The following is a 64,053-nucleotide window of genomic DNA, read 5'->3' on the forward strand; positions in this document are numbered from 1 at the left end:
ACGTGAGAACGTTCACGTTGTTATAGCTGAATAAATCAAGTGTTATCAAATGAGTGAATAAAATGTTGCAGGTTATTATTTTGTTTCATCCTGTGCCCTCGAACCATGCCCGGGAACACTGCAAGCAAAGAATAGCTGACAGGCAAATATTTTCTGCAGATCGCTGCAGTTTTTGCTTACACGTGTAACCTCACTTCCAAGGACCATTCAGATGATTCACTGTAAAAACCCTACAAACTAGGTTATAGCTTAACGGTGTTGTGGTCCCTCAGCTGCCAGCAGAGCTAGCTGCAGAGTCAGATGAGGAGCAGGTGGAGGGAGAGCCTGGGTCAGCTTTGGAAGGCTCTGATAAGGAAACAGCAACAGAGACAGACGCAGAGTCTCAGCCTTTCTTCTCTGCGGTGGAGAGGCAGCTGCTTCAGGGCCTGAGCTGAGTGAGTGGGAGGAACATATGGGGCCCATCCCAGATGCATGTATGTGCAGAGAGGAAAAGAGAGAGCAAAGGAAAGCAGTAAGCCGGCTCTCAGGGAGAGGCAGAAACAGATGATAGCCAGCCCCTCCCTGGCTGGGTAATAAATAGGAGGGGTTTGGGAGTGGCGGGCTGTTCCAGATAACTGTTCTTTTCTAGAATACAGCAAGCAATTTGGATTTCTTCGATACACTCAGGTTTGTTGGGACTAATTACATTTGATTTTTTTTGTTTATCCCTATGAATAAGACTGTTACGGCCTTGTTATAAAAAGAGGTTGTTTTACTCATGAGTAAATGTCTCATCACTACTTGCGAAGGCTGGGTCAGAACAAACTGTATGTACATGGCCAGGCTAATATCCAAGAAAGAACTTTAGTGATGCCCTGATGGCCGCAGTTATCACTAATGTCAGTGCAGGAAAGAGGCCGTTCTTGACATCCCATGTATGTTCTACAAACTCTTCCACCTGCACACAGCAATATCTTTGGTTGGGTCGGTCTTGTTTCTTGATAGTTCTAGTGACAGATCTTTGGAGAAAGCTTGTTCATTGCCCACTATCATGGATGAAATATTGCTAGAAGAAGAAAAAATCCATTGCTATGATTCTTGAAAATATGCACCCAGGCATCACCACCATTGTAACATGGAACATTTATATTGGAAACCCATTTCCTAGTAAAAACTGAATATGGTCTTATGCAAGCAAATTAGAAGCTGCACCAATAAAGATGTAATTGAGGATGTGGTTAAAATCTTACATTCAAAAAAATCTGAGCAGCCTTGGAAAAATCTGTCGATCTGTCTGTTTTTCTAAGAATATATAGGGTAGTAATATATGATTAATGCAATGATTATTGCAGCATAGCAATGTATAAAATAGGTTTGAGAAATAGCTTCTCATTTGGGAAGATTATATTTTGTTTGATATTCAGAATCAGTTAAGATATATTTGACCAAGTGATGATATAGATTTTGTGGAGGGAAATGTATTAAAGAGGCTTTTAAAGAGGAGTCATGAATCAACAATTTTAAATTGGTGACTTGTTGCAGCTTTTTGGGGGGGTAAAAATGCATTTCTTGCTTGAAGTTATACTGAATCTTTTTCTGAAACTTTAATTAATAATTTCTATCTATCTTAGCACCTGAAAGTTAAAAGCAAGCATTGCAGAATCTGGACTATTTAGCTGCTCTGGTAATAATGACAGTCTTTTAAACTTTGGAACAATGATGTCTGAATTTCTTCTTGATCCACAGCTGTCAAAAGCTATTTTAGCTTCATGTAAATTTGATTGCTTCTAGAATTGCTGCCATGGCAACAAGCAAGCTTTGGACTCTTGTGACTTCCAGCATATCTATAAATAACTGTTGATATTTTTTAAAAAATTAGTTGGTTCATAAGCAATTAATACATTTTCAATATTACTAAATAGGAATTCTGGCCTTAGTATTTGATTGTCATAAACATTGCTTCTACTTGAGAAATCTGACCTGAATTAAAATATGCCTTAAAAATGGCATCAATTGCCTTTTTTTTTTATTTCACAGTGTATCCTATCAATTCATCAATCAAACATTTCTTTGATTACCTATTGCATATTGGACACATTAAAATGACAACATTTGTAATTAATACAGTCTGGAAATGTAGATTTTACTTACACAGGTATGTTTGACATAGAAATTCAGATGTGACTTCATTCACACTATCTTTAATGGAAATAGAATTGTACAATCCTACCAATGTTGTCTATGCAATACTATTTTAACAACTGATATTGGATTTAGTTTAATAATGTAGCAAAAGGCCGATTAACTGACAGTGCAGAAATACATATTTCAAAGTGCAAATAAAATCTATTGATAGGAATATAGCTTGCTTTCCACAGTTGTAGCTACCTACTATTTAAGTATACTTGTCTCATAAAGATAAGTGATAAGCGCATTTCTTCTTGATAACATCACTTCAAATGAAAATTGAGAGCTTTCATAAAATGGATGTATACTCCTTGCCAGCATCCCAATGCATGTGGCATTTAGGGGGAAAAAAGATTTGTGCATTCTATTTATATGCACAGATCTTTTTCTGCGAGGAATAAATACATTATTTTACTCTGCTAAATAAGCACACTTAAATATAGTGCCATTTTAGACAGTTTTATTAAACCAACTTGAAGTTTCATTGTCACCAGTACAGATGGATGTATATGATTTTAACAGTTGTATTTGTCGAGCTTTAGAATCAGGTATTTGGGGAGCAATGTTTTTAAATAAAACAAGGACCAGTCAGTAATAAAATAATAAAAGGGGGCTTCGAGGGGAGGAGCTGCCGCCGTCAGGAGCTCAAAAAAGCTCCTGCCAGGACTCTGGTTCGTATATCTTATAAGATCTATAGATATCTCCCCTTTCTGGCAGAAAGGGGCAGAGAGGAGGTCAGTCGTTAGGATCTCTTTGTAATTCATAGCTTTTTTTTTGCTGTGAATGGAGAAGAGATTCAACATTAGCTGAGCCTTTACTCCGGCCAGTTTTCCGCGCTGCCTTTTTTGCAGCCTAGGCAGATTGCCTCCCCCCCCCCAGGACAAAGCTAAGCTATTTAAAAGCCAATCCGGGCGGGGACCATTCCCGAGGAATTTCTTCTATTACTATTTAAAATACCAGCTTCAATTTCGCAAAAGGCTCCCTTTCTTTTTTAGCTGCGTCACAAGATGGCGATCTCGTAGCTTTTGTGTTTGATGTGACGTACCTAGTAAGCCCTACCCTCCTGAAGGCTTCTCCGTACTAATTGCTAAAAGATTAACTGAGGGGAGCACAGACTTTGATTTTTGGCTCGCTTGATTGCTTGTCTTTTATTTTTATTCTGGAATGGCTCCCAAACCTAAACAGAAGCGCTTCCTTAATAACATATTTCCAAAAACTGCTATGAAGCCGCTACCCTTGTCTCCTACACCCTCCACGGGAGATTTGCTAACACAAGAATTCCTCCTCAAAACGCTTAATGATTTCAGACAGGAGATTAATCAACTGATATCGGATTTATGTGATCAATTTGATGCTAAAATTGCTCAGGCAAAGCAGGATATGATCGGAGTAATGACAGTCATGACAGATTATATTGCTGAAACAGAGGACAAATTGGAACTTTTGGAAGAAACTAACCTTAATCTGATATCAAAAATCCAAACGTTAGAACAGGAAATTGAATCTGCCCAAAAAGAACTTGTCATGATAAATTATAACAAGGCTGCCTTTGCCATACGAGTTAGAGGACTGCGTGAAAACCAACAGGAGAATTTGAAACAGACATTCTTTGAGGCTTTCAGTCGCTTGGTGGGAAGTCCGGGACTTAACTTTGATTGGCAGATTCAAAGAATTTACCGCCAGAATTCCTGGGTAGCAAAACAGCGACAGCTTCCGAGGGACATAATAATATACTTTACTACAAGGGAATCTAGAAATGAGATAATACAGAGGCTTTACGGAAAGAGGTTGATAATTGATGGGGAGGACTTGATTGTTTTTAAAGAGATACCATTTCAAATATTAAGAACAAGAAGACAGTACGCTTTCTTAACCGAAGAACTCAGAAATTCTCAGATTCCATACAAATGGGAAGTCCCAGCTGGTATTACAGTTACATTTGGCAATCAAAAACACCGCATTAACTCCGTCTGTGAAGCCCGAAAATTTTACTACGAGACCCTGAAGGCGGGACTTCCTGATTCATCCGGATCTGGGGAGAGGCAAGGAGAAGGAGAAGACAAACAGCGAGACACGTGGCTACAAGGTGGAGGGTGTTGTTTTTCTCTTCCGGAAGGGCAGAAGACTAAAGTATAAAGACTAAGCGATGTTTTTAAAGTTTTATGATTTCTGTCTGGGATAAAATGGAAAAGTGGCATATCGATGATGAGACATGGAGACTGAAAGAAGCGTTGCTGATTGTGGACATATATTATACAGAAGTTTTGTCTGAACTCTAACTCAAATTGTGCATGAACTATTTTCTTAGGCGAGGAGAGCGGAAATTGTGATCTTTTTGAGTTGCGGTTTGGGACGAACGGAGTTGGGAGGTGCGTGGGAGAGGGAAGGGCAGCGAAAGTTTAATTAGATTACCTGGGGCTAGAACGCAAGCTGATGTTTGTTTGAGTTGCTATATCAATATAAAGTTAAGAAAGACTGGTCGGAGAATCTTCAGGAAAGTGGAGTAAACATGGGAGGAGCAATGAATGTGGATAAAATATGTATGTGGATATGGATAAAGGCAGGGTGGAAGGTAAAAAATTTATATGTGGAGGTGGGTAAGGATAGAAAGGGAGGTGTTGGAAATGAAAAATGAAAGAAGTATTTGAGTTTAATGGTGTTATAGAAAGGTTTGGATATTTGGATAAAAAAGAGATAAATTAAAGGTCTGAATAGATAGACAAAGCAAGGAGACTTTTAGTTGGGGAATTCTAATTGATCAACTTACCTGGCTCTAATACAGTTTGATACCCTGCAAGTAGCAAAATAATCGAAATTTGGAATGAGTCACATTGTTTAAGATTTACAGATAATGGGAAGCTGTGTTAACGTAGTGGGTTTATTGACCCTTTTTGTTTCTTTCTTCTTTTTGTGTGTGAGTGTGGGTGTTGTTTATTTCTTATTTTCTACTATTTTTCCTTTTTCTTTTTGGCTTTACTTTTATTTTATTTTTTTAATTTTAAAGTTAGCTGGCCTTATTATACTCAAATGCTTGTTAAAGAATTATGCCGGGCATGGGACCTGCGAAGCCGTAAGGGGGTTAGGGAGGGGGGATTATAGGGGGGAGGGGGGAGGGTGGAATTACAGTTTCAATCCTTAGAACAATAAGAATTCACTTGTGTACTGCGGCTCGTTTTTCTTTTTTTTTCTTTTTTTCTTTTTCTACTTTTATTGTAAAAAACAAATTGAATTGTATGGATACACCAAAGTGAGGAGAAGAGGGAAAGAGAAGGGAGAAGTAAAGAGGGAGTGAGAGGGAATGTATGGAGGGTGAAATGGAGGGAGGGGGAGATGTCTGAGGGGGTAGGGAAGTAGAAGAGGGGAATGCTGGAGGGGTGAAAGGAAAGTTGGAGGGGGAGAAGAGAGGGTGTATGGGGGAATGAAGTGTTATGTGGGGTTTTTTTTTTTTCCTTTTTTCTTTTTTTTTTTATGCACAGTATATAAGTGATTGTATAAAATGAAAATGAAAATGAAATAAAAGATATATATGAAAAGTAATAAAATAATAAAAGGTTGCTATATATCACCATGGAACTTACAGAATATCAATAGAAAAACTAACTTCTGTAAGGGCCTAACAAGGAGGCAAAATCAATAGAAGAAGGCAATAAAACTATATGAGGAGAACGAACAGTAAATAAGGAATATGCATTTTGCTTAAGTGATATAAGGGTGTCCTGGTTTTATTGTGACCTTTAGATTGCAATACTACTACACTCATGAAATGAGCTTCATTAATCCTAACAAATGTGTAGGCTTGCACTATTATACACATACTATTAAAACTCTGGGGTCTATTTGATTATTTGTAATCTTCAATTGGGTAAAACAGTGCGTCATAGGACAATTTTTAATCAATGTATCCCTCAATCAAATGGGATAACTTGTAGAATGTGTCCAAAATCTGGGATCCATGACTCTCGTGGGATTGAAATTCGGCCAAGGTAAAACCATTTGGCGCAGTGGTTAAATGCAGCACTGCAGGCTACTTCAGCTGACTGCAGTTCTGCAGTTCGGCTGTTCAAATCTCACTGGCGCAGGGTTGACTCAGCATTCCATCCTTCCGAGGTGGGTAAAATGAGGACCCGGATTGTTGTTGGGGGCAATATGCTGACTCTGTAAACCGCTTAGAGAGGGCTGAAAGCCCTATGAAGCGGTATATAAGTCTAACTGCTATTGCTATTGCTATTTCAGTGGTGCTGTAATCAGCTGCGGTCATGTGATCATATTTTCCAGCCCTCCTGCCATTTCCTACAAGGAAGGACCGTGAGAAAGTCAGAAGTTGCTCTCGTGCTCATTGCTTTTCTAGTAATGCAGGTAATCCTCAGTTTACAGCCATCATTGAGCCCAAAATTTGCTATTAAGTGAAAATTTCGTTAAGTCCCATTTTACGACTTTTCTTGCCACATTTGTTAAATGAATCACTGCGGTTGTTAGATTAGGAACATGGTTGTTAATTGCCTCTGTGTTCTCAGATTCTACTTGTCAGGTCGCAAAGTGACTCCAGAACACCGCAACCGTCATAAATATGAGTCAGTTGTCAGGCATTTGAATGTAAATCACATGACCATGGGGATGCTGCAATGGTCATAAGTGTGAAAAATGGCTATAAGTTACTATTTTCAGTACTGCTGTGACTTCAAACAATCACTAAATGAACTGTTATAAGTCGGGGATTACCTGTATAGAAATTCTAAAATAAAAGCATAGGGTGTTCGGACAAGTAATAAGAAAAACATTTGAAAATATCTGCATATCTTAAGGACCACTCAAACAAGAGATATAAACAAGACTGGAAAAAATGGATCGATTATATACAAAATAAATATGGGACTAAGAAATTCCAGATAGCTTATGATTAAGATCAGGAATGATATAAATTGTTTAAAGTTAGCCTAGCAAGCTAAGTTCAATGTAAAGATGTTATCAATTTTCTATTCTTTTTTCCAATATATTTTAGACTATTTTTGTTAAAGATTTATACCGTATATGGGTTCTGGGAAGTCAGGGGAGGGAAGGCGGGGGGGGGGAGTTGGGGGGAGGGAGGAATGTATATTAGGCTTGACGAGGGGTATTAGATTTTAATGTAATATGATTACACATGTATACTGTCTTCTCTTATTTTTTCTTTAAAACTAAGATATGTTAAGTATATTGATATGGAAGCATAAATACCATCAACACAGAATGGAGTTTGCTCAGAAGCTGAAATACACCAATAAGAGGAAGAGTGGGAAATAGAGGAGAGAAGAAAGATAGGAAGAGAGGGATAGGAGAGAGGGTAAGGGGGGAAGATGAGGAGGATAAGGAGGAGTGGAATGAAGAGAGAGGAGAAGGAGAAAGGAAGGGGAAGTAGAATAGAAAAGGATGATGGAGGGAAGAAATAAGGTAGAGAGGTAGAAGAAAGGTGTATGGAGAGCAGAAGAGCTAATAATGGCTTTTTATCTTTCTGGGCGTTGATGACAAGAGAAACTGATGTAATTACTACTTAATACAATAGGATATTGGCTATGTAATAGTATACATGTGATTGTATGTTATGAAAATGGAAAATAAAAAAACGTATATTCATAGAAAAACATTTGAAAAGGGTTCTTTTAGCACATTTCTTAAAATAAAATAGTTATGAACTTGTTCTGGAAATTTCTGTCATAGAGACATGCTGGAACAAAGAAAAAGATGTTTGATAATTACATGATAAATGGGCCATAGATTTTTTTAAAAATTAGAAAAATAAAGAGAATACTTTTGTAAAGTAACAAGTCCAAACTATGGAGATTCTTTAAAAACACAACTCCAAAAGCTAAATACTAAATAAAACAAGATAAAATGTAGCACTGTATTTAATTTTCTCTACCTTATGACCAGAAGGTTTAATCAATAAAGGCTGTGAATATGCTGATTTTTGTACTCTCTCGTCTATGTATTTAACAAACAACAATTACATATCAGTCTTATACATATTATAGTTATTAAAAAACTAGAATTCACTGTGATTTGTTCAAAAACAATTCCATGTATCAGGGATAGACAACCTGTAACTCATCAGAATGGCTAAAGTCTCATCACAGTGGGCAATGTCCTCTGGGTTTGGGCGCCCTATAAATCCATTAAATAATAATAATAATAATAATAACGTAGAGCAATAGTGAGCACTACAGGGTAATTTTACATTTGGAGGGTCAGCTTGCCTATCCCTGGCAGTCTTAAACATTAATTTCATAAATGTCTTCTAGCAGTTGATATAATAAATCTTTAACTAAAAATGGGATTCTGGAGTGAAATGTAAATTGTGCATTTTCCCCTCAGACAATACTGGAAAATGTGTCGGGTTTATGTTCTGAATTGTTCCGTATTAAGAGTGATAGAAGCCATCAGAATAGAAACGGAGGACAATATGAGACAAATTGAGCTCCCAGTTTCCGCAATCAAAAAAATGTACTGAACATGAAATAAGCCTTATCTAGCTACTTTATGCAAATAAAGAGAGCACTTGGATAGCTTCAACTAAGCAATTAACATTACAATCTTAATTGTATCCATATGCATAACTTTAATTTCCACTTGAAATCATGAGAGGTTTGTTACTTTGCTACTAGCATTTTACCGATGTAACTCTTTTAAACTAGTTTTCTTTTAAAGCCAAGGCCACACTCCTATGCTCACTTCCCTGAAAGCAAACTTTATATCTGAGAATGTGTGATATTATAAACATACTACCGTGTTTCCCCGAAAATAAGTCAGGGTCTTATTTTCTTTTGACTCCCAAAATAACTACTTGGCCTTATTTTCGGAGAGGTCTTATTTTTGAGGTGCAGGATGTGGCGAGCGTGGTCACCTCATGGCTGCTGCTGTCTTGCAATTTTTTCTGGAAAGGCTTATTTTCAGGGGAGGGCTTATTTTAGCGCATGCGCTCAAAAGCCCAATTGGGCTTATTATCTGGGGAGGTCTTATTTTCAGGGAAACAAGATATATTATACATTATACTAACAGTAAAGGGCATTTTTTAAATAGGCAAAATAACCCAACTTTGAAAAGATGGCAAACTTAATCATACTGAAGTAGGCACATATTCAGATTAATTCCATCTAATTCTAACACACGTGACCCAACAAATGCATGCACGATAAAAGCGGAGTGAGAAAACTGCAGCGAGAAAACAGCGAGGTCGAAATCGCGCCCACAACAGCGCACCGACAACAGCACGCCGACAAAAGCGCGATTAGGGTTAGGGTTAGGTTTAGGGTTGGGGTTAGGGTTATTACCTTGTTTTCGCATCGTTTGTTGATGGGGCACTTTTGTCGGCACGCTGTTGTCGGAGCGATTTCGACCTCGCTGTTTTCTTGCCGTGGTTTTGTCGGCGTGCTTTTGTCGTGTGCGCATTTGTCAGTGAACCCTAACACATACAGATGCCTTTTTCCTGTTTTGGACTGCTCATGACATGGATGGATCTGGAACCTTCTGAATGTTGTGAGATTGGCAACTACTGCACCTCCTCTTTGCCCTTTGTACTAATTTATACTATAACTTCATAAAGACTTAGAAAATAATTTGGAACCTTGATCTTATATATATGTTGATGGCAGTAGCACTATTGTTTGCACAAAAAATGGAAGGACATTTCAATTCCCGCTATGGACAAATGGCTACAGAAGTTGATGGAGCTGGCAGAGACTGGCTAAATTAGCAATAGCAATAGCAACAGCAGTTAGACTTATATACCGCTTCATAGGACTTTCAGCCCTCTCTAAGCGGTTTACAGAGTCAGCATATCGCCCCCACAGTCTGGGTCCTCATTTCACCCACCTCGGAAGGATGGAAGGCTGAGTCAACCTTGAGCCGGTATGATTAGAACCGCTGAATTGCAGATAACAGTCAGCTGAAGTGGCCTGCAGTACTGTACCCTAACCACTGCGCCACCTCGGCTGCTGTGATTAAAGAAAAGAATATAAGTACTTTTGTCGCTATAGGGAGACCGCTTCCGGACTTTGTGCTTGAGGGGGGGGAATGAAACTTTGATTTTGGGTTTTAACCGATTAAATCGATTTGTTATTATAGAAATGGCTAGTTTATATTATTATGGAATAAGTAAAAAATTGAGGTTCAGTGTTAATGATTTATTCTACTGCAACAGAGAGTCGAAGTCAATGCTTTGTTCTTCTCTCTCCTCAATTTTCTTTTCCTCCCCACAATGTCCCATTATTTGTTTTCATATTTTTGTGTTTTATTCTATAACCTAATAAAAAATGTTTAAAAGATAGATACCGTAACTTCATGAGGATCCCAGATGATTTGTATTCCGCGAATTTAGTACAGCGTGCTGTAGCTGAAAATGCTATAAAAATCATCTTAGCAATATCATGAGACGTGACGAAGCTTTTTTTCCCCCCATTCATTTTTCTATATTACTGGAGTAGCCTGTGCAAGCAAAGTTGCTGATTGTGTTCTATCTCGCAGTTCAGAGAGCTTTGCTTTGGCTATTACTCAGGAGAGTTTCAAATCCCCAAAGCTTTTCTAATGAAAAATTTCTAAATTCTGATTTAATCAAGGAAATTGAAATACTGCCTAAGGCATAATGATATGTTGGGGGGTTTTTTCGGTGTTGCTTTGAATTTCATTACCCTCAAATTCAACTCTTTTCATTTCAGTTATTGACAGCAGGCATGGCTACTGGAAGCATTCCTGATTTTACACACTTGTGCATGTGTCTGTATATATGGAAAGTGATTATCTAGCTACAGCAGTATTCAATGATCTTCTGCCTGAGTACAGTGGATAAGAGCTAGATTATCACCTTTTTAAATGCCAGTGGAGCTCATCTTCATAAATACAAAGATTTCAGGATATTGATGTCTGTGAACCTTCATTTTAGTCAAAGGAAAACTGCTTATTGGTCCAACTACTTCATTACTTCTGCCTCATATTATGTAGATTTCCCATGCTAGATAGATCTCAGGGATTTCAAATCAAGATCTGCCAGGAATTATTAGGTTTATCTCGGAGGCTTTGGGCTTCCCAATTCACAGACAGCCATTGGATTTTATCAAATACTTTTTAGGAAAAGCAACTACCGTATGTACATACCTTACTATTTGTCTATGGATATTCTCTGTCATCCAGGTCCTGGATGTTCCACTGGAACTTGATTCACAGTCTCGCAGATAGGCTACGGTCGTATCAATGTATTCATTATAAGTTTAGTTAATAGGACTATTTGTATTATATGGCTTACTTGCAGATCGGTATAGGTGATTTGCTTTCCTGTATAAATAATGAATTTTGATTTAAATACTTTTTAATTTACTGAAACAGGGAATAAAAGATTAAAATCTTTCTTAGAAATGTTAAAATGAGTTTGAGCTCAGCTTCTCTGTTTTGTTATTTAAAACCGGAACATGTTTTTTTTTTAAATCAAATAAGCCAAGAGATTATTTGTAAACCAACAAACCTACTTTGACACACGGACGACTGTTAAGATTTAAGAAACAAAATCCATGGTACTTTCTAGAGATGAAAGTCTAGTAATTCCAGGGCTATGCTTGCAGATCAAACACCCATGTCTCCTATTATATTTATCAACACAGTAGGCTTAATGTGCACTTGTATATAGGCTGGTAATCCTCTTAAAACATTTCAGAAGGAATAGATTCTATGTGACAGCAGAAAATATTGTTACTCCTGGATCCTTTGAAATTGGGGGGGGGGGATGTTAGTTCCTCTGAGTTCCTGTAAACTATACATCAGTGATGGCGCGCACTCGTCTGAACCACAAGCTGGAAGAGGAGCCGCCCAGGGGGCATGCATGTAGCAATAGTTAGACTTATATACCGCTTCATAGGGCTTTCAGCCCTCTCTAAGCGGTTTACAGAGTCAGCATATTGCCCCCAACAACAATCCGGGTCCTCATTTTACCCACCTCGAAAGGATGGAAGGCTTAGTCAACCTTGAGCCTAGTGGGATTTGACCAGCTGAATTGCTGAACTGCAGTCAGCTGAAATAGCCTGCAGTGCTGCATTTAACCACTGCGCCACCTCGGCTCTGTGCCAGAAAATAAACTTCCGGTGTCTGATGTGCACTGGCCAACTAGTCTTCCAGTTACTGGCATATGCACGCGCAATAATCAGCTGGCCGGCGTGTATGCTCATGCTGGAAAATGGATGACTATAGTCTTCCAGTTTCCGGCACTGCCACACAGACGAAGACCAGCTGATCGTAACACATGCACGTGCGCCAGAAACCCGGAAATGGAATGGGCAACGCCACACGTGCCAGGCAACATGGCTATGCGTACCACTTTGGGCACGTGTCATAGGTTCACCATCACGGCTATTCACTGAAGCAACTGTTTTGCAATTTTGGTAACTTCTAGTGTGTAGACTTCAAATCCCAGGATTCTTATCAATGGCATGCTAATTGTAGAATTCTGGGATTTGAAGTCCATACACCTGGAAAATGCTACAGCTGGAAAACACTACAAAGAAGATTTATAGCTTTTGAAGAATATTCTCTAGCCAAGAGCTAGGCTATATTTAATTTGCAGCACCTGAAGACTGTCTACTACCACTGCTTCAAGGAGAGTTGAAGCATCCTATTTTGCAGAGGCTTAAAAGTAAATGTTTTTCTACATTTCCTCTTAGAACCAAACTTTTTAGACATGCTTAAAACTACGGAATATGTAGTAATGGTAGCCAATTTGGATGATTTGAAAAGGAGACTAGATAAAATCATTTTCACACAAGAAGTGGACATTAACTTGATTCAATTTTATGAATTCTTGATTACAGGGTATATGTGTTAAATCCTTGTTAATGGGAAGTTAAAGGAGGTTTTTGTTACCCGGTCGAGTTTTGTGAACTTGTCAAATACGTTCAGTAGCTATTGTGTGACAGAAAATGCTATCAAAAACAATCCTGCAATGTTCTGAAGTGTTTGTTGGTATGAAAAATAAAACAGTGATAATGATTAAAACAAAATCTTAAAATATGCATCTTTATTTATTTGATATCTTAACAGATTTGTAGTCTTGACACCTCAATATTATATTTCTTTTGGCTTTTGGAATTATATTACCTTTTACTCTCTCTGCCATATTGTGATCTGCTCGCTTTGGATTGTGCAACACCCAAATCAAATAAATTCAGTTAATATTATTTCAGTAATTTGCCTGCTAGTAAAAATAAGACTATTCTGCATAAATTATTTCAGAAACAAAAAACAGCAAATGGAAACAGAAAGTATGATGAAGAACTTGAACTCCCAACTGAATTATGCATTATTTAATAAGTTTCATACTGAAAGCTCTATTAGTATAGATCAGTGTTTCTCAACCTTGGCAACTTGAAGATGTCCGGACTTCAATTCCCAGAATTCCCCAGCCAGCGAATGCATTCGCTGGCTGGGGAATTCTGGGAATTGAAATCTGGACATCTTCAAGTTGCTAAGGTTGAGAAACACTGGTATAGATCATGGGTGTCAAACTCCCAACCTCACGTTGTCGTCACGTGATGTATCGTGACGTTTTCCCCTTCGCTAAACTGGGGGTGGGCATGGTTATCACGTGATGCATCCAGCCCGCGGGCCACGAGTTTGACACCTCTGGTATAGATAATTCTTACTTAACAAAGTTAATTGGGATCAAAAATTCCATCATTAAATGATACAGTTCTCAGCCAAATAACCCACATGATAATGCTTAGTGACAAGTTTCAGCAGTTCCAGTTGCCATCATAAAACAAGGACCTCATGACTATGACTTGCAATTTCCTACCAGGTTTTCCATTAGCAGAAGCTAGCAGAGGTTGCAAATCACGATCATGGAACTATGGGACACTATGACAGCTCTAAGGAGTAGGGACCTGTTGTAACTAACACTCATTCAGCGTAGTTCTAAATTTGAACATTCTATAAAAGAGTGGTCTTTTCTATGGATTAGGTATGACAGACCAAATTGTTTTTGCAACTTGACACATGAGACTGCTGAATATAACTGAACAAATGACAATATATTCGGCACACAAAACTCAGTAGGGAAAGTATGTAGCAAATAAATATTGACAATTATTTAAAAACCCCGATTACACAATTTTAAATGACCAACTCACAGCATACAAAAATGTTGCAGAATATACCCGACATTTTATAACATGAAGGAAACCTTGAAAGAATGCAAACTGTTGTGTTTTTTTTTTTAAAAAAATGTCCATTTATGACTCAAATGTCAACATCTTATGACTTCATCCTTCAATACAGTTTGCATAGAAAATGGTCTAGACGGAAAGGTATTCTTTCAACTTCTCCATGATGGCACTCATCCTGTCAGCAGGGATGACCATCACTGTCCGTAAGGGCTTCATAGGTGCATCTTCAAAAGACCATCTGCCTCCCAAACACGAATCACTCTCTTCTTCTACTGAGTAACTGAATTTCAGCACTGATTGCTATTTTTTTAAAAAAAAGTTAAATTGATTTGGATTCGTTCTCAAGTGGAGAAACTAGTATATAATTAGATAATACAAAATTAAACACCAAGCAAGACATTTAATGAAAACCAGCTATAACTGAAATTCCTAATCAAATTTTTTTATTTTTATTTTTTATTTTATTTTTATTTTACCTTACAAATAAAGGTATACAAATAAAGGTAAAATAAAAAAAAAATAAACTAATCAAATGATTTGGAGCTACCTCCACCTAAATCAGGATATAAGTCATGACAGTGGAAACAGCGTAAATTACCATTCCTCTGTCATAAGGTTAAACCGTGACCTGTCAAAACCGCGGAGGACAAAATCGCGCTCGACGAAAGCGCGCATTTGACGTCATCACAGCGCGACGAAAAAAATTAAAAATTGAAATAAAATTAAAATTAAAGCAAGCCGATTGCAAGGGTTAGGTTAAGGGTTAGGGTTAGGTTAGAGCATTAGGGTTATGTTTAGCGTTAGGTTAAGGGTTAGCGTTAGGTTTAGCGTTAGGTTAAGGGTTACGTTTAGGGTTAGATTTAGGGTTAGGTTTAGGGTTAGGTTTAGGGTTAGGTTTGGGGTGGTTAGGGTAAGGTTTTCGCTTTATTTTTACATTTTTCGATCACAGCGTGATGTTTTTGTCGCGCTGTGATGACGTCAAATGCATGCTTTCGTCGAGCACGATTTTGTCCTCCGCGGTTTTGTGGTGGAACCAGGTTAAACAGTTGTTTCAGATTTGAAACAGTGGAGAATCCAGCTCTAAAGACCAAAACTTTTCTATTTGTAGTAGTAATCCACAGATTAAGGACACAGGGGCAGAAGGTAAGTTGTCAAATCATACTTGGGTTTATCACTATGGTAGTTATACATGCCAAACAATTTATTGTCTATATTCAATTGTTGTTTTCACGCTAGAAATAAAAAGCTTAAACCACAAAACTGCAACACTGCCTAAAGTTGCTGGGAATAGGGCAGTGTATACAAGTAATAAGTAAATGTGAATCGAAATGAACTTGGGAAATTGAAATAATAATTTCACCTCATAGAAGAATTCTTCTTCGGCATTGGAAAACATTAGCTCTGTTTTCTGGTGGGTCCCACTTCCTCTTTTTTTAGCATTCTTCTTATTCGTGTAAGTCTTGCTGATGAGAAGGTAGAAGTAGCATTTGCCACAAGGTTTGTTTGTACGCTGAGCTTCCACTATTTCTTTCCTAGAAGTAAAGATCAAGGAAAAAGCACTTCTGTTATATCCAGCCATCATCCCACAAACTGTAACCACTACAGTAACATTTTAATGTTTAGAAGAAAATGTGATTGTTTTAATGTATTCTCCAGCTACTGTGCTGCTTTGAAAACTACATAATTCAATTTGCCTGCAATATATTACTAAATATTTATGTCCCTTATAAAACAATATTTCCACAATTAAGTAAAATAATCTATTCACAGTAAGTTTGAATTAAAGGCCATATTAAACAATATTAAAATGCTAGGCTTCATTTCTTTGGCTCATATGTATTTTCTCTTTTCCCCCTCCTATTCTAGATATTTCCATTTAAATAAGGTTTCAGAGGTCATCCAAGGATAAAAATTACAGTTCAAAAATGATTTGGGAGAAGCACTTACTGCAGTTGCTGGTGCATAGGCAGAGCAATCTGGGGAGGAACATTAATGAATCTTTCACTTAGTAGGAAGCCCACAGGCTTAGTGGTGTCACTTAAAAGCTTATCCAGCTGCTCAACCACATTCTGCTCACAGTTCTTTTCACACTGACTTAAGACCAGTTCTTTAATTTGCTCAGCACATTCAGTACCCTAGGAATCAAAAGGCAGATTTTTTTGAGGTACAAAATAATTTTTTGCAAACGACAACTTGAAAAGCAAACTACTGGGCTTTTTTTTTAAGACGTAGGAAAATTACAGCTTTTAATAATTTGAAAGGATTTCTTTTAAAATTATCCATTCAATTCTCCCAACAGAAATGCTTGAACTTTTTGTCATTTACCCGTTTTTGTCTGATGAAGCCGAGACCCTTCCCAGAAAATGTAATAAAATAAAATACATGTATAGACTGTACTACAAAGTAAGCCAATTATACCTGGTTATTAAAATATTAAAAATATTGAATATGTGATATAGTAGCATATGTAAAAACAAAATTGAATATTTTAGGCAGAGTCTAATTCATAGATTCCTCCCTCCCTGAAATCTACTCATGGATTCACATACTTTTCACTCTAGCTCTCAGTCACAAAGCAGGTGTATGAATTAAAATCCTAATAAAAATATGAAACGCTGTTCTGCCCCGGGCAATGAGGTTCTGCTCGGGCAGCCAGTTAACTCCATGCTTAGGAATCTCTTTCAGACCACGTTTATTATCAGGCATCCTTAATAACAAAATTTACAGTTCAGTGTTAAGATTCTTCTGACTTTCCATGATCTGTCCCATCACATAGTGTAAAAAGATGATGATTTTATCCCCATGCTGAGTGGAGATGTAGAATGCTGTTATTCCGGTTCACAAAAGCAATTGAACTACCCGGCTATAAACTTTGCATGTGGGCAAGATGCCCCGGTGGCCAATCATAAACAGAGATGTGATCACATGTCATGGAACTACATTTCCCATAATGCAGTCTGCATTTCCCATGAGATAGTTTCTTAAAGGAGACAGTTCTTAATTCCTACACTAGCTATATACTGCTGGGGCAGCACAAACGCTCTCAATCTAGATTAATTCAATGAAAGTAACAAACCAATGCCTAACTTCTATCTTAAATGAAAATATTCCCGAAATAAAAATAATCTCATTATTTGAAAATTCCAGTGAAAAACATAACAACTTAGCATTATTACCCAGTTGCTTGTTAAGATTTTCTGCTGCTACAAATGAGAAATTTCAGATCTCAAGGGCTAATATTATTACAACAATAGACAATTTACATGAAGTCATGCTTGTTAGGAATATAATTCTAACGGTTAGGTTGGCAATATATAAATCATGTTACAATGTTGTACCTGTTTCTTTAAATCATACTGTAAAATGTGATTGGTTGCTGTTTTCCTCAATCGGCCATAAGAGGGAGCCAGAATGACTGTTAGCTCTCTGTTTGTTAGATGCTGGGCTGATTTGATCTGAGTGTTTTGGGAACTGGCTGTTAGAAAGCTATTGTAAGTTTTGAAACTGCTAGCAAACTTTGAGTACCAGACTGTTTGTATGATTATGGACTATGTTATTTGGATTATCCCTTAACTGAAAGACATTGATGACTGTCTTATCCGTGTATGACTTGGACTGTTTGATGGACTCTGATACCTCTACTTCCACGAAAGTAAAAGCCTCTTTAAACTGCAGTGTCTCTGTATGCTGGTTTGTGTGTTCTCCAACACAACTCTTACAACGCTTCTCTGAACGTACTCGCTCTCCCAATGGGGAGCTTACCTAACAATGCTTTTTTATTATTTTCTAGAGCACCAGGCATCTCAAAAGCAGAGTATTGACATAATGTACGCAGAGTTATAGGGAGACATGAAGATGGCTGGTGTGTTATGCTTGATTAAAGGCAATCCAAACACTTGCATCTCATTTTTCTGAATAACTGAAAGAAGCTGTGTCTTCATAAATTTGGGCTGCAGTGGTTCTAGTTACAGTAATCTTTGCTTACAAACCATTTGTTCAGCCACCAAAGTTTTAATGCTGCTGAAAAAAAATATGCTCATCTTATGACCATTTAAAGACTTTGCAGCATTCCTCGGTCAAATAATCGCCATTACGGTCAGTAAGCCTTGTCCTGTGCCTGACCTATAGTTCCCCACTCCCTTGTGAAGCTCAGTGGATAGAAAGGGATTACAAGAGAGTAAGATGTTTGCTCTTCTACATAGTGAAAACAATTATTTTGCCAGCAACATGATTGCACAGGGGGGGGGAGGGTAGATCAGGTAAAGAACAGATTAGTTACAGAAACTGCTTGTCCTCCCCCCCCTCCCCAGATATTGGAGAAAGGAATTTCAAGAGAGTGGACTGTAATGCACCCACAGCTCCCAGACATGGTCTGCCAGTGCAGTCTGATTGCTTTCAATGTTTACAAAGCAGTAAAGAGGCACTCAAAGTTTCTAAAGGGTTTAGGTTTATTAGATTTATATGCCGCCCTTCTCCCAAGGACTCAGGGCGGTGTACAACATTAAAAGAAACACATAATACAAAAGTTAAAAAAATAAATAAATAGAATATCCCAAACAAAATCAGTAAGAATTGACAATAACATTTGAATTAAAATTAACAATGATCAATAATTTATTTTGTTTTGTTCAGACCAGGCTGGCTTGCTGGAAAAGCCAACTTTTTAGGGCGCGTCAGAAGAACCGGAGGTCGGGGATTATACGAAGCTCCGGGGGCAGCACATTCCAGAGGGAAGGCACTCCCACAGAGAAGGCTCTCCCCCTGGGGGTCGCTAGCCGACACTGTCTGGCCGACGGCACCCTGAGGAGGCCAACTGTGGGATCGCACTGGACGATGGGAGGCTACCGGTGGCAGTAGGTGGTCTCGCAGGTAGCCTGGGCCTAAGCCATGGAGCGCTTTAAAGGTCATAATTAGTACCTTGAATCGCACCCGGAAGACAACCGGCAACCAGTGCAGGCCGCCTAAAAGGGGTGTAACATGGGAGCACCTAGGGGAAACAATTAGGAGGCAAACACAAGCTAGAAGTGTGAAACTGAGTAGTTTCTCTTTCCAGCTAGAAAGCACAGTCCCAGTCACGTGATTTTTTTATTTAGTGACCATTTTGCTTAACAGATCCCAAATACAGTTGCTAAACAAGGACTAGCTGTACAACTGCTTTACAAGCTGTAAACATTCCAATATTTTATTGTCAAATTAAGCTAATATTGATTTTTATATGCTCATGATCACTGACCTTCCTTTCTGTTAAATTTAAGAGGCTTATAAAGCCAAAAACCTCATCATTATCTTCGTCATCACTTTCCTCTGTGACTTCAGTTTGCTATGAAAAGAAAATAAACGATTAAATATAGCTGTTGCTTATTCTGTTCAATATTTTAAAGTATTTTTTTCCAATATGGCCCTCCTAACTGAACATGCTTCAACTCTCTGAATTTCCTGTCCATGTGGACAATAGGATTTGTAGTCTCAACAAATCAAAAAATAACCAAAGCAATTGAAAAGGCTAGCTCTATTTAAGTTAAAATATACAGGCTGATTTTTCAGAGCAATGTAACATAAAGAGTTATATTCAGTAGAAAAAAGAAGACTATTTCATTGGAAGAGGCAGCATTATTTAGTTTCTCAACACCAGAGAAACTATCTTAACTATCTGCATTATAAATAAATCAATTCAAAGTACCACATCTGTGGAATCAACATTTATGAAATACCGTATTTTTCAGACTTTAAGGAGCATCTTTTTTCCCCCAAAAAATGAGAGTGAAAATCTGGATGCATCTGAATACAGCATTTTTGGCCTCCCAAAACCCCGCCCTCTTTGCAAAAATGGCCATGCATAGCCTTTAGGAGGCTTCCAGAGTGTGCTCCTGGGGGCTGGGGAGGGCAAAAATGAGTGAAAAACGGGCCATTTTTTGCTCATCCCCCCCCCCCGGAACAATCTGGAAGCCTCTTAAAGACTATGCATGCCCTTTTTCTTTTTATGAAAAACGTGCCGTTTTTGAGAGGTCTGCAGAGTACGAAATTTTTTTTAAAATTTGCCTCTTCAAAATCTTGGTGTGTCTTATACTCCAAAAAATATGGTGATTTTTTTTTATTTTTTTTTTGCATTTGTCACTTTCATTGATCTTGTAGCACACACAGCAAAGTCCATCTTAATACTTAAGGAGAGTCAGGAAACTTATCCAAATTAAAACCTAGATTATTAACATTGGCGAACACCTGGGAATTTGTAACTAACCATAGAATTTGAACAAAAAGAAGAAGAAAATGTATTTATATTGTAAAGTGCTTGAAATTTTGGGAGCAGTGGAGTACATACATTCTTGTTATTAAATAAACAAGATTATTCACAAGCATGCTTATTAAGCACAGTAAAGATATAAAACCCATTGATTTCGGTTGTATCATTTCCATGACAGCGTTATCTGCAAATATAACCTTCTAGTTCATTAATAATTTTGTTGCCATTGTCATTTTTATGCATCTCTTCAATTCCACAAGACACTCTCATGTTTATGATGACCAAAATTACACATTGCACAGTATTCCAATTCTGGTTATATATTTTATGATTGTACTGAGTTGGCAGTTTTATTTTCAATGCCCTTGAAACTTTTTTTCTTTATAACTATCTGCAATTGTAATGACAGCTGGCAGGACTCAAATGTATGCTTTCTAAGCAATCTTAATCAGCTCAAATCCTCCAAACATGTTTGTACAATCTTGGTTTTCCAAGCAACTTTGTACTTGCTTATATACTGATCAATATTTAGAACTGCAATAATGCAGGAAATGGAACTTTCCTCAATTTGCTAAATTACATAATTAATTATGTAGAAGGTGAACTTGAACAATTCTATCTAGTCTCTGAAATATAACTATGGGCAGCTTCATCTTTTTCGGTACTGTGTTTCTCCAAAAAGGAGGCCGATTCTTATTTTCTTTTGACACCTGAAAAAGCAGCTAGGCCTTCTTTTTGGAGGGTTCCAATTATTGACTCACTTCGTGGCGGTGGCACCAACAGCCCCGCCCAGCAGGTGCCAGATGCTGGCCCATTTCTTCTGCGGCCATTTGGCGCCGCTCGCATGCATTGACCTGGCCTCTGTTTCACCTTCAGATGCCTCCCGGAAAGCCCTCTGCACCTGATAATAGAGCTCCAGATCGATCTGGAGCTCTGTTATCGGCTGCAGATGCCTTCCGGAAGGCATCTGAAGGCGAAACGGAGGCCAGGCGATGCGTGCACGTAGCGGCAAGCGGGTGCAGAAGAAGGTGAGGCAGGTGTCAGGGTCTTCGAGGCCTGGTAAGTAAGGCAGCTCCACCCCACCATCCCCACCCTAGCTTATATACTGATCAATATTTGTCTGTGCCTCGCTCCACCCCCTGAACCCTGAGGTGAGTGGGGTCTTAATTAGGGCTAATTTTGTGGGTGGGGCTTAATTTAAACGGACCTAGAAACATGAGCATTGTGTAGATGAACCTTCAGCAATGTATGGTTTTCAGAATAAGATACTCACAGATAAATGCATGATATAAGAGCCACCAAAATGGGAGGGCATGACTACAATCTTATTCTACCGTGTTTCCCAGAAAATACGACAGGGTCTTATTTTCTTTTGCCACATGAAATATGGCATAGGGCTTATTGTTTTGGGGTTGCTGGGTGGCTGCTCCCTTGCGAGCAGACTCCTGAAGAGCCGGGCACAGCCTCAGGGGCGAAGCAGCCATGAGGTAACCATGCTCACAAGCAGCTGCCCGGCAAATCCCCTCTCCAGCCGGGCAAAGCACCATTCACTGACCTAGGGGGTATCACTAAGGCACAAAGCCACGTGGCACTCTGCCCACCCCCCAGCTCCCACGGCTTGACACATTCGGGATATCCCCTAGGTCAGTGAATGGCGCTCTGCCTGGCTGGAGAGGGGATTTGCTGGATGGCTGTTCGTGAGCATGGTTACTTCATGGCTGCTTTGCCCAAGGCTGTGCCCGGCTCTTTGGGAACCCGGTCCCAAGGGAGCAGCTACCCAGCAACTTTCCCCTCCGGCCAGGCAGAATGCCACTCCCCAACCTAGAAGTATCCTGAAGGCAACAAGCAATGTGAGCGCCTTTTCCCCTCCTCCTGGCTCTCGTGGCTTGGCACCTTCGGGATACCTCTAGGTCAGTGAGCGGTGCTCTGCCTGGCTGGAGGGGGGTTGTCCAGGGGGTTTATTTTCGGGGGTGGGCTTATATTTCTGCCCATGCGAAAAATGTGGCAAGGCGTTAATACGGGACGTATTTTCGGGGAAACACGGTAGACTCCCAAAAATATTATGTAAACTAAGAAAATATGAGAAGACACATACCTTGATAACACTTCCAATGTGATTTTGTTGTATCAATATATCAGTCAGATTACCTGTATTAATAGGAGCCTTTAGAAATAGCTGAGAGAAAAGAGATTTTTCGTTAATATAATATAATCTATATGTGAAATCAGATTTGACAGATAAAGCATTCATTTCTAGGAATTAAGGCAGTATTCAAATGAACGTATAACTAATACTAACTCTAATCATTCAGCACTCATTTTCTTTACTGAAATTTAATACTCCAAACCACCTTGGTATATTAGCGTGCCCCACAGCTATATACTTTTCAAATCAAATTGGAATTCATAATTGTAAACTTTGTATTCCTTTCCCTCCCAATAAGCTGCCACACAAATAACAAAATAGTATTGCTATGTAGTTAAAAATAGCAATAGTATTTAGACCAGTGGTTCCCAAAGTGGGCGGTACCGCCCCCTGGGGGGCGGTGGGATGACTTAGGGGGGCACTAAGAGGCAAGGGGGGCGGCAGGAGGTGCTAAGAGAAGTCCATACAAAGCTGATCAAGAAGATGATTAGAGGATTGGTACCACAAATGGCAAAAGATATGAGATTGTTTTGTTATTGGAAAGATACAGGTTGATAGATGGAAGAATATAACTTAAAACTAGTTAAACCTAGTGAAATTTAGTGATAATATAGTTAAATAAATAATTGATAATGATAATAATGTATACAATGTGTAGTGTTATGATAAGTAATAATTAGATATGAATATTGAATGGTACCCATGAAAGAAAGATTAGAAATCCTTTTGGATTATATACAAAAGTTAATAAAAAAGAACTAAGTTAGATACAGTTAAGTTTTGATTATTAGGGGGGAAATGTTATGATACAGGATACAGTCAAATAAAGGAGTGATAATGATGACAACCTATATATGTATGGGTACAACATAAGGAAACTGGATGAAAATTGCAAACAGTGATTTGGAAAGGAGGATTAGAAAAGTTTGTTATTAAATATTATGGATATTTAGCTAGAATAGGACATAAGGATTCAGTATTATTGGAGCATTTTAGAAATATTAAATGAAATGCCAATATGTGGTTATATATTAAATCTTGGTACATGTTATGATAAAGGACGTTTAAACAATTATAGTCAAATAAAAATGGAGATATAAGGGTAACATGTATAAATATCTGAGTTAAAATACTTGAGTTAATATGAATTATGCTTGATGACTGTGGAAGAGATGCACGAAAGCCTTTTGTAACCAACTGATACACTTTCTACAGCATGTAAAGAAGAAAGATTTTATGTGTTGTGTTTGTTTTGAAAATAAAAAAAAATTAATAAAGAAAAGTTGGGAAATTGATATCACTTCATCAAGCTCATCCATCACATTAAGAATTTATTGAACTGTGAAGTAGTTACTAAATTTTACTGAGTTTACTAAGTTACAAGTTATTAAGGTTCTTGATGACTATCAGACTTTGAAAATCTGGTATCACTGGATCATGTTCAACAATTTTGTTGAATTAACATTAATTAAAAAGGTTTTTAAATTGGATTTTGAATAAATTTTCCTTATGTCATGCAATCCACCCAGTCACATGACACCCCCCCGGCCGCGCTCACCAAGCCACACCGACAGAATGGGCAGTAAAAAAATTTGAATTCCACCACTGGGTGGGGGACACTGAGGATCAGTTTGTAGCACCAAGGGGGCGGTGGACTGAAAAAGTTTGGGAACCACTAATTTACACTTATATACCACTCCATAGTGCTTTACTCTCTGAGCAGTTTACAATGTTGGTATTTTGCCCGCAAAATCTGGGTCATCATTTTACCAACCTCGGCAGGATGGAAGGCCGAGTGAACCTCAAGCCTCTACTGACTGTAGAGTAAGCCTACAATGCTGCATTCCAACCACTGCGTTACCAGGGCTCCTATGTCCTCAGAATGTGACAAACAAAATCTCATTTATCCACAATGATTTGAGAACGGTTTCATTATTTAGAAGAATCATTATTTTAAAACACAAAAACTAAAATCCAGGGTTATAAGGAAAACATACATACCTGTTGTAGCAATTTGTTTATTCCATTTTTATCATCATCAGTTACTGTATGTGCTTCAAATTCAATGTTTACTTCCTATGAACCAAGAGAAATAATACATTTTACTATTCGTCTAACTTTATCAATTTTTAAAATCTAGCCATATAAAGATTTGCCAGAGAATATAGGAGAGAGGGTAAGAGGGAGGAGAAAAGAGGAGGGGGGAGGAACGAGAGGGGAAGAAGAAGGGAGGAAGGAGGAGGAGGGAAAGGAAGAAAGGGTAAAGCAGAGGAAGCAAAGGAGGGGAAGTAAGAGGAGAGATGTTAAGAAGGAGAAGAGGAGGAGGGGAGGAAAGAGAGGGAAAGAAAAAGGGAGGAAGGAGAGGAGGAAAGAAGAAGGCAGAGAAGGGAGGTAGAGAAGATAGGAGCAAGGTTGTTGCAAAATAAAATGGGGTGGCAAGAAAGTGACCCAAACTGTATTCTATATATTTGTAAGAAAACAATGATTAATGATAATGATATAATTAATGGTAATTATGAGTGTATATTTGTGAATGAACTTAAGAGAGAAAATAAAACACTTTTTTAAAAAAAATTAAAAATAAACAATGTACAACGTTTGCCCAATAAATTAAGGTTAAGTTTACCACCACCACCAAGGTTAAGAGCACTCCTGCAAACAACCCCAAACCAGGTTGAAGATCCATCCAGGCAGGGTAAGCAAGTTTGTGAATGCAGCTGCAGGCAACTTAGTTAAGGAGGCTTTGGGAATAAAGCCACTGTGTCTCTCTGTGTATGTGTGTGTATGATTGTATAGCAGCCAAGGTTGTCCAGCCTCCAGGATGTGATTCTTTTCAGACCCAAAATTTAGGAGCAGACAAGATGTTGGCTGCCTCTATAAAAAGATGTGGAGACTCTAGTGTAGAAAAAGTGCAAGAAGAGCAACCAAGAGGATTAGGGGACTGGAAGCTCAAACTTATGAAGAACAGTTGCAGGAAATGGGTATGTCTGGTTGAATGTAAGTAAGTAAAATCTTTATTACGGTCAAAGACCAGCAATACACATTAGTTTTTACACTATATTAAAAAATACTAACATTAAAATAGAATTAAAAAGTATTGACATTAAAAGTGGATAATAACATAATGGTCCATAGTTTGTTAATGGTATGTCCAGATAATTGGTACAAGATGGTACTATACTTCTGTAGCCAATTTTTTCCTTATGGACATTGCAGCAGCACAGAACTTTGCCACTTCATACGTGGTAACCGGGTTAGTGTCCTGGAGGAGAAAGCCTAGATAAAAATTGTCTGCCCTCCCTGGCAATCTCTCTAATAAGGGGAGAAAATGTGCAGACCTACAAGCTCTGTAGAGCTCGCAGTGTAGTCTGGTTGAATGAAAAGAAGGACTTAAGGGTGATATGATAGCAGTCTTCCGATATCAATATCTACATTATGATTCATAAAAGTAGCAAAAGTACAGTTATAGAGTAGCAACAAAAAAAATTATGGTTGGGGGCCACCACAACATGCAGAACTGTATTAACTGCATTAGAAAGGTTGAGAACCATTGTCCTAAGGGCATTTCAGTCCAAACTTTACCTGGGAGCTCAGATAAGCAATAAGCCAGAGGTAAACCAAATTAGCTCAGCCATGCACCTAGACAAGCATCTCCTCTTTTGCATGTTCTCACACAGGAAGCTCAAGTGCAAAGCCCAAAAGAAGGTATAAATATCCCCCCCACACACAGACTCTCAACTCCATATGGTTCTGCTTCATCCTCAAACTTTCTTTCCAATCAATCTCCATGTTTGCAGTGTCTTTCGCCCAGCTTGGAGTTGAACCAGATGGATATTTCTTCCCAGAGTCCCAGGTAGGGGTGTGTGTATGTGAGAGAGAGGGCGGGGGAGAGATGGCGGAGGGAGAGAGAGAGAGAGAGAGAGAGGGAGAAAGAGAGATGGAGGGGGATGGAGAGGGAGAGAGAGAGAGAGAGAGAGGGAGAGATGCTTCTTCTGACAAGCAAAAATGGGAGAGACCAGATTGAACCAGATGGATATTTCTTCCCACAGTCCCAGGTAGGGGTGTGTGTGTGTATGTGAGAGAGAGGGCGGGGGAGAGATGGCGGAGGGAGAGAGAGAGATAGAGAGAGAGGGAGAAAGAGAGATGGAGGGGGATGGAGAGAGAGAGAGAGAGAGAGAGAAAGAGAGATGGAGGGGGATGGAGAGAGAGAGAGAGAGAGAGAGAGAGAGAGAGAGAGAGATGCTTCTTCTGACAAGCAAAAATGGGAGAGACCAGATTGAACCAGATGGATATTTCTTCCCACAGTCCCAGGTAGGGGTGTGTGTGTGTATGTGAGAGAGAGGGCGGGGGAGAGATGGCGGAGGGAGAGAGAGAGATAGAGAGAGAGGGAGAAAGAGAGATGGAGGGGGATGGAGAGGGAGAGAGAGAGAGAGAGAGAGAGAGAGGGAGAGATGCTTCTTCTGACAAGCAAAAATGGGAGAGACCAGATTGAACCAGATGGATATTTCTTCCCACAGTCCCAGGTAGGTGTGTGTGTGTGTGAGAGAGAGAGTGTGTGTGTGTGTGTGTGAGAGTGTGTGTGTGTGTGTGTGTGTGAGAGAGAGAGAGAGATGCTTCTTCTGACAAGCAAAAATGGGAGAGACCAGATTCACTTAACAACCGGGTTACTCATTTAACAACTGCCGCGATTCACTTAAAACGCTGCAAGGAAAGTCGGGAAAGCGGGGCAAAAGTCACACAACCCAATTTCCCCACTGAGCAACGTAAATTCTGGGGTCCCTTGCGGCCGTAAAGCGAGGACTCTCTCTCTCTCTCTCTCCAATTCGGAGCGAATGGGAAGCAAACGTTGGAAACGGAAGGCATTTCCCAGGCAGGACCATAAACGGTGGGGACGGCGGGATCTTCTCGGGGAGAGGAGGGGGAGAACGAAGCCAAGGCCAGCAACCAGCAACTCTCCGGACTTCCAGGCTGCCGACAACTCTAACCGAGAAGGCGGGAAAAGTCTCGGCCAGGTTGGAAGAGAAGCCGCCGGGCTGAGGTGGGGCTGAGGAGATTCACCTCACCTCGTTAATTTCTTCGTCGCCCTCTTCGCTATCGCTGTCCAGCTCCGAATCGGAGTCCCCGTCTTCGCTGCCTTCCTCCTCCTCCTCCGCCTCTTCTTCTTCTTCTTCCACCAGCCGAGACTTTGAAGGCCCGTCCGCCTTCCTGCGTTTCGCCTCAGTGGCCATGTTTCATTTCTCTCTCGCGCGCGCTCGCGTTTCTTCCTCGACGCGCATGCGCTGGCGTGTCGCTAGCCGGAAACAGCCGGTTGGAGGGGGAAGCGAAAAGCAAAGGCGAGGACCGCTCTGGGAGAGGAAGGGAGCCGACGAGTCTCAACAAGGTTCGGAGCCGATGCCTCCTGTGAGGGGAGCGGAGCGGGGCGGGGGATGGGGGGGAGAGAAGAGAAGGGTGGGGCAGCTCCTATTCAACCAATGAATGACCGGCTTGGCAGGCTCGGATAAGGTAGGTAGAGCGCGAGTTCCGGGGATGGAACTTCCGCTCTGTCAGCGTCGGTCTAGGGCGGAGCTTGGCTTCTGCCTTGGTGCCCTAGGGCAGTGTTTCTCAACCTTGGCAACTTGAAGATGTCTGGACTTCAAGTCCCAGAATTCTGGCTGGGGAATTCTGGGACTTGAAGTCCAGACATCTTCAAGTTGCCAAGGTTGAGAAACACTGCCTTAGGGCAAGTGGTCTCCAACCTTGGCAACTTTTAAGACTTGTGGACTTCAACTCCCAGAGTTCCTCAGCCAGCAAAGCTCCAGCTGGCTGGAGAATTCTGGGAGTTGAAGTCCACAAGTCTTTAAGGTGCCAACTTTGAAGTCCTCTGCCATAGACAGTGCTATAGATCAGTGGTCTCCAACCTTGGCAACTTTTAAGACCTGTGGACTTCAACTCCCAGAGTTCCTCAGCCAGCAAACCTCCAGCTGGCTGGAGAATTCTGGGAGTTGAAGTCCACAAGTCTTTAAGGTGCCAACTTTGAAGTCCTCTGCCATAGACAGTGCTATAGATCAGTGGTCTCCAACCTTGGCAACTTTAAGACTTGTGGACTTCAACTCCCAGAGTTCCTCAGCCAGCAAACCTCCAGCTGGCTGGAGAATTCTGGGAGTTGAAGTCCACAAGTCTTTAAGGTGCCAACTTTGAAGTCCTCTGCCATAGACAGTGCTATAGATCAGTGGTCTCCAACCTTGGCAACTTTAAGACTTGTGGACTTCAACTCCCAGAGTTCCTCAGCCAGCAAAGCTCCAGCTGGCTGGAGAATTCTGGGAGTTGAAGTCCACAAGTCTTTAAGGTGCCAACTTTGAAGTCCTCTGCCATAGACAGTGCTATAGATCAGTGGTCTCCAACCTTGGCAACTTTAAGACTTGTAGACTTCAACTCCCAGAGTTCCTCAGCCAGCAAAGCTCCAGCTGGCTGGAGAATTCTGGGAGTTGAAGTCCACAAGTCTTTAAGGTGCCAACTTTGAAGTCCTCTGCCATAGACAGTGCTATAGATCAGTGGTCTCCAACCTTGGCAACTTTAAGACTTGTAGACTTCAACTCCCAGAGTTCCTCAGCCAGCAAAGCTCCAGCTGGCTGGAGAATTCTGGGAGTTGAAGTCCACAAGTCTTTAAGGTGCCAACTTTGAAGTCCTCTGCCATAGACAGTGCTATAGATCAGTGGTCTCCAACCTTGGCAACTTTAAGACTTCTGGACTTCAAGCTGGCTGAGGAACTCTGGGAGTTGAAGTCCACAGGTCTTAAAGTTGCCAAGGTTGGAGACCACTGCCTTAAGGGGGAGCCTTTGGATCCCAGTTAGAAAAATGTGGGCGACCTCTTGGGGGGGGGGGTTTACAAAGGGGTGCGTCACCCTTCAATGCAGCCAGCGGCTGTCCGCCTCTTTGCCTCTCAAATGCAGTCAGCCTCCTGGAACCAGGTAGTAGTCCTCAACTCAAGAACCACAATTGAGCCCAACACATTGATATTGATGACAAATTTACACGGATGAGAAATGTGTCCAGTGAGTTTTGCTCTGTTTTACGATGATTCCTGTCCCACGGGTTCAAGGGAATCGCTGCAGTTTCTTCAATTGGTTGGACGGGGGTTAAGTGAATCTGGTTTCTTCACTCGTCGGAAGGGCGCCAAAGGGGGGAATCGTCGGCTGCCGCTGTCGTAAACATGAATCAGTTGCCAAGCACCCGGATGTAGATCACGTGGCCGTAGGGAATGCTGTGATGGTCGCAAGTGTGAAAAATGGTCATAAGTCACTTTTCAGAGCCGCTGTAACTTTGAACAGTCACTCAGTGAAGTGTTGTAAGTTGAGGACTATGTGTATTCAATCCACACATTGCAGTGCACTGCAATGCAATGCATGCAAAATCAACTTCTTATGTAGTAGCCAACCTCCAATGTCTGTAAGTTGTGGCTTTTTCTGTTTTATTATTTATTATGCGTATGACTTGAATTTTGCCCCAAAGGATTGGATTGATGGGTATAATTATAATACATGTATAAAGGAACAAATGCTTTTTTTTTTTTGGAGGCATGGAGATTTCATGTTTACCCAAGCTAAGAATACAGTGCAATTGAAGTACCCCCTCCCTTCTCCCCGAAGAGACAGCAGGAGAGAAATACTGTATTCAGTAGGGAGGGGAAAAGATAATTTTTAGTCTTTTTTTATTTTTCTGTGGGAGAATGAGAGGAATAAAATATATTTGTATCCTGTTTATTATTTTCTTCTTACCATATTTCCCTAATGTCAGGAAAAGATCAGCACAATATTATGGTGAAGTTATGTTGCAAAGTGATCCTTAAAATAACCCAGTGTTTTGCTTATGGCAAATGGGAGACAAGGTAATCTTGACTGATGTAACTGGAGATTATTTTAATTTGGCCTGCTATTACTCCCATATTAGACCAGACAACTGTTTTAGATAATTCTATTCCTCACCCCATCCAACCCCAGGTTTCATAGGGAAGGTTTTGGCCTGATCCTATGTATTCTGATCCTATCTATCCATCCAGTTCATCTGCACCTCATTCCAACCAGATCATAAATTTACTCTCCTCTATAATACAGTCCATAATACAATAGATGTATTCTCCATTAAAGGGTGGGTGAATTGCTTCTAAGTGATCAATAGGAGCAGTGGTGGGTTTCAAAAATTGTTCGAACCTACTCTGTGGGTATGGCCTCCTTTGTGGGAGTGGCTTGCTTCCCATGTGACCGGATGGGAGTGGCTTGCTGCCCATGTGACCGGATATGAAGATGCCGACGACACTTGTCAGAACCACCTTAAATTACCCCCCCCCCACAGCACTGGCATGCATAAGAATATGATGTCAACTTGTTTTTTAAAAGGCATCTTTGGTTTGCGTTAAAACAACTTCAACACACGCAATGTTCTGATTGCATCACAAACACAGTAGTCATCCTTACCTTTCACAGAGGCACTGAGTTTTATAAATATCAGCATGATAGTGTAGAATAATCATATCCAAGGACCAGTGGTGGGTTTCAAAAAATTTTGGAACCTCTTCTGTAGGTGTGGCCTGCTTTCCGGGTCCACTGGTGGAACCTCTTCTAACCGGTTCGGTAGATTTGACGAACCGGTTCTACTGAATAGGTGCGAACTGGTAGGAACCCACCTCTGATACTAGACCTCAGGGGAATTTCTGGTGCTTTTGAGACTGGTTTTTTCATATTATGTAAAGAGAATGCCCCCTAGGTTTGGCCCCCAATGCATTAAACACAATAGATGTCTCTGCTGCTGAATCTGCCAAATACTGCAATATTGCTCCGACAAAGAGCTGTATGTTCACATTTGACTTGGAATATATCTGAAACCTCTTGGCAGGCATAGCTTATCTCTTTTCTGCAGGACATTATTTGGGATGGGCTGGTTTAGGTGTCTACATGCAGATACTGTAAGGGCATTGGAAAATATCTATTATAACGGTGGTTACAGACTCTTCTAATACTTTGGTGGAATGTCCAAAATTATATTTTACAAAGTTAAATGCAAGATACGCTGTATGCAATTAGAATGCTGCATATTTGTGAAATACATCCTTTTTCCACTGTTCGCCACCACTGCAAATTCTTTTCACCTTTTCCTTTCAGGATGTGAAGACGTATCATTTAAAAAACGTTCGGGCATTTTGTTAGCCTTATCAGGGTTGATACGCAATTGCAGAAGGTGTATATTAAGTACGTACTCATCGTGCGACTGTTAATTATCCTGTTTCATGTGAGCATTTAACCAGCATAATTCTTGTACAAGAAAAGAATCCTAATTTAGATTTATTTCCATTTTGTGCTTCCCTATTACAAGGCATTTCACAAGTAAAACAATGAAAGTGTTGTTGCTGAAAGATCCAAAGGAAAATGATGGTGGACCAGATTCTTACATAAAGGTCAGTAACCTAACTTTTCACTAAGAATTGAATGATTTAAAAAAAACCTTCCAGCTTTGTCTAGCTCAGACAATAATGTTAGTTGTTTGTGCCTCTTTTCAACTGTCGTTTGGAAATAATATTTTACAGTTCGTGGCAGGCAGCTATGAATTAAGGGCTACTGTCGTGACATCAGTAAGCCAGAAATAATTGAATGTGTGACTCATTTTTATTGTAGAATTGTATTCTATTGTAGCCTCTCTTTTCAACTTCATGGGAATTATTTCCTGAAAATGAAATACATGGCATTTTATCAAATTGATGTACCGTAGGTGAATAATATACAGATTATATTTTAAAGAAATCTTCTTTGGTTTCTAACAAAGTGTCAAAAAATTGCCTTCTCCTACATAAGCCCTCAGAATAATTTAGCAGCACTTTACGAAGTAAGACACATATTAACAAGGAATAGATAATGACTGTTTAAGATAAGGGCTGCTAATGCCTACTATATATTTGGCGTGCTATTACACTGATTTATTTCTTATGCTGCTTTCAAAATTCACTGTTCAGTATTTCAGCAGATAGAAAATATGTTAGACTATTCCTTGCTCAGGAATAAAGCTAGCGTTCATTACAGCAATCTCCTTCTTTATTTGAATTAGAATGAATAGTAGAAGTGGTGATTGATGCCTTTAACGTACAACTTTCTTATAATATTTTTGTTTTACATAAAGGAAATGCAGGGGTTTTTTTTATAGAAAAGCTTCCCCATTTAACATCATATAGCCTAACTGCATTAAAATTAATATTTAATGAAGTAATTACTTAGCATGTATAAACATGGGCAGGATTGTTAGTATGAATTCAGTCATTTTTCCACATCACAATGAAAACAGTTCAGAGAAGCTGTTGCCAAAGTCTTACACATATATTCTTGGAGAGTGGATGAAATATGCCTTTCGCTATTATTTTCCAAACCAAAAACAATAGTTTTTCCCCCCTGGCATGATGTTATTTATGAAATAATTTTCATGGCTATATATATATTTCTCTTTATTTTTGTTGCTGTTTGTTGATGTTTACATAATTTTTGAATTGTCTTGTTACAATACTTTAAGAATTTCCAGAAGTACTTGTAAAATGTAAATGCCTATCTACTGCAGTGGTGGGTTTCGAAAATTGTTCGAACCTACTCTGTGGATGGGGCCTCCTTTGTGGGAGTGGCTTGCCGCCCATGTGACCAGATGGGAGTGGCTTGTTGCCCATGTGACCAGATATGAAGACGCCGACGGCACTTGTCAGAACCACCTTAAATTACCTCACACACAGCACTGGCATGCAGAAGTATATGATGTAAACTTTTAAAAGGCATCTTTGGTTTGCATTAAAACGACTTCAACACACGCAATGTTCTGATTGCACCACAAACGCAGTAGTCATCCTTACCTTTCACAGACCCACTGAGTTTTATAAATATGAGCATAACAGTGTAGAATAATCATATCCAAGGACCACTGGTGGGTTCAAAAAATTTTGGAACCTCTTCTGTAGGTGTGGCCTTCTTTTTGGGTCCACTGGTGGAACCTCTTCTAACTGGTTCGGTAGATTTGACGAACCAGTTCTACCGAATAGGTGCGAACTGGTAGGAACCCACCTCTGATCTACTGCCATAAAATTTTCCAAAATCCATACTTGGACTGTTCTTTTCTCTAGATCAGCAAAATGACCCAAGCTCTAGAGCATTCCATCACATTTTCCAGAGGCAAGAAATCACAAGAACAGAAACTTGGGATGAAATACACCTCCAGACTTAGGTTAGGTGTTACAGCTGAGATAAGAGTCAGATAGGTACTTGAGAGGAGGCATTTGTTAGTGAAAATATGTTAGTATCAAACTGTTTCAAACCAGGTCTGATAACATAGGTCATTCAATCATGTGCCATAGTTAAAGCTCACAGGTTCCCAATTAGTCAAAAAACAAAAACAAAAATACTGCAATGTTTATATTATATTCTTATCTTTTCTCATCTTCCCTGCTATCTTCTCTTTATCAATTATTGTTTGTAACTCTTGATTAATGATTGTAACTATGATTATAACCTATGACTTATTACTTGCTATTTATATGTGTGAGCTTATGCACCAGAGACAAAGTCCTTGTGTTTCCGATCAGACACGGCCAATAAAGAATTCTATTCTGTTCTGTTCTGTTCTGTTCTTAAATCCATAATTGTAGGTGTTTCAGTGGGTAAGGGGAAATAATTCAGTTGGGATTCTTTGTTTCCATAAAAATATTTACTTCTTTTTTTAAAGGAATTCGGTTCACACGGACTCAAAGCAACTTTAATTCCAGTTTTAGCATTTGAATTTATTTCTCTTCAAACTTTCTCTGAAAAAGTAAGTTTTGAATTTTGTTTGTCATAATACCCCACGCTATTGAAACTATGCATTTACGTTTCCTTTCATTCTGTTTATTTGGTTAGCAATTTAAATGTTGATGGTATAAATCCTATTGAGGACAGGACACTTATAGTAAGTCAAGTATGACTGTACTTGGGTGAATTGTAACAGATAAGCAAAAATGACCGATTCCTAACAGTTTGGTAATAACCAATTCTTCTAGCCTAATATTATTTTTTTATTTTTTTTATTTTAAACACATCAACACATCAACAAAAACAAACACATGACTTAAAACAACATAGGAACAAGAAGTTCCATCGTATATCATACAGCAGATCTGTATCGGTTTCTTTACAGTTAGTGTTTTCCCTTCTATACATTTCTATCTTGCATTCATGGTCTCCTTATTCATTATCCATTTTTATGTACAATTCTATATTTATTTATACTTAGCTACATATAACAAAATATTGCTTACCTATATTGTGTTTTATATTCTTACTGTCATTTATTCTCTTACATACAATTATAGGTATACATTCACATAGTTATTCTTTTTCTTTGTCATTTTTATACTTTTGTTATTCCATTTAAAAGATTATAACATACAGTTTGAGTTGCTTTGTTTACCATCCCTAGCGCCTATTGTAACACCACCTTATTTTTCCTTTCTTTTCTCCCTGATAATGAAGAATTAAGCGAAAACTATAATGGATTTTAAGAATATAAGAATAACCTTGCTAATCCAGCCCAAAACCTCTTAACCCAGTGTTTTGAGCATATGGTATTGTATCATATATATATTCAGAAAACTCACAAAACATTTCTCACTGTTGCTTTATATGAACTGATCTTTAATGCTTGTAGCAATAAATATAATTGTACATGTTGAGGGTTGCATTAATATGTCCATTGTTCACCAATGTGTATAGTCACTAGTGTTTTAAACTCATTTAGTGCCTTGTATCTTTCATGGCAGCAAATTCTATTCTTTGCATGAAGAATGACTCCCTTTTTAATTGGTGCTCTGCAATTAACTTTAATGTTCTAATATTCTGAGAGGGGGGTAATTACTATCATGGAGTTGAAGTACTGTGACCACATTTAATTTTGGTGGTCAGAACAAATTATAAACCTAAGAATGTCTTAATTTAAAAAAAAAGTATTCATTCAATCTATCTATATGCCTGCTCACTCATCTGCATCTCTGGATAGTTCACATTTATTAAAAAAAAAACAGCAATCAGATTGAGAACAGTTTTAAAAGCTTACAGCATTTGCATTGAATTTCATTTAGTATATTTTAGTATCACGTTACTTTATGTCATTTTGGAAGTTTCTCTCTCTGGTTATAAAGAGATTTGCTTCTTAACTTGTATTAGTATAAAGTTGCATTCTAAATCTCTGAAACAAGTTCACCATCAAGACTATCGAAAGTGGGGGCGGGGGAGGAAGAGAATGAAACTAGACTAAAATAGTTTATCATTGGGATATTTTCACTTACAATACAACTAGGAGCACCATTTTCAGCATTTCTGAAGTGAGGACAAACCTTTAAAAAAAGGTAGTCCTCACTTAACAACATTTCATTTAGCGACGGTTTATAGTTGCAACAGAACGGAAAAGAACGGACTTATGACCGTTTTTTTTACACTTACGACCTTTGGTCATGTGATCAAAATCCAGATGCTTGGCAACTGACTCATATTCATGACGACGACTGCAGGGTCCAGGGGTAATGTGATCCCCTTATAGGCCGCCCGGAGTCCTTCGGGATTGGGCGGCCTATAAATTTAATAAATAATAATAATAATAATAATAATAATAATAATAATAATAATAATCAGATGGTCAAGATCTTGTGGGATTTCCGTATACAAACGGACAAAATACTGGCGCATAATACACCAGACATCACACTGGTTGAGAAAAATAAGGTCACAATCATAGACATCGCAATACCAGGTGATAGCAGGGTCGCTGAGAAGGAACATGAAAAAATCGCAAGATACCAGGACTTAAAAATCGAAATTCAACGACTATGGCACAAACCAGCAGTGATAATTCCAGTGGTAATTGGCACACTGGGTGCTATTCCAAAAGCACTGGAATTACATTTAAAACAGTTAAAAATTGACAAAATCACCATCAGTCAAATGCAAAAAGCCGCACTGCTTGGATCTGCACGCATATTACGAAAATACGTTACGACGTCCTAGGCCCCTGGGTGGGGCCCGACTAGTAACCAATGCCAAATCCGGCAAAACAACTGGCCGCTGTGATACAATTGTATAATAATAATAATAATTTTGCAACTTCCTGACAAGCAAAGTTGATGGGGAAGCCAGTTTCACTTAATAGCCAGGTTATTAACAACTGTAGCAATTCACTGAACAACTGTGGCAAGAAAGGTTGTAAAATAGGACAATACTCACTTAACATATGTCTCCCTTAACAACAGAAATCTTGGGCTCAATTGTTCTCATAAGTCAAGGACTAACTGTACAGTTTACCAGTAGAATTGGTGGAGGAGGTTACTCGTGGCTATCTTCAAAGCCTGATTGGTCCAGAGACTGAGGGAAATCTCTTTAATGCTCCACCATTCCCTATTGGTTCCCAGTTTCCTCGAGGTCGCGTGATGAAACCAAAGGATAAGCGTGTGGAACTTACCTTGAGTAAGAATGTCACTGTTTCCGCCTCGGCAGTTAAATCTGCCGCCGCGGCCTCTTATTTCACCTGCACCGTGGTCATGTGGCTATGTCAGCTACAGGACCGCATTCCGGTTCAGGATGAGCGTCTTTTACAAGACCTCACGAAAATCATTGCTGCTATGCAATTTTCTGCGGATGCCACTCTGTGTCAGCTCTTCTTCATTTACTAATTAGGAAAGAATGACCACGAGTCTCCATGTGTGGAAATCAAGCGTACTTTTACTAATTAAAAATGATTAAAGGCATAGCGAAGCGAAATCTGAACATTTAGGCGCGAAAGCGATTGATATATAGAATAGCCCATTCCCCACCACTTGGCATCACAGTTAGAGGCCAATCATAATTCTCCCAAGTGTCAGGTGCGAGATAACTTCAAAAGGCATCAGGAAGATGGAATGTCGGCGCCGTTAATCCTGGCGGGAAACTCCCACGCATGCATAGTCCGATCAGCCGGTGAACTCCAGAACCTTCCTCCAGCACAAAGAGTAACCCCACCCAAATACCATGCCCTCCCTCCCTGTTTCATGGCAGCCGAAGCAACAGCAAAGCAGAGGCTGACACTCTGGATTCTATAAAATATGTGTCCCGAGTCCTATCCACCTTGGTGACTTCCAGATGGCTGCTCTGGCTACGCAGTTGGCAGATGGACAACAAGTCCAAATGGAACTTGGCAGCGGCCCCGTATACGGGCCCGGATCTCTTTGGTGAGTGTCTAGACCCGATTCTCATAGAGAACAAAGACAAGAAAAAGATCTTGCGTACCAACGCCAAAAAAAACAGACACTTGTATTACTCACTGCTGTAGACCTTCTTACAAAGCCCTCAATTCTACTTAAAATGAACGTTCAGGTAAGGACCAGCGTTCAATCTAATACAAGCACTCTAAATGATTTTAAGGCCAACCAACTTTTAAGCAGATTCTGAATGAAAACTCATAGACAAAGCACAGAGGGAAGAAGTCTACCTAAGTTTCTCTGCTCACCTAATTAAAAGAATCAAACTCCCCCATTCCTAAGTGTCACTGGTCACATTGTCCAATGAAGGTGGAAGGCAGGTTCTTCTCCTCTTTCAATGGCCACCTGTTTCAATGACCTTGGTTCCCACAAGAAAGCATTTTGTTTTGACCGGAGCCTGGCTATCTACTTCCCCGTTCCCGTCCCCCTTTCTGGCTTCGTGGCAACTATGAGGCGGCCCAAGACGGCTTCAGCCAGGTTGGCTTCAGAGTTGACACTCAGAGTGACACAATAAACTTTCAAAGATTTGGTATAATAGCATCCCTTTAGTTCTTAAAATGGCAAGTTATCCTCTAACACATCCTGACAAATAAGTAAGACATCAAATGGTCAGCCTGCGCATACTTATATGAGCTTTTACATGTATTGATATTGTGATGAAAATAATACCCGAAACTAGCACTTCGCTTTTTGAGATTTCTTGGTGAAAATTCGGTTAATGTTTTACTTATTTTTTTTCCCTCTCTTCAACAAATAGCTTTTTCATCCTGATCAATACCGTGGACTAATTTTTACCAGCCCAAGAGCAGTAGAAGCTGTTAAATTATACCTAGAGGATAGTTGTAAAAAAGAAGGTGAGCAGAATGTGGTTTCCTTGGTTTTTACTTTAGTAGATGGTTTGGATCCATTTATTGTGGTTCGTTCACTAATGCATACGGCTTAGCATAGCATGACATGTGAAATTTGCATTGTTTCATTTTAGCTTGGAACAATTATCTAAGAGAAAAATGGAATACTAAACCTGTTTATGTGGTAGGGAAAGCTACTGCTGGATTAGGTAAGCCACTTCTTTACATTCATATAAACCGTTTAAGAACATCATGCTTTTTAACAGATAAACACTTACTTTGGCTGCAGGACAAAAAAGTTAAAGCAAGATTAGCAAATGTATTGTCTTACTCTTTGCTCCTTAATCCTCTATGGCAGATCAAGGCTTCAATCAGCTTATCTAAAACTCTTGGGCAGCAATCCAGGGCTGGAGTCTCCCAGAAGGAAGTCCTCCCTTAGTTATGCAATATCGAGTATTTTAAGGCCAGTCACTCTCCCTTAATCTAGGATGCTTGAGAAGGCTGCCCTTGTGTGGATAAAATGGAAGTCACATTGAGCTCTTGAAAGAAAGGTGGGATTTGCAGCTAATAAATAAGTAAGGTATCGAAGCGGTCACACTGCTCATATAAGTATGAGCAGGCTGACCATTTGATGCCTTACTTATTTGTCAGGATGTGTTAGAGGATAAAACACATTGTTATGTATAAAGTATGTTGCATGGTGCCCAGCAGAGGTGCGTTCCTACCAGTTCGCACCAGTTCGGTAGAACCGGTTCGTCAAATCTACCAAACTGGTTAGAAGAGGTTCCACCAGAAAGCAGGCCACACCTACAGAAGAGGTTCCAAAATTTTTTGAAACCCACCATTGACAGAGAGAGAGAGAGAGAGAGAGAGAGAGAGAGAGAAAGGAAGAAAGAAAGAAAGAAAGAAAGAAAGAAAAAAAGAAAAAAAGAAAAAAGAAAAAGTGAGAGAGAGAGGGGAAAAAAAGGAAAAAGGGACAGAGAGACAAAAGGAAGGAAAGAGAGAGAGAGAGAGAGAAAGAGAAAACACATGGCCAGCAAGCCACTCCCACCAGGTCACATGGCCGGCAAGCCACTCCCACAAAGGAGGCCACACCCACAGAGTAGGTTCAAAAAAAATTTGAAACCCACCACTGGTGCCCAGTATTATACATATAGAAGTTACCATTATTATAGTATTAGAAAATGGTTTTTCGGCATTTATTCACCTGATGATGTCAGATTCCTGGGATTGAGGGCGTGCACTCCAGAAGACAAGTGACAGTGCAGTTTAGATAGTTTGCGTGGGAGAAAGAGAGTTAAGACAGCTTCCCCCCTAGTTCGCAGAGTATATGCTTTTATGGGGCAAGTAGTCTGCTTTAGTTTGGCAAGATAGTTACCTATAGGTGAGGAACAATAAAGGAAGTTGCTTAGAAGAGTGGTGTTTTTTTGTTTGTTCGTCCTTGCTAAACATTGTTAATAAAATTCACAATAGGCAGTTTAATCTAATTGCCACGTATTGAGTTTCAGCTATGGCATATTATACTAAAAGACAAAGCAGTTTCTGTTTTTAAAGACAAGGCAAGTAAAACAATTATTGTCTGTCTGAAATGTGAGCTTTAAAAATACATTGAATATATCCACTCCTTAAAAGCCATCAAATATTCCCCCCCTTCAGTTCCACTGGAGCCACAGCTATTTGTGTGCATGAAATATTTTAACTCAACCTTACTTTAAGTATCATCTGAAAATGTTCTCTTTGTAGCAATATAATCTCATATTTTCATTGTCTTCCTGTGAACCTGCTGTTGTTTTTGTAATGATTGCCACTATAGAGTGGCTAAGTTACTGCAAAAATAACATTAGGAACCAAATAGATGAGACAGCAGCCATGTTTTTCAGAAAAGTATAATGCTAACATATTTTTATTCTTACTACATGTAAAAATAGTAATATTTTGCCTAATTACAGTGATCTGGTTACCAAAATTAGGGTGAACAACTAACGTGATTTAACCATGTTGCTACACAATTTTCTTGTACCTCCATAGTCGATCAAGTCTCTGGATTGCATATGATAATTTTAAAACAGAATTCTACTTTTAAACGACTATAAAATAAGCCTTCAATCTTATTTCCTCCTCTTCTTCCTCCTCTTCCTGTCAGTAACTGAAATAGGCCTCAAACCACAAGGAGAAGATTGTGGAAATGCTGAAAAACTAGCGGGATTCATTTGCTCCCGTAAGTGGAAACATAAGTTTCAATGACAAGTGTATGACTTTATCATCTTCAGTATGTATATGTTACAATGATCTCATTTTATGGTCTACATAAAATACACAATGTTTTCTCCGCTGGGTAACAATGAAAACCGTTCCAAAAACTTCTCATTATACTTGAAATATGTATCAACAGCAAGAGCAAAAAATAGCATCCTGTGGCATTCCACAACAGAAATATAAACACTAAAATGTAGTGTTAGTTTGGAGGGGGAAACCTGGTTCTTCACAGAATTAAAATGTCAAACCCCAGCCCGGGGTTCGCCATACCGGGGTGTGGGGAGGGAAGACTGTCTGTCAAACCCTGAAGCTGCAAGCAGCGAAGCGGCGAGCAACGCAAAGCTAATGAACAACTGATCCAGGCCAATGCAAGCCTGCCAACGATCAGCTGATTGTGATTGCCTGCAAGCCGGCAAACAGGCTGTTGATCGACTGTGCCGGCAGCCCAATGATCAGCTGATTGGGCCTGCTAGGTGGTTGGCTATTCCAGAAGCGGAAGGGCACAGCATCCGCCTTCAAAAGGCGCTTAGTCCTAATTTTTAGTCCTTAGTTTTCGGAACTCACTGTGTGCCGAGAATCCGGCTTAATAAACCACAGCATCCTGATTGTGGGTTAGGTCTGGAGGTCCAGAAGCAGAGGTGGGTTCCTACCAGTTCGCACCTATTCGGTAGAACCGGTTCGTCAAATCTACCGAACCAGTTAGAAGGGGTTCCACCAGTGGACCCGGAAAGCAGGTTTGAAGATGCCGACCACACTTGTCAGAACCACCTTAAATTACACAGCACTGGCATGCATAAGAATATGATCCAAACTTGTTTTTTAAAAGGCATCTTTGGTTTGCGTTAAAACAACTTCAACACACGCAATGTTCTGATTGCACCACAAACGCAGTAGTCATCCTTACCTTTCACAGAGGCACTGAGTTTTATAAATAGGAGCATGATAGTGTAGATTAATCCTATCCAAGGACCAGTGGTGGGTTTCAAAAAAATTTGGAACCTCTTCTGTAGGTGTGGCCTGCTTTCCAGGTCCACTGGTGGAATCTTTTCTAACCGGTTCGGTAGATTTGATGAACCGGTTCTACCGAATAGGTGCGAAGTGGTAGGAACCCACCTCTGATCTACAGCTGTACTAAGATGTGGAGACATTGTGTAAGTTAAGGCTAAAGACGGGTGCCTTATTTTACAGCATGCCAATTCCCTATTTAATTTTGATTTCAATTTCTCCTGAAATTTTTTATGAAAACACAAGAACTGCATCTTAGTTAAAACAAAGGTAATTGATAGTAGAAAATTTAAAATACATCATTCATACAGCACTTTAGTTCTACAATTGTTTGGACATATAAACCAAAGACAGTTAAAATTACCTTACTGAGTTGCATTGGGACAAAATACAACTATGTTAGTTTGGATCCAGGGTAGTTGCTGTTATTCAAGTAGCTTTATCTTTGGTAAGGCTTTGGCTGATCTATTGTGCTAAAAAGGTTAGTTGCTCCCTTAATTAAATAGGGAACATCAATATTTGTCTTTTTCCCAAGATAAATCTTCCAGGTTTTGCACAATGTAATGCCACATGTAGGTGGTTACATAGAAAGAAAACATTTTACGATCTGTCCTTGTTAAATTGTCTACTGCTAACAAAATGTTATTATTTTGTTCTACACCAATTTAAAAGGATTAGCTTTTCTTCTCGGGAATCCCATTGGCTTAAACCTTCGGAAGCAACGAAGTTAATGTATTTTCCTTTTATCTCTGCATTTTGCCTCAATTTTATTTTTGCTTCGTGTTACTGACATCTCTGTGGTGCCTGTTAAAACATAAGGTTATTCTGGTGAAAATGATTAGATCTTAATAAAGCCCATCCATTGATTATTAGATTTTGTTCAATTATGAATCTTCAAAGGCAAAAATACTTTAGAATATTTAAAATAAGTATCTCAGCCATTTTTAAAAAAATAGGCACTGTTTGCTCTTAGGAAGCAAGTGCTGCTTTTGGGATGCTAATAAAATCAAAAGGTCTTCACTTATCTTTAAATCCCTTACAATTATAAGGGCACCACAAGCAAAGGAGACATGATAACTGCACTCTTGCTGGAGATGCAGAACACCATCGGAATGGGACAAACCCATATTGGAAATTACCAGTTGATGTTCACATCAGGGGTGGGTTTCTCGCCCCGTTCCAACCGGTTCGGTTGGAATGGGGCCGGCGGCGTCCTCGTGCACGCGCGCAGTGCACCCATGCGTACTAGCGTCTGTGCGATGCTCCAGCTGCTCCTGGAGGATCGCGCAGGCGCTGTATGCGTCCTGCGCATGCGTGGAAGCGCAGAACTCATCAAAACCGGGTAAGCAACGCGGGCGGGCGGGTGGGCCCTTCGCCGTTCCCGGAAGTTACTTACTTCTGGGTTCGCTGACCAACCGGTTCGTGGGGACCGCCGCAAACCGGTTGAAACCCACCCCTGGTTCACATCCAAGCCTTGTTTATATCAGTCTGTAAGGTCAGCTGACCGCATTTCAGGTGCTTGGCAACACAGCCAAATTTATGGCCATTTTCAGGGTCCTGTGGTCATGTGACTATGCTTTGTAACAGTTTTCTTGAAAAATCAGTTACTTCCAATATTCAGCAAAACTGCAACAAACTGCATTTGGGAACTGCAATGAGTTTGCTTAATGTAAGGTGACCAGACGTCCCGCTTTTGGCGGGACAGTCACGATATTTCACAATTTGTCCCGCGTCCCGCGGCATTTTTAAAAGTCCCGATTTTTTAAAATTTTTTAATCAAGACACACACCCCCGCCCCCCCGTCAATGGTGTCCCTCTTTACTAATGTTAAAATCTGGTCACCTTAGTTTAATGACGACAGCATTCATTTTTTCACCACAGGGTTCACCATTAAAAAAAGGTGGATCGATTGGATCGGTCACATGACTGACCCAATTTACAATGGTCATGACATTTGACCATAATGGGCAGGCTACATTACCATTACAGTTATACAATGAGGACTATCTATAAACAGAACCTAATAAAATCAAATTATTCTATTTGCTCTCTTTACAATGTTCATGGATTGACCCCCAAAGTTTTTCCTCATAAAGATGTGCGCTGACATATCTCATTTTTGTCTAGTTGATGCCATTTTTGTCAATAGTGAGGACCAAGAAAAATGAAAAAAAAAAGATTTTCCTTTTTATATAGCAGGTAAACTGCACCAAAGGTTACCAATCCTTTGCCCCTATCTGCCTTATGTATGTATGTATGTATGTATGTATGTATGTATTCCTTCCTTCCTTCCTTCCTTCCTTCCTTCCATTTCTATAGCTGCTCAACTCAATCAAATGATTCTTTTCAGGCCATCCTTCCTCTTACATTTCATCCTTCCTTCCCAATTTTATGTTCCAACTATTACCATAAAATAAGCCATGAACCTAATGTTATCGTTCCCTTTCATTTTCTCTCCTAAATGTTTATTTGTACTGGAACTAAGTTTGCACTTTGTCTACATGGGGCTGCCCGTGAAAAGCATTCGGAGACTACAATTAGTCCAGAACGCAGCAGCGCGAGCGATATTGGGTGTACCAAGATACACCCACGTTACACCTATCCTCCGCGAGCTGCACTGGCTTCCTATTGGTCTCTGATCGCAATTCAAGGTGCTGGTCATTACCTTTAAAGCCCTACATGGCTTAGGACCAGGATACCTGCGAGACCGCCTACTGCCGCATACCTCCCTAAGGCCTGTGAGATCGTACAGGATGGGCCTCCTTCGGGTGCCGTCAGCCAGGCAGTGTCGGTTGGCGGCTCCCCGGAGGAGGGCCTTCTCTGTGGCCGCTCAGACCCTTTGGAATGAACTACCCCCAGAGATCCAGGCCTTACCCACTCTCATGGCCTTCCGAAAAGCCGTTAAAACCTGGCTATTCCGGCAGGCTTGGGGCTGTTGACCTCATTACTGAGGTCCTCCCCCGACTAGATTGGGTGCATGATGATGTTTTAAATTGTTTTCTTTTATATTTTACTAATTACTTTCTTTTGTTTGTAAGCCGCTCGGAGTCCTCCGGGTTTGGGCGGCCTATAAATCCATTGAATAATAATAATATTAATAAAAACCCCTCACTGCTCTCTGCTGTCTTTACATAAGTGGTACCATTCTGGTTGCAAAGTGTTGGCATGTATATCTGAACGTTCAAAACACAAGAACTAATGGTGCTACCTGCAACCTTGCCATTTGTAATGTTCCTAAGTAGGTATGGTTTGTCTCAATATTAAAATTAATGAGAAAATATCATGGCACGACAAAACCGCGCTCGACTAAAGCGCGCCCGATTAAACTGCGTCGCTGACGTCATCAACAGGGCGACAACAGCGAGTGTGGAGAAAGAAGGGCGCTTTAAATAGCGCTTTGAAAGCAAGCCGATTCAAGTTAAGGTAAGGGTTAGGTTTAGGGTTAGGTTTAGGGTTAGGTTTAGGGTTAGGTTTAGGGTTAGGGTTAGGTTTAGGGTTAGGTTAAGGGTTAGGATTAGGTTTAGCGTTAGGTTAAGGGTTGCGTTTAGGGTTAGGTTTAGGGTTAGGGTTAGGTTTAGGATTAGGTTTAGGGGGGTTAGGTTTAGGTTTAGGGGTTAATTTTAGGTTTAGCGTTTACAGCGTACTTTTTTCTCCATGCTGTTGTCACGCTGTGATGACATCAGCTACGCGGTTTCGTCGAGCGCCCTTTAGTCGAACACGGTTTTGTGGTGGAACCGAAAATATTAGGAAAAACTCTCATGGAAGTGAATAAGCAAAGAACTTATTTTTTTTTTCTTTAAATCCCAGTATTTGTTCCAGCAGAACTAGTGATTACGGGAATATCATCTTGAAAGATGAGAAAGTGATAGATATAATTCCAATTAACAATCTGTCCTAAGGTTAAAAAGGATGTTGGCCGCCGTCAATAACAACAGAAACACCAATTAGAACTGGGAGCTTTTTTCAAAGCAAGCTGCTCCTTCCCGTGACTATCTTGACCTTTTCCTTTTGTGTAGAAGATGAATTTATCCTGCTAAATTGAGTCTTTAACTTTCTACACGTGTGCCTGTATGTGAAGTCTGAAGAATGCCAAATGGCAGAATGGGAGGAGAAAATGTATTAAAATGTTTTGGAAGCATTGTGCTCCGAGCTCTCTGTTGAATAGCACAAGAATAGCAAGGCGATTAATCTTTTTGCCACATCTTTTTAGGCAAACATCTGTAACTTGGCAATGGATTCCTTTTTAATTTACATGCTAAGTAGCTTCTACTCTATGGGATGTGTGTTTAGTTTTAAGCATTAAATGTTTTCAGCAATTGTAGGTATACAAGTCAAATACATTGCACTTCTTACGTTGTTTTAGCATGTGGCCACTTTAAAGCATTGCGTTGTGCTCCTCGTGCTTAAAATGCCACCCTGAATTAAATCCCTTTTTATTTCTTAAACAGGGGAGCCATCCAATTCATTGCCTCTTCTTTTTCCATGTGGTGCTCTGAAAAGGGAAACGCTTCCAACAATGCTCAAGGACAAAGGTTTGATATAAAACGTATTTTTGAGCAGTAGTTTTCTACTCCAAGAAACTCAGAGGGAATAAGATAATGTCTGTTAAGCTAACCCAACTCGCGGGGTAGAGAGCGTGGGAGAGAGGATTGGAGGGAGGGTGAGAAGGAAGGGAGGGAGTGTATTGGGAGAGAGGTGTGGTAGAGGGGAGGGAAAGTAGGGTAGAGGGGAATGATGGTGGGAAGACGGAAAGTTGGAGGGGGGCGAAAGAAAGGGTGTATGGAGGGTCGAAGAGGTACATTGGGTTTCTATTTTGGGGGGGTATTATTGACAAGAGGAATGGCTGTGTTTATTGTTTAATGTTATATGGCCCCGGTTCTGTACAGTATATGTGTGACTGTACGAAAATGAAAATGGAAAATAAAACACATTTACACAAGGGGAAAAAAAAAGCTAACCCAACTCGCCACACAGTGTTGTTGTTGTGGGGAACATAGCATTAGGTATTTCTGCCACCTTGAGTTATTTATAAAAAATAATGAAGGTGGGATAAAAAAATTAATAAATTATAGACCTCAAAGAGTTGGAAAAAGCCTCAAAATATGCAATTCTCCATAGTGCAGGAATTAAAACTGAAACTCCCCCCCCCCGCCAGATGGCTCTGCAAACTCTGCTTGCACAGATCTAGTTAAGGGAATTCACTTTTTCTCTCAGGGATTAGTTCTACCTTATTTTTTACTCACAGGCTTAACGTTTTTTCCAGAATCTTCCTTTCTGTAACACGATTATTATCTGATATTCTAGATCAGGGGTGTCAAACTCGTGGCCCGTGGCCCAGATGCGTCACATGCTGACCATGCCCATCCCCGGTTTAGCGAACGAGAAAATAGTTGTGATACATCATGTGACGACAACATGACATCATGAGTTTGACACCTGTGTTTTAGTTTCTGGGCTGCTAGATAACAAATCCGAAGTGGCGCAGTGGTTAGGGTGCAGTACTGCAGGCCACTTCAGCTGACTGTTATCTGCAGTTCAGCGGTTCTAATCTCACCGGCTCAAGGTTGATTCAGCCTTCCATCCTTCCGAGGTGGGTGAAATGAGGACCCAGACTGTGGGGGCGATATGCTGACTCTGTAAACCGCTTAGAGAGGGCTGAAAGCCCTATGAAGCGGTATATAAGTCTAACTGCTATTGCTATTGCTATATCTTTCTGTACGACGGTCGCTGTAGGTATTTGGAAGTACTGTCATATTCTCCTCTGTCTTCTTTTTCAAGAGTGAGATATCCATTATCCCGTTTCTTCTTTATAATAATCCTTTGGTCATTGACATGATATTTCTCTTGTCAGAATGATCTTCTACACTGCTGCCGTTAACATGTTTATCTAAAACTTGGAAATTGCCTAATTACCTTGACTTTCATATACTTTATTTCAACTCCATTTTTTAAAAAAAGACAACATAGTGTAATCACCATGTTTGTTCTGGACGGATCTTAAGAAACTAAGCTAAGTGTTGTGGCCCAGCAGGAACTGTTGGAGCTGCCGCCAGACTCCGACAGCGAGGGGGCTTATGAGTCGGCCTTGGAGGAGGTGGAGGACCCTGGACAGGGTGTCGACTCCAAAGAGGGCGAGGAGAGACTGATTGGCCACCAGGTGGCGGCAGAGCATTGGATCAGAGGGAATGTTCAGGAAAACATTTGGGAGTTGTATCAGGATGCATGCAGGCGCAGGGCTACTCGGCGTAAAGAACAACGGGAGGTGATTGCGAACAGCTGATGCTGATCAAGATCCCCTCCTGCTGATAAAAGAGACTGCTGATGCCACGCCCTGTTTGCAGAAGTCAACGTTCTCGTTCACGTTCACAAATAGAGAGAAGCCAACTTGGATAAGTGGCTTGATAAGAGAAGTCTGTTTGGCAGTGCTGTGTGAGTTATAGGACTTTTGCCAGAGCAATTATCTTTATTTCTTTTGGGCTCGCAGCCAGCAAGAGCCGGGACTGATTAAAACATTCTTTTGTACGTCTGTTTGGCTTTCGTTCCTGAACGGAGAAGGGGGGGTCAGAACAGCTATGAATCCAAGTGTGTGCAGTGGATGGGACTCTTGTGGTCCTGCCAAAATCCAGCTGAGCTCTAGAATGTTCTAACAATGTCAGCACAGTCTGGAATAACGATATGCGTGATTCATAGATGCCACAGAACAACAGTTACAGATGAGTAACTGTTGTTTTCCATTTCTAGTTCTATGTAATGAACAGACAAGACATCGCCGTGGTTGGTATATTACTGTGCAACCTAATCTCTGTAATGTCAACTCACTCCAACGAAAGTGCAATGAAAAAAAAAAAAAACTAAAGAAACTAAGCCCCAATTGTTTAAGACATACGGAATAACATCTTGACTCAGAAGATCGTACGAAGACTGACATGTCTTCTAGGCATAAATAAAATTTACTGTAAGTGCTTAGAGTTTGTAGATTGAGATGGGAATAAATCCAATAAATAAACAACCCTTAGTAATAGCCCTGACAGCGCTTATATTATTTTTGAAGTGTACTTGTCACTCAAACACTTGAGAGGATTTTTAGCTGTCAAAGATGAACCACTTTTTATGTTTGCTAACCAAGTTCCTTTGGCATAAGGAATACGCCGATTGGTTCATTATTTTTAAAATGATGGCAGTGATCTTGAAAACAAGTTTTTATGGTCATATTTGAGATGACATTCATTTGTGTTTTCTCTGTCACCCCTACACATAATTAATCTTGCACAGATGCCTGTTTTCACAGCATTGACAAGTAAAACATTGAATTATGGCCAGCTTATTAATTCTTTTAAGGACAGCACAAAAATGGAAGAAAGTTAATAGTGTGCCATTTATATCAATACGTGTGACACCGGAAAGGAGTATTAGTCTGTCATCTCACTCCTATAATGCTCAGTTAATTGGTTTTATCCTTTTTTAAATAGCAGAGGAAATCCTAAATAGGCTTTATGACTACCATCTGCTGACAGTAAACTAATTATGGTTGTTGTTCTAAATCTCGTTGTTCTAAAACAAAAATAAATTCTCAAGATTCATCAAACTGTGTCACATTTCTTCCTATCTTGGAAACACCCAGTCAGTGAAAAATCTGTGATATATCCTCACAAAATTTTACATTAGAAAATATTCCTCCGCTGTATAGTTAGGATTCTTCCACATACACAATCAGTTGCTTGAGGTGTAGAGCATGGAGTACAGAGAACGTTCCTGTAGACCAGTGGTTCTCAATCTTCCCAAAGCCGCGACCATTTAATACAGTTCCTCATGTTGTGGTGACCCCCAACCATAAAATTGGTGTCTCAGTTCCTAAGACCATCGAAAATATGTGTTTTCCGATGGTTTTAGGCGACCCCTGTGAAAGGGTCGTTCAACCCTCCCCAAGGGGTCCTGACCCACAGGTTGAGAACCACTGCTGTACACTGTATATGCTTTATACCTCAGGATATACAGTATGCAATTTACTTTCCCACATGGTTTAACTACAAAATTATTCCTTTGTTTCAATAATTCTATTCTTTTCAAATCTTGCATTTGTCTGCGTGCATTTGTCAGTGAACCCACATCTTCACATTAGTATTAAAGTATGTCATAGGATTTTTACTCTGTTTTGATCATATTCCTTGATAGTGTTCTGGTAACATCTTTTCATAAAGATTAAATGGCCACATAGTGTCTTAAATTATTCAGAATTTGTATCCTGACAATATACCTCTAAAGTATTGATAAGAAGTTTGGTTTCATGATCGGCTGGCTTTGTTTGCATTTTAGGTAGACTAAAAGAATGAATTTTGGTTTAAATATATTTCCATCCATGTTTGAATTGAACAATTTAATGAAGACTTAAATCACAACTAAGTTTCACTGTTTACATTGCAGATATTATGTTGGAATCTGTTACTGTTTATCAAACCAGTCAACATCCTGACCTCCAGGAATCCTTGACGAATTATTTCTCACAAGAGGTATTTTGTTTTCTGAGTCATCTTGAGTTCAAGACACTGCCTTCCACTTATTTATCTGGTACAGTTACCACTGAACAGAGGTTAGAACAGTGATGGCAAACCATTTTCGTATGGCGTACCAAAATTGTCCATGTGTGCTATCATGCACGCAGGTATGCCCACACCAATTCAATCCTCTCCACCCACCTGCGCATACACGCATGATCCCCCTGCACATGCACGCACAATTTCTTCCTATGCTCCGGAGGCTTTCCTGAAGCCTGGGGAGGGCGAAAACGGCCCCAACGGGTCAACCGGAAGTTTGTTCCCAAACTTCCGGTTAGCCCATTGGGCCTTGTTTTTTGCCCTCTCCAGCCTCCAGAGGCTTTCCTAAGGCCTGGGGAGGGCAAAAACGGCCTCCTCAGGCCCTCTGGAAGGCTGAAAATCAGCTAGCCGGCACGCGCATGCATGCCGGAGATAACGGCTGGCGTGCCAGCAGATATGGCTCAATGTGTTCACCATCACCGGGTTAGACTAAGCAAATGCCTTGGAGATATTTTGCCCTGCTACTGAGGGAGAATTTCTATGGCTTTGTGAACTGACAGGCATTCTGGTAACCATTATATGACAGCATTCACAATTGTAATTTAATTGTAATTTAATAAATTTATATGCCGCCCAATCCCGTAGGACTCCAGGCGGCTTACAAATACAAGAATAAAATAAAAAAAATAAAATATAGAGAAAAGAGAAAAACAGATTTAAAAACAGCACACCATGCACTCAAACCTAGATGGGGCTGGACCTCATTTATGGGGTCAACAGCCCCAGGCCTGCCAGAACAGCCAGGTTTTAGTGGCTTTTCGGAAGGCCGAGAGAGTGGGAAGGGTCCGGATCTCTGCGGGGAGATCGTTCCACAGGGCCGGAGCAGCTACAGAGAAGGCCCTCCCCCGAGTGGTCGTCAGCCGGCATTGCCCGGTCGATGGTACCTGGAGGAGGCCCAGCCTATAAGATCTTATCGGCCGTTGGGAGGTACGTGGCAGGAGGCGGTCTCGCAGATAGCCAGGTCCTAGGCCAGTGTTTCTCAACCTTGGCAACTTGAAGATGTCCGGACTTCAACTCCCAGAATTCCCCAGCCAGCGGATGCTGGCTGGGGAATTCTGGGAGTTGAAGTCCAGACATCTTCAAGTTGCCAAGGTTGAGAAACACTGGCCTAGGCCATGTAGGGCTTTTGCCAAATGGGCTTCCCAGCTTCCAAGTGGCCATTCTTTGATCTGGTAGTAGAGTGGTTTTGCTGAACATAATGCAGTGCCATTTCCATGGCAGTCATGTGCCTAAATTAGGAAGGAAGGTGACTTTTAACTTCTGAAGCAACTTATCTTTTTAAAGCGTCTATGAGTATTGGAAAACTGAACACATAAAGGAATATCTGTTCCCCCTCTCAATATTTTCATTTGAACAGGGTGTTCCGGCTAGTGTTATTTTCTTCAGCCCTTCTGGTGTCAAATATTGTCTGAAGCAAATTTTGAAGTTGTCAGGGGATTCCGTTTCCCAAATTAAGGTATGTTTTACACCAGAATTTTGACACATAGCATTTTATAACTGCTACAGAATTGATCTGAAGGCCATAAATTCATTGAACCTATTTTTTTTTTAATCGGGCTTGATGATCAACACAGCAAGCATATCTCTACTACATTTCATCTTGCTTTTTTTCCATCACTTCTGTTTTAGTTTAAGTTTAATTATTATTATACAGTGGGGCAAAAAAGTATTTAGTCAGCCACCAATTGTGCAAGTTCTCCCACTTAAAAAGATGAGAGAGGCCTATAATTGACATCATAAGTAGACCTCAACTATGAGAGACAAACTGAGAAAACAAATCCAGACAATCACATTGTCTGACTTGGAAAGAATTTGTTTGCAAATTATGGTGGAAAATAAGTATTTGGTCAATATCAGAAGTTCATCTCAATACTTTGTTATATATCCTTTGTTGGCAATGACAGAGGTCAAACGTTTTCTGTAAGTCTTCACAAGGTTGGCACACACTGTTCCTGGTATGTTGGCCCATTCCTCCATGCAGATCTCCTCTAGAGCAGTGATGTTTTGGGGCTGTCGCTGGGCAACACGGACTTTCAACTCCCTCCAAAGGTTTTCTATGGGGTTGAGATCTGGAGACTGGCTAGGCCACTCCAGGACCTTGAAATGCTTCTTACGAAGCCACTCCTTCGTTGCCCGGGTGGTATGTTTGGGATCATTGTCCTGCTGAAAGACCCAGCCACGTTTCATCTTCAATGCACTTGCTGATGGAAGGAAGTTTGCACTCCAAATCTCACGATATATAGCTCCATTCATTCTTTCCTGTACATGGATCAGTCGTCCTGGTCCCTTTGCAGAGAAACAGCCCCAAAGCATGATGTTGCCACCCCCGTGCTTCACAGTAGGTATGGTGTTCTTTGGATGCAACTCAACATTCTCTTTCCTCCAAACACGACGAGTTGTGTTTCTACCAAACAGTTCTATTTTGGTTTCATCTGACCATATGATATACTCCCAATCTTCTTCTGGATCATCCAAATGCTTTCTAGCAAACTTCAGACGGGCCCGGACATGTACTGGCTTAAGCAGCGGGACACGTCTGGCACTGCAGGATCTGAGTCCCTGGCGGCGTAGTGTGTTACTGATGGTAGCCTTTGTTACGTTGGTCCCAGCTCTCTGCAGGTCATTCACTAGGTCCCCCCGTGTGGTTCTGGGATTTTTGCTCACCGTTCTTGTGATCATTTTGACCTCACGGGGTGAGATCTTGCATGGAGCCCCAGATCGAGGGAGATTATCAGTGGTCTTGTATGTCTTCCATTTTCTAATTATTGCTCCCACAGTTGATTTCTTCACACCAAGCTGCTTGCCTATTGCAGATTCAGTCTTCCCAGCCTGGTGCAGGTCTACAATTTTGTTTCTGGTGTCCTTCGAAAGCTCTTTGGTCTTCACCATAGTGGAGTTTGGAGTGTGACTGTTTGAGGTTGTGGACAGGTGTCTTTTATACTGCTAACAAGTTCAAACAGGTGCCATTAATACAGGTAATGAGTGGAGGACAGAGGAGCCTCTTAAAGAAAAAGTTACAGGTCTGTGAGAGCCAGAAATCTTGCTTGTTTGTGGGTGACCAAATACTTATTTCTCACCATAATTTGCAAAAAAATTCTTTCCAAATCAGACAATGTGATTGTCTGGATTTGTTTTCTCATTTGGTCTCTCTTGGTTGAGGTCTATCTATGTTGACAATTACAGGCCTCTCTCATCTTTTTAAGTGGGAGAACTTGCACAATTGGTGGCTGACTAAATACTCTTTTGCCCCACTGTATATCCATAAATGCATAAATAAATCCTATAACATGGCTCTCTTTTCAGTTTGCTGCTATAGGTCCAACAACAGCTGAAGCTCTTGTAAGTGAAGGAATCTTAGTAAGCTGTACAGCCAGTCGTCCTACGCCACAGGATCTTGCTGCTGAACTTAGAAAATGTCTGTAGCTGTAATACATTTGAAAACTCTATGATTGGAATCATGTAATTTGCAGTAATATCTAAAATTAAAATTAAAATATCTAAAATTAAAAATACCTTCTTTACTATTTAATATTGGATTATTTCTGCAATCATTGGAAGTATACATCTGTTCTGGCCCCCCTTCTTTGCTCGTTCAAAGACGACAGGCAGACAGACTTAAAAGGAAATAACTTTATCAGTCCTCGGCTCAGACTGGCTGTGAGCCCAAAATAAACATAAATAAAGTCTCTGGCAAGAAGATAACAGAATGCAAAAACAAAGATCTCTTACGACCAAACCAGGTGTACAGAAAGAAAGCAGATCACTTCTCCAAGTGTCTCCTTGAATCAGGGTTACAGAAAGCAAATCACTTATCCAAGTGCCTCTCACAAACAAACCACGACCGATGAACCATGAACAAACGACGAACGTTGACTTCTGCAACCAGGGCGTGGCACCATCAGTCCTTTTATCTCCTGAAGACCACACTAACGAGCCCCAGCTGCATTGTTATTCCTGCATCCCGACTCAACTCACAGCAAACTTCTGCTGAGTCACAACACTATCTTTGATATTTTCAACACTTCTGTTGTATTAATAGCAGTGATAAATACTGCTATACACTCACCTGGATTATATGACGGGTAATCTAACTAATGTTTGATAAGATAGCTTTGTTTACACAAAAAGGAACGGAATTGTAGCTTTAAATCGTGTTTTTGCATTTCCTTAGTAGAAGATAAAAATATTCATACTTGAATAAATATATTCATCAGGTTGTATTTTAGGGAAGCAGGGCAGAGAAACACCAATTAAATTGAAGGCATTGGATAAGAAAAAAGTAGTAAATAAATCTAGTTTTTACCAATACTCTTACTTTATATCTCTACACTTTTCTATCTTTGCAAATTATCTTTTTTTGCACACATTGTGTGTGTGTCACATTCCTTGTGCATGATACAGTCTGTTTAAAATTCATTCAGATTCTCCACTAGAAGCCCAAAATATTCTGCATATAAAATTTAAATATATATATTCAGATCCCGAAACAACTAACTTCTAAGATAACCCGCAGGCATTCCTTTTATAGTTCTCCATAAATATATTAAACAGTCATCCTCAGCTTACTCCCTGCTCGGTGTTCATTTGCTAAGCATTCCTTTTACCACAGGCACGCATTATTTTTATCTTAAACCATTCTTACCACATTCATTAACTAATCTAGAGCTCCATAATTCAAGCATTACCAATTTCATCATATGCTTTCCGTAAATCAACACAAAGTCAATAAACTTTCTAACACACACATTCCTCTGTGATAAGTACACAATAAAAATTCAAAACCCTGGTAGTCTTACACCTTAAAAAAGAGAAGTATGGGAAACAAGGAAGACCAAGTCCTTGAATTAGAAGCTGTAGTGTCACAAATGAAAAAGCTTTGTTCTACCTAAATGCGAAACGTTCTTCTCTAGATGACAGTACCATATGTTTGATTACTTTGTTTTTCATATTTTTGATTCTGCTATAAGTTAAGTTTAATTAAGTTAAGTTTAATAAACTTATATGCCGCCCAATCCCGAAGGACTCCAGGAGGCTTACATAAAAGACACTTTAAAAAGTACTAAAAAGTTTAAAAAGTAAGGAAAACAAAGCAGGTTAAAACACAACACACACTCAACCGTAGTGGGGCTGGACCTCATTCAAGAGGTCAACAGCCCCAGGCCTTCCGGAAAAGCCAGGTCTTAATAGACTTTTTGAAGGCCGCGAGAGTGGGGAGGGTCCGGATCTCTGGGGGTAGATCGTTCCATAGGGCCAGAGCAGCTACAGGGAAGGCTCTCCCCCGAGGAGCCGCCAAACGATATTGTCTAGTTGATGGCACTCGGAGAAGGCCCACCCTGTGAGATCTTATCGGTCGCTGGGAGGTATGTGGCAGAAGACGGTCCTGTAGATATCCAGGCCCCAAGCCATGTAAGGTGATGACCAGCACCTTGAAGCGCGTTCGTAGACCGGGAGCCAGTGCAGCTCGCGGAGGATGGGTGTAATATGGGTGTATCTAGGTACACCCAATATCGCTCGCGCGGCTGCATTCTGGACCAGTTGTAGTCTCCGAACGCTTATTCGTGAATTTTCCAAGGCTGATGCAATAGAATGACAAGGTAAGAGATACTGTTCTGTTAGGGAAGCTTGTGTGGCAGTTTTGAACGGAGAGGTCTTTCAGATGCCTTACTAGAAAGCATGATACTAAAGTATGTGAAAGCTTAGACATTAGTATCCCTCTAATTTGTTCAGACAGAAAGTATGATGCCTGACTGCTCCAGTGGAGAACAAAAGGTATATTACACTAGTTATTTAGTGCTCTGGCTTCAGAACTGACAGTTCCTGCTCTGCAATTTCTCTCTGATGCCAAAGTACATTAAGTGTAAAGCTAGAGGGGAAGAGAATTGCCGCTTATATAATATAAAGGACAGGGTTTATGGGCACTAAAGCAATTCAGCTGTTTTTGTAGTCACTGGTCAGCATAATTATATGTATGATCCAGTCAGATAGAGTCAAGTCAGCTCTTGTAGAATTATTTCAGATCCTGTTCTTCAGGAGTTGTGTTTCTGTTTTTCATTTTTATGTCAACTCTTAAGTTCTCAAATAAGAGCTTCATAGTAGTGGGCTACAGTGTTGATTCTACATACCTCCCAACGACCGATAAGATCGCACAGGGTGAGCCTTCTCCGGGCGCAGACAATGCATTGTCTCCGGGTGCAGACAATGTCGGCTGGCAACTACCCGGGGGAGGGCCTTCTCCGTAGCCGCTCCGACCCTATGGAACGAACTACCCCCAGAGATCCGGACCCTACCCACTCTCATGGCCTTCCGAAAGGCTATTAAAACCTGGCTATTCCGGCAGGCCTCGGGCTGTTGACCTCATGGCTGAGGTCCAGCCCCGATTAGACTGGGTGTATGATGTGGTTTTTTAATCTGTGTTTCCTCGTTTTTTAACTTTTTTACTTTTTAAAATGTATTTGTTGTAAGCCGCCCGGAGTCCTTCGAAATTGGGCGGCCTATAAATTCATTAAATCTAATCTAATCTAATTTAATCTACAGTGCAGAACACAAAGTAACAGGTAGACATCTTAACATCCCCTTCACAGCAAGAAGCTCATCTGGTTCTATTCGTACAAAACTGCTCTCTGTTCTGGAGAATTCCCTTCAAACTGCGCTGAACATTTTTCTTCATTGACAATCAATTTAAGCTTTCCATTCTGACAGCAAAAACCCTTTTCAAGTCAACTCCTCACATGCAAGTTACGTAAGAGCCACACATTAAACTGCATTATCGGCTGCATTTCAAAGGCAAGATAACTTTCTTGTTCATAATCTAATATCTCATTCTTTAAAATCCACTTATTATTTAAAAAAAAGCATTATTTCAGCAAATATTGTTTTGAGAAGTAATAGTGCTTGCTACTTAATAAGGCTAAAGGAACAGCTGGCTTCCTAATGAAGATGCTACCATTTTGTTAAAGCGCAGAAATAACAAGACATTCAATAATGGTATATAGCCGAGGTGGCGCAGTGGTTAAATGCAGCACTGCAGGCTACTTCAGCTGACTGCAGTTCTGCAGTTCGGCTGTTCAAATCTCACCGGCTCAAGGTTGACTCAGCCTTCCATCCTTCCGAGGTGGGTAAAATGAGGACTCGGATTGTTGTTGGGGGCGATATGCTGACTCTGTAAACCGCTTAGAGAGGGCTGAAAGCCCTATGAAGCGGTATATAAGTCTAACTGCTATTGCTATATAATTTCAGCGTGTGTGTTGCTTTGCTACATTTTAAAACCTACAATAATGTTTTGAAGGTGTAGGGATGTCCATTTTAACAACCAGAATTAGAGGGACCTATTAGCTCAAAGGTATTTCATTTACAGACATTTTCTATTGAAAAGGATGTCTCATGAGAATGAAACATAAGACACAGGGAAGTAATAGAACTACGGTTCAAAACAGCTTTATTTGTATCGGGGGGCATTACCATCTGCTGTTTCTTTTAAAAAATCTTTTCTTTAAAATTTGGTGAAGCAGGAATTGATGTTAAGGAGAAAAAAATAAGCTACATGTATGTATTTATTTATTTATTTGTTTCTTTGTTTGTTTGTTTGTTTGTCTTGTATGCCGCCCACTCCCGGAGGACTCCGGGCGGCTCACAAAAGACAAGGGAAAGGTGGAAATGAGACACAGACAACATATTAAAAACAAAACCAACATTCACAATTTCCGTGGAGGTAGATGCTTCTCAGCTCCCCCCAGCCTGCTGGAGCAGCCAGGACTTGGTGGCTTTGCGGAAGGCCGGGAGGGTAGTAAGGGTCCGGATCTCGACAGGGAGCTCGTTCCAGAAGGCCGGAGCTGCAACAGAGAAGGCTCTCCCCCGGGGAGTCACCAGCCGACATTGGCTGGCAGATGGAATCCGGAGGAGACCTAACCTGTGAGATCTAATTGATCTGAGAGAGGTAATCGGCAGGAGGTGGTCTCTCAGGTACCCAGGTCATGTAATCTTCTGCAAATTAATACATTTATCAAATTATAAATAAAAGTGATGGGTAAAATGCATCTAAGAGGTTCCTGTTTAGATTGCTTCCAAACTTTGCAAGCCAATTTAAGGAATCTGTTCCTTCAAAAGAATTGATTTGTTAATGCTGTAACTCAGTACATAGGATGCTAACTCATTCTACAGTACAACCATTATGAATTAGTTTGTCAAATAGATATTAATTACAGTACTTAATTTGAATTAAGTAGCTTGCAATCGCATAAGAAAGGGGTTGATTTCTGCCAAAACTGCATTGATAGCTGTCCAAATTATTCTCTAGTCTCCAGGAGCAGAGGAACAGCTGTCAGAATGCAAATTAGGGCAATGAGTAACTAGGACCTCAGAGCTAAGATTAGGAATTCTGTTCAATGATTCTATACCACACTGGACTATATAGTGAAATCTCAAGACTATTTTTAAAATATTTTACGTGGGAAGCATTTGGAAAAGGGCAAAATAATAATAGAAGTTGGCTCAAGGAAAAAGAAAAACGAACACATTTAAAGGCAGCATTGAATATTGGATTAAGCAATGAGGCAATAAATTCCCAGGCATAATATAATTAAATTATGATCTCCATTTTTTTTTTAAAAAAGCAAACCAGAAGCTGTAATGCCTTGAGTATGGGTGGGTATTTTCCCCCACCTCTGAAAGTTATTTTTTTTTAAACAAAAGATGTGGTTGAGACAGTGGAATGGGATGGGGTGAATATTTTGGCATTTTTTTTAGTTGGGAGAATTTGAGTAAGATAAAGGTAAAGATTCCCCTACACATGCATGCTAGTTGTTTCCAGCTCTAGGGGGCAATACTCATCTCTGTTTCTAAGCCGAAGAGCCAGCGTTGTCCGAAGACGTCTCTGTGGTCATGTGATTGGCATGACTTAACACCGAAGGTGCATGAAGTGCTGTTACCTTCCTGCCAAAGTGATGCCGTTCCGGCAGGCCTGAGGCTGTTGACCTCACTGTTGAGATCCAGCCCCGACTAGAATGAATGTATGAGGGTGTTTGTTGTTTTTAAATTGTTTTCTTGATCGTTATGTCTTTTTTCTTATATTTTTTGTAAGCCGCCCGGAGTCCTTCGGGATTGGGCGGCATATAAATATATTAAATAGAAAGAGAAGAAAGGGGGGTAGGAAGGAGGGAGGGAAGGAGGGAAGCAAGGAGGGAAGGAAGGAGAGAAGGAGAGAAGAAAGGAGGGAAGGAAGGAGGGAAGGAAGGAAGGAGAGAAGAAAGGAGGGAATGTAGGAGAGAAGGAAGGGGGGAAGGAAGGAGGAAAGGAAGGGGGAAAGGAAGGAGAAAAGAAAGGAAGGAAGGAAGGAGGGAAGGAAGGAGGGAAGGGGAAGGAGGGAGGGAAGGAAGGGGAGTAGGAGAGAAGAAACAAGGGAGGGAAAGAGGGAGGGAGGGAAGAAGAAGTAGGACCGTTGTAAGATGAGATGGATCTATGGGATGTTAAGAAAGCAATCTTCAAGTATATTGTCAACAGTAGGGAAAAATTGTTATAAATACATATTATTAATAACAGTTATGAGATCATATAATTGTGAATGTATATATGAAATTGATAAACTTAAAATAATTAAAAAATTAAAAATATATATATTAAATAAATAAATAAATAAATCCCTATTTTTCTACTTGCATTTTTTACATTCTTTCAAACTGCTAGATTGGCAGAAGCTGGGAAAAGTAACAGGAGCTCACCACATTACACAGCACTAGGGATTCGAACCCCTGAACTGTTGATTTGACAAGCTCAGCGCCACTGAGCCACCTGGTAGAATTTGGGTAGAGCTACACAAATATGCTTAGCCTCCAAAGTTCAATATATCTATTTAAAATAGTAAAATAGGAGTGGAGTAAGAAACCCACCCCTCCCAAATGGGCTGAATAACTACAGAACCCAAATTGCTCACATGTGCTCGGGACCTATTGTTGACCTATTTTAGCTAGCATTCCACTCACACTACTATTTAAATAATTGTCTTGTTTTTTGCACTTTAAAATATTTTTAAAATAGAAACAATATGTTTCTGATTGAAAGATGGTCCAGAAATATTTTATAGAAATGTACTGAAACTTTCATTTAAAAAAAAAGGAAGAGAGCTGCTACATAGTAATTTTGGATGATGACAAAAAGGCAAAGAATTGTAACTACTCAAACACTGGAGGGTGGCAGTTGATGGGAAATTAAGACAGAAAAATTAAAGTTGGGCATGAGTATTGGCCAACAAACAACATAGAAACTGCTGGAGAGAGAGAGAGAGAGCAGGAATAGGGAAGAGGTAAGGGAAGAAGGAAGGAGGAGGAGAGGAGGAAGGAACTAGAGAAGGGAGGGAAGAAGGACGGGAAAGGAGAGGAGGATGGAAGGGAGAGAAAGAGAAGGAGAGATAGTAGGAAGGGAAGAGGAAGAGTGGAGGCGAGGCAAGGGAAGAAGAAAGAGGTAAGGAGAGGTGGGTGGAAGGGAGAGAAAGAGAAGGAGAGGAGGGTGGAAGGGAGAGAAAGAGAAGGAGATAGTAGGAAGGGAAGAGGAAGAGTGGAGGCAAGGCAAGGGAAGAAGAAAGAGGTAAGGAGAGGTGGGTGGAAGGGAGAGAAAGAGAAGGAGAGGTGGGTGGAAGGGAGAGAAAGAAAGAGAGATAGTAGGAAGGGAAGAGGAAGAGTGGAGGAGAGGCAAGGGAAGAAGAAAGAGGTAAGGAGAGGTGGGTGGAAGGGAGAGAAAGAGAAGGAGAGGAGGGTGGAAGGGAGAGAAAGAGAAGGAGAGATAGTAGGAAGGGAAGAGGAAGAGTGGAGGAGAGGCAAGGGAAGAAGAAAGAGGTAAGGAGAGGTGGGTGGAAGGGAGAGAAAAGAAGGAGAGAGGGCAGGAAGGGGAAGAGAGAGGGTAGGAGTAGGGGAGAGGTAAGGGAAGAAGGAAGGAAGGAGAGGAGGAAGGAAGTAGAGAAGGAAGGGAGGGAGAAAAGAAAGGGAAAATAAGGTGGTGTTACAACAGGCGCTAGGGATGGTAAACAAAGCAACTCAAACTGTATATTATAACCTTTTAAATGGAATAACAAAAGTATAAGAATGGCAAAGAAAAAGAATAACTAGGTGAATGTATACCTATAATTGTATGCAATAGAATAAATGATAGTAAGAATATAAAGCACAATATAGGTAAACAATATTTGGTTATAAATAGCTAAGTATAAATAAATATAGAATAGTACATAAAAATGGATAACGAATAAGGAGACAATGAATACAAGATAGAAATGTATAGAAGGGAAAACACTAACTGTAAAGAAACCGATACGGATCTGCTGTATGATATACGATTGAACTTCTTGTTTCTATGTTGTTTTAAGTCATGTGTTTGTGTTTGTTTTTGTTGATGTGTTTATGTGTTTAAAATAAAAATTTTTAAAAAATAAACTGCTGGGGTTACAGAGAAGAAAATCAGTGAAAGGGCTAGGTCAAAAATGACAGAAAAATGTTGGATGTTTAATCTGTATAACCATGGATATGACAGAAAAGAGGCCACACATTATCCGGTCTGCATATGCTGAATTGCTACGTGGGCAGAATTGTACTGACCAGACCTTACAACAGAAGTTTGAAGCAATCACCTCAGGGACCCCCCAAGGGGTCCATCCTGCAAGAATTGTGCTGGTAAATAGATTCATAATATTGTTTTGTCATTTTAACACGTGAACTTCTCCACTTCCAAGACAAATGAAGGCAGCTGTTATTAAATAACTTCAGGGTAAACCGGTTTGTGTTTTTCCGCTTGGACAATTGTCCTACTTCTGCCGTTTATTTAGGTTCCTGCACAAATTAATATTTTAGCAGGCATGCCTGACAAACTATAATTAGCCACGAGAAACTTTTAGTGAGGCATCTGTGACACTATGAAAATTTCCAAGGGGTCTACTAGTACAAAAAAAAGATCTAGACCAAAATTTCCCAAAGAAAGTAGCTAAAGTGCCATTAGGTTGCAATAGATGCTATCATTGCTAACTCTGTAAAATACAAATGTTGCTTTTGGGAAGAGTAAGCAACAAAAGGAACACAAAACAAAAGTAATAAAAATGCTAGCCTATAGGATTCATTTTCAATCAGACACATTTTAATATACAACTTTATTCGCATTTCTGAAAAAAAATATGGGGGGGTGAAATGCAACATGGTTCATCTGCCTTATGCAACATTCGTCCCCCTGAAGTGAGGTTAGCTCCATTCCTCTTAATGTTCTGGAAGGACACTGGTAAATATTCACACAATTGTGCCTGGTGGTCTTTTATATTTTAGTAACAATTATTTTACGTTTTTAATCATTGATCTTTTTATACATAGTTTTGCTATACACAACAGAGGTGAGTCCCTACCAGTTCGCAGCTATTCGGTAGAACCGGTTTGTCAAATCTACCGAACCGGTTAGAAGAGGTTCTACCAGTGGACCCGGAAAGCAGGCCACACCTACAGAAGAGGTTCCACAATTTTTTTGAAACCCACCACTGACACACACACACACACAAACACACAGAGAGTGAGAGAGACAGACAGACTGACAGAGAGAGAGAAAGAGGAAGAAATAAATGAATAGAAAAAGAAAAAAGAAAGAGTGAGAGATGAAAGAAAAAAAGAAAAAAGGGACAAAGAGACAAAAGGAAGGAAAGAGAGAGAGAGGGGGGAGGGAGGGAGGGAGAAAGAAAACACATGGCCGGCAAGCCACTCCCATAAAGGAGGCCACACCCACAGAGTAGGTTCCAAAAATTTTTGAAACCCACCATTGATACACAACCACTTTTGCCACATGGGTGGCCATATAAATTTGATAATGAACTACCTTATCCCGCTAGGACAAGACCATCCTATCCATGCTGCTGAGAGAGGGCAAACTTGGGGTCCTGTCAGTCAAAGAACTCCAACTAGTAGGATAGAGAAGAGTCTTCTTTGCTGCAGCGCCCACCCCCTGGAACATTTCACCCTCTAGGGCAGAGGTGGGGAACTATGGCCCCTTATTGACTTGTGGATTTCAACTCCCAGAATTCCTGAGCCAGCCATGCTAGCTCAGGAATTCTGGGTGTTGAACTCCACAGCTCATTAAAGGACCATAATTCCCCACCCCTGCTAAAGTAAGATCTGCCCCCTCCCTCCTAACCTTCTGCAAGGGCCTGAAGATCTAGTGGGTCTGGGGACCAAATGGATTGAGTCCCACATTGGGGGTGGCTGCTAGATTGATGGCAGACTCTACCCCCCCCTCCCCAGTCTTGCTTTCTGCTCAACTTTTTGTTATCATATTGATGTATGTATTCTCATTTTTTTGTCATTGTTACTTTACTGCTCTAATACAGCCCACGGGCAGGATGTATCACGTGCTGGC

At 40.2% G+C, this 64,053-nt stretch overlaps 2 protein-coding genes across 4 annotated transcripts; one reads left to right on the plus strand and one right to left on the minus strand.

Annotated features, from left to right (window-relative positions):
- Positions 1-14,131: 14,131 nt before the first annotated feature.
- BCCIP (BRCA2 and CDKN1A interacting protein) lies at positions 14,132-28,023 on the minus strand. Its single transcript, XM_032225624.1, has 7 exons — positions 27,793-28,023; positions 24,731-24,805; positions 22,679-22,759; positions 19,576-19,662; positions 16,290-16,477; positions 15,703-15,874; positions 14,132-14,642 (listed from the first exon to the last, which is right to left on the minus strand). The coding sequence occupies exons 1-7, from the start codon at positions 27,955-27,957 to the stop codon at positions 14,472-14,474; spliced, it is 939 nt and encodes a 312-aa protein (XP_032081515.1). The 5' UTR covers positions 27,958-28,023; the 3' UTR covers positions 14,132-14,471.
- UROS (uroporphyrinogen III synthase) lies at positions 28,024-54,313 on the plus strand. 3 transcript variants are annotated; one of them, XM_032225626.1, is made up of 10 exons: positions 28,024-28,109; positions 32,075-32,156; positions 34,451-34,534; positions 38,743-38,839; positions 38,968-39,042; positions 40,977-41,051; positions 46,543-46,626; positions 50,516-50,601; positions 52,043-52,141; positions 53,989-54,312. In XM_032225626.1, the coding sequence occupies exons 2-10, from the start codon at positions 32,094-32,096 to the stop codon at positions 54,106-54,108; spliced, it is 783 nt and encodes a 260-aa protein (XP_032081517.1). In that variant the 5' UTR covers positions 28,024-28,109; positions 32,075-32,093; the 3' UTR covers positions 54,109-54,312. The 3 variants fall into 3 exon arrangements, with proteins under 3 accessions (XP_032081517.1, XP_032081516.1, XP_032081518.1); XM_032225625.1 differs by lacking the exon at positions 28,024-28,109 and adding an exon at positions 28,187-28,231 and having other exon boundaries at positions 53,989-54,313; XM_032225627.1 differs by lacking the exon at positions 28,024-28,109 and adding an exon at positions 31,701-31,950 and having other exon boundaries at positions 53,989-54,313.
- Positions 54,314-64,053: the final 9,740 nt, after the last annotated feature.

This window comes from Thamnophis elegans, chromosome 10 (assembly GCF_009769535.1).
Source record: "Thamnophis elegans isolate rThaEle1 chromosome 10, rThaEle1.pri, whole genome shotgun sequence".
Lineage (NCBI taxonomy): Eukaryota > Metazoa > Chordata > Lepidosauria > Squamata > Colubridae > Thamnophis > Thamnophis elegans.

Excerpts from the sequence above, each read along its gene's own strand:
- BCCIP (XM_032225624.1), bottom strand. The coding sequence starts at position 27,957 with ATGGCCACTGAGGCGAAACGCAGGAAGGCGGACGGGCCTTCAAAGTCT. Across the intron at positions 19,663-22,678 it reads ACATTGGAAGTGTTATCAAG|CAAACTGAAGTCACAGAGGA; the intron begins GTATGTGTCTTC and ends TTCTTTTCATAG. Across the intron at positions 16,478-19,575 it reads TAAATTTAACAGAAAGGAAG|GGTACTGAATGTGCTGAGCA; the intron begins GTCAGTGATCAT and ends TTTGATTCCTAG.
- UROS (XM_032225626.1), top strand. The coding sequence starts at position 32,094 with ATGAAAGTGTTGTTGCTGAAAGATCCAAAGGAAAATGATGGTGGACCA. Across the intron at positions 38,840-38,967 it reads GGATAGTTGTAAAAAAGAAG|CTTGGAACAATTATCTAAGA; the intron begins GTGAGCAGAATG and ends GTTTCATTTTAG. Across the intron at positions 52,142-53,988 it reads ATTCCGTTTCCCAAATTAAG|TTTGCTGCTATAGGTCCAAC; the intron begins GTATGTTTTACA and ends CTCTCTTTTCAG.